The 72089-nt window shown below is 42.0% G+C and overlaps 1 protein-coding gene across 1 annotated transcript; it reads left to right on the forward strand.

The window, feature by feature from the left end:
* The first annotated feature begins 12158 nt into the window (after window positions 1-12158).
* DCLK3 (doublecortin like kinase 3) lies at window positions 12159-36663 on the forward strand. Its single transcript, XM_045555704.1, has 4 exons — window positions 12159-13873; window positions 30641-30773; window positions 33442-33609; window positions 36072-36663. The coding sequence occupies exons 1-4, from the start codon at window positions 12422-12424 to the stop codon at window positions 36263-36265; spliced, it is 1947 nt and encodes a 648-aa protein (XP_045411660.1). The 5' UTR covers window positions 12159-12421; the 3' UTR covers window positions 36266-36663.
* Window positions 36664-72089: the final 35426 nt, after the last annotated feature.

Raw genomic sequence — 72089 nt, forward strand, 5'->3', positions numbered from 1 at the left:
AGCTCCTGGGTACATGGGTGTAAGTATGTTATGCATTGGCTATTGGAACCTCTTAGTGCTTTTTCTTTAATGCCATTAATATTAACTTAGAATTCAAAGGAATCAACCATTTTCTACAAGGACTGCATAACTGAGGATGTTTTACTGGCTTTGAAGATGGTATTTTTCCAGATGTTCTGTAGCATGAAAGGAAAACAGGAGTTTGTACTCACATTAAGGAGAAGTGGGGCACAAAAAATCAGAGAACCAGCTGAAGACCCCTGGAGTTCCCATGTTCTCAGGAACAATTTGTTATATTTGCTTTTTTCTAGTTGCTTTGTCTACATTACAAAGCAAAGACAGCAGTGGCTGCCTGGTTCTCTTTCTGTTTCCTTACTTGAGCTTTCTTCATCAAAAGTGCAAGGTGGATGTCTCTTTTCAGCTATTTCCTTAGAAAGGAAAGTGGAGTGCTAGTATTGAGGTGCAGAGGGGTGGGTAAGGAGACAGACTGATATCTCTTTATCTTGCCCCCAGCATGTTCTCATGGCCACAAACACGTGTGTGGGCTTTTAAATAGTCTTAAGTGGGCATGCTAACAATCAAAGAAAAGACATACATGTTAGATTTTTATTCTGTTGGAAGGAGGGAGTGGGGCTTTAAATATCTGCCCATCTCAGGGGAAAAAAAGGAAAGTTTTATATTTTCTATGCTGCCTTGAATAACTGTCAGAAACTCTCAGTAGTTTCTGGTTAGCTGGCTGTCTCCATCTGGAGGTTGGCATTGTGTTTTTTTAACCTGCAATTAACTACCATCCACTAAAAATTCAGGCAGTAATAGTCATATACTTTCATAGCTTTTTAAGAATATTTGTTCTTACACTTCTTTTCCTACCCTTGACAACATCAATTATTAGTATAAAAGCTACAAAATTAGATACCAGAGAAATCACTGATGATTATCATGAAGTGTTTGTTTCTCTGGTATCTCTTGCAATGCTATCTCTTGGCATTTGTCAAATATATTTAATTTGCTGGGATGAAGTTTGCTAAATAAATGGACTTTGTTTGGCAAGATTCCAGACACAGAGACGTAGAGCCAGGCATGTGGTAGGCTGGCAGTGAACATGTGTTGCATGGAAGAACCCAATGAATCCATAGTGGTGTTAATGAAAACAGACTATCAGTTGAGTCATATTTATTTATTATCTACTACGTGCCACTGTGGTAGGCACAGTAATTTTGATTAATTTAAATTTAAATTGACAATAGCCACATGTATCTAGTGGCTAAGGTATTAGCCAGTACAGTATTCTGGAGGGTTGGGGAAATAGAGGTTAAAGCATCAAGTGAATATTGTAGCATCAGCAGGGATAAGTGCTATGAAGAAAGAAGCCAGACTGGTGAGGGAGTGGGATGGAGCAATTTGAGAGTCCTCGGGGAAGGCTTCCTGGAGAAATATTAAATCTATTGCAGACCTGAACAAAGTCAGGAAGGATGTATGTGAGAGAAATAGACTGAAGACACTCCAGGCACCTCTGGGTAATTTTTTGCCTTTTGTTTTTAATGAAACAGGAGGGAAGGAATGCCTTTACTTATGAATTCTAACAATGCCACAATAGTCATTGCTTATTGTTATTGCAAAATTTAAAGGCCTTTCATCATTTTGGGCAGCAGTGTGGGTCTAGCTTCCCTAGAAGCAGAACCTGAGATGTGGATTCTTGTGCATGTGATTACTGGGGGAGGGCTCTCAGGAGAAGGGGGGTCCCAGGGGGAAGGGGTGGAGCCAAGCAAGGATGGGGTCTCAGCTGGCGTTGCATCTCAGCCTGAGCTTGTGGGAAGCTCTGGGCTGTGCAGAGGACCATGGAGATGTCCCACCGTGGAGTAAGGGGCTGGTCTTTTTCACCCCTCCCCATGCCCCTCTCACTCAGTCATTGATTATGGGCTGCCCTTGTGCAGGCAGAGCTGGGTGTGTAACCTCCTGGGTGAAGTGGCTCCAGTTAGCAGAAGCAACTCTTCGGAGAGCTCGTAACGATGGGCCTTTGCCAACACCCAAAAGAGCTGGTGGATGGGGACAGCTGCCCTGTAGAGGGATCTGGGTGGGTGCGAACAGCGTCCACGATGGAGTCCTGGTTTTATAGAATGTTGGTGATCGTGCAGCTTTAGATATGTTTTGGGGAAAAGAAACAGATGAAAAATCCTGAGTACATGGTTGCTTTGATCACCCAGCACATTCCAGTGACTCATCTGATAATCTGTTTTCATTAACACTACTATGGATTTATTGGGTTCTTTCATGCAACACCTGTTCATTGCCAGCCTACCACATGTCTGGCTCTAGGTCTCTATGTTTAGAATCTTGCCAAACAAGGTCCATTTATTTAGTCGACTCCATCCCAACAAATTACATGTGTTTGGCAAACGCCAAGAGACAGTATTTCAAGAGATCCTGAAGAAGCTTAGCCACAACTCCTGGAGAAGCCAGAAGCTGCCAAGATTTACCCATATCCAGGCTCCGAAGGCACCAGTCTTTGTTAAAATATTTGTGTCTGATGCTCTCAAAAGGCTTAGATGCGGCAGTTGGGCTGTTTGAGGGAGCCGTGTCAGTTTCTGCCCACTGAGGTTGACTTCTCAGCAGAGGAGCAGCCCTGCCTTGGTGGCAGTGTTGTCAATCTGATGCAACCACCGCATACTGAGTGCTTGCCATATGCAGGTGACATTATGCCTGTCATCTCATTACGGTCTTTACAGCCATCCTGGGAGGACGGGCCAGTGGTGGCCACACAGGCTCCCATGGCAGTGAGGACCACTGGGTGCTCTGCCAGCAGAGATGTATTGTTCATTCCTCTTGGGTGGTACTCAGGGTAGGTACTGGGGCTGCCGCTGGAGCTTTGTGGTGCCGGTTGGATGCCTGTCTCCATCAGGGTATTGGCACTGTGCCTTCCCTATTTTTAAATTAGAGGAAAACCAAATCCAGTCTGAATTCCCAAAAGAAAGAAAAGTTTGCACCTTAATCTGCTTTGCCCCAACATCACTCTTCTTTGTTTGGAATCTTAAACACTAAGGGGAGTTGTTTTTTCAGATCTTCCTGTCTACAGGGATATCAGGGAAGAGCTCACCTGTTTATTGCCAGCTGCAGGAACACTGTGTGGCTTTATTTTGCCCAGTTGGGTTGTTAGCTGGCTTAACAACTAGGACAGAGCCAAACTGAGGCTGCCGTGCTTAGGTGTGGGTGCTTAGTGATGCGTCTGAGTCCTGCTCCATTTCCTCTGGGTGACCCTATGAGCTTGACTTTATTCCATGGTTACAAATGACACCCCCCAAACCTGTCCAAGCCATTGTTCAAAAAAAATTTAGGATCTGTGGAAGGACTGTTTCAGTTCTTACTAACCAGCTGTCTGGCCTTGGGATAATTGTTTACCTTCTCTTGTCTACAGTTGTATCTGACAGCTGGGGAGGCTGAGCTACTGTCCTTTCAGTTCTAACATGCAAAGATTTGCTCCCACACAGCTTTTGCATCCAACACGCATGTCTTCCTTAAATTGGATCTGTGGTAATGCTTTTGTTTACAAAGAATGAGTATTTCAACATAAGCAATTTGTGAAAATTTTTACCAGCAAATCCAGTCGATCATGTAAGTGATCATGTCTTGAATATGTATGGAAAGTTCTTCCTTAGTCTAGTGGACCTAAACCTCATATAAACAGCACAGGGGAGCGATTTAGGTTATTTATTTCTTCTTGAGTGAACTTTGGTATTATATGTCTCTCATGGAATCCACCATTTCATTTAAGTGTCTTATTTATTGGCATTATATTATTCATGATATTCTCTTATTATTATTTTACATAAACAGCTCCAGTGTTTCCCAAATGTATCATCTCTCCTGAATATGAATGAAAGCTATGTATTTTTTGAAACATTTCTCCAAATTACTTTACTTGCTTGCTCTTTAATCATATGTTGGACATGGAGGTTGTCTTATCAAAAAGTCTAAATCATTTAAATACCACTTTAAAGAATCTTCAGGCTTTTGGCCTCCTCTGTCATGTACAATAACAGATAGTGGAAGTTTCTGCCTCAGATATACATCTGATAAGTGAGAGGTGAGAGTCCTCAGCTCCAGGTGCTGACAGATGGTTCAGATATTCCAGTGTCTCCATGCCCATCTAAGATCCATCCACACCAAAGCATGAGGATGTGGAAATGAGGTAGATGTGCCTAATCTCCAGAAAAAAGAAGATGGAAAAGTTTGCTTTTTAGGATGATTTCTGCAGTCTCATCAATAGGAATGGAATGTGGTGAAGCCCTGTCTAGCCCGTTGTGTTTTTCTTTTCTTTTTTTTTTTTTTGAGACAGAGTCTCACCCTGTTGCCCAGGCTAGAGTGCCATGGCATCAGCCTAGCTCACAGCAACCTCAAACTCCTGGGCTCGAGGGATCCTCCTGCCTCAGCCTCCCGAGTAGCTGGGACTACAGGCATGAGCCACCATGCCCGGCTAATTTTTTCTATATATTTTTAGTTGGCCAGATAATTTCTTTCTATTTTTAGTAGAGAGGGGGTTCTCGCTCTTGCTCAGGCTGGTCTCGAACTCCTGACCTCGAGCGATCCACCCGCCTCAGCCTCCCAGAGTGCTAGGATTACAGACGTGAGCCACCACGCCTGGCCCTTTTGTGTTTTAAAGTGTGCTATGACACAGACCAGTGGAGACACCTGGGCTGGTGAAGGCCCTTGGGTGCGATAATTGGACAGGAAAAGGAAACTCTGAGTCTTGCAAACATCAGTCAGCTGAAGGGAAAGTTGTCCCGTGGCACTTTAGTGCTCCCCTTCCAAATGAACACATCCAAAGAGCCTCCCTGTACAGCACCGAGAAAAGCAAAACTCAGCCCAAATCAAGGTTCCTGTGAATCTCCTTGCTGCAACCAACAATTGGGATTAAAAATCCAGGTCATAGGAAACAACCGCCCAGCCTGGGAGCCATGCCCTCTTGGAATTTTACTGAATGAGTGGTGAAGCCCCAGGGACAAACTCACGGGTGAGTTGGGAGAGCTGGGAGGAAATATTAAACCCAGGGGTGAGAATGAAAGATAAGCTGTCCCTGGGGAGAGCTCAGGTCAAAGCAAACCAGTGTCCGATGTCTCAGAGCAGGACGGTGTGGGAAATGGGGTGGGCAGCATCTGGAGAGGCTCCTCATACACTGGCACAAAAATTGCAGGTGAAGGGAATCCTATTAGAAAGGGAGAGAGGGCCAAGCCGCTTCAGAATTTATGGAAGAGGAGGAGCCCAAAGGTTGCATGTGATGAAATGATTGGCAAGTGGGAGAAGGGTTCACCTGGAGGAAAAGCAGTTGGAGAGAAAGGTGGTTGTTATGGCGGCTGGGAGGTCCGAGGCCTCACTAGCCCTGGGAGCAAATGAGGCCACGTTGATATTAATGCCCAACTGGCTGGGTCCCAGGGGCCCCATCTGCTCATGCAGGCCCTCTGCCAGTGTCCTCAGAGTCCGCAGGACAGAATGTCACCTGCGCTCAGGTACACCATGGCTCTTATTCTTCCATCAGTCGTTAAGTCCTTCCAGTCCCCTCCCCTCCTCTCCTGAGGCTGCCTGGGGCCCTGAGGCCTGAGCTGGGGAAGGTGGGTGGCTGATCCTTCTCTCATTCCATTGTGCCTCATCACCTGGGGCCCAGAGCTTCACACAGGCTTTTGAAACAGCTGCTTCAGCAGCTCCTTAAGCCTGTGCTCCAAGGGCAGTTAACCCAGCTGTTCTGGGATTGGGAACTTGGGCAGAAGCCATGCTGTGCCCTCTTCCTTATTGCCTCTTAGGCCTGTTATCTCCTCCCTGGGGTCTATGGATGCTTGTGCACAAAATACCACCTTCTTCCCCTTTCACCCCTCCCCTTGCCTGACCATTTGGCAACTGGTATAAATAGATCCTGGAGAAATAAATCCACTACTGGGCCAAAGCTGACCGGATCCCAGTTTGGACTTAGTTGGGTCATGCCACCACACTTTAAGGGCTAGTCAAATCAATACATACTAGTCTAAGGGCTTTATGATCTGCCCCATTAAAGGCTGCATGCATATTTTGGTTCCACTAACCACTTTGGCAAAGCAAGAGATATTCTGTAGCAGTGCATCTCAAGCTAATGTGCACAGCACCACCTGGGAGTCTTGTTAAAATGCATGATCTGATTCTGTAGGTTTGGGGTGAGGTCTGAAATTCTTCATTTCTAAGAAGCTCCCAGGTGATGCTAATGTTGCTGATCCACTTTGGGTAATGAAGGGGATCAAAATATGCCACCCCCAAATATGCCACTTTGCTACAAGGATTACTTTAAGGTGAAGGCAACTGAGAAATAGCAGATGCGGAAAAAGTTCTCTCTGCCTTTCCCCTGTTTGACCAAAAGCAGGACGTAGATTTCCCTTTGTGAAGTTGTCCCTTTCACATCTCCTGTACCAGAAAGGACAGAACAACTCTTAATCACCAGAGAGGACTCTAGGCTCTTATTAGCCCAGAGATGGCAGTAAGAGAAATCTGCGTAACAAACTTTACCAAAATAACCCTTATCTTCCATTAGTTTCCCCTATATGTTTACCCTCAGGAGCTCCAAATGTTTTTCCTCTGTCTTGTCACTTTTCTGCAAATTTATCATCCTTTGTTAAATGGTATATAAGCCTCTGGGTCTAACCATCATTTTTGGATTTTCACTTCATATCTGTGACGCCCGCATATGCATGTGGAATAAACATTTTTCTCCTGTCAATCTTTTGTCAGTTTGTTTTGAAGGGCCCCAATCATTGAACCTAAGCAGGTAGGGGTAAAAGTTTTTTTCTTCCCCAAGCAGTAGGCAAATTCTAGACCATTCGCTCTGCCATTTCTGTTTGCTGCACTTAAAAGAAAACTCGTTGGCAAGGGAAGCATGGCTGGACTTTTTGTTTCACTGCACTGATGACGCCATGTTTTGATAACATGTCACAAATTAATTATTCAGTTTATGAATATAACCACTTATAGATGATGTGCACTCCCAGGTGGATACTCTGGAGTTTCTCTCCATATTCTTGCTACTCAAAGTGTGGTCCAGGGACCAGCAGCATCAGCATCACCTGGGACCTTGTTAGAAATGTAGACTTTGAAGCCCCAACCCAGATGAACCGAATCAGGACCTGCACTTTAATGCAATTCCTAGGTGATTTGTGTGCACATTAACATTTGAGAAGTCCTGCTTTGTAGAACACAGTATATTGGAAATGGGAGCCGCTGGTTTAACCACTTCAGCAGGATGCTCAAAGGCAACATGCCAGTGACAGCAGAGAGAAGTTCGTACCTTGGTGGTTGGTCCTCATTGTCATGGGGTGTCTTTAGAGTATAACGTGATGTCCTGGGACCTCTGGGAAGAGAGGAAAATGCTTTCTGGTTTGCATGGAGTGTAAGGGTTTTCCAGACATAATATCGCCAGCAGAGAAGGAAGTGAGAACGATGATGGGATAGGTGGCCTGTGCAGGACTAGACTAGGGCGAGTGGGAAAACCTATGGAGAGGGGATGAGGATCACTGAGGGGGTCAGAGATGAGCTTTAAAGCAAGGAAAGGAATGTCCACTTAAAAATACTCTTGTAAACAACCGAGGCAGTACATAAAACCCATGATAACTCCAAAATCACTGGGGTAGTCAATCCCATCTTTAAATAAGTGAGTAGCTTAGAAAAAAACATCAGGATCTTTAGGCAGGATAGGCCAAGGACTGGCAAATATCCCTCAGTCAAAGACCACACAGGGTTCTGTGCCAGTATGCTGGGAGGCACTTAGGGAAGTTGTGAGTAAGTCAGCAGATAAAAGCCAACCCAGAACAGGGGCACTTTTGAGATAAGAGCAGGAAAATGTCTCTTTAATTACTCTGTTTCTGATGCCTCAGTTAATGTCATGTTGGTAATAAAGAAGACAGGAGTGATGACGTTAATTAGAGACTGGAGTGTCATCAGAGATGACGGCCAATAAATAGCATGGCAGTTTCCGTTTTATTACCTTACCCTGATTAATTTCTCCAGCTTTTAACAACATAGACGTTGGCCAGGCTTCTAAGTTACCAAACAGTAGCATTTTTGAGGCTTAGCGAGACCCAGCTTTCCAATTTTTTATTTGTTTACAAAACCCTCCTTGGGATGTCTGCATAATCAAATATAAGTTCACAAATGTTTCTCCTGCCTCCTATCTGCATATGAGCAAAATGAAAGTGTTCCCAAACAGCCCCTGGAAAGCACCCAAGACAAATGATTACTCAGTGAAAAGTAAAATTGTTTCAGTCAGTCTTTCTCCCTGTTTCACAGGAGAATATAAAGCAAATAGTCTCTCAAGTCTGCATATAGAAGCCATAAGTGATTAATCCAGTGAAACTAAGAAGAAATAAAAAGTTGATAAGAGCGAAAGTATATTAAGGGGAGCTTCCCTTCTAGGAAGAGGGGGTTAATATGCATTGAGTTTTCTTTTCCAGTCAATGTTTTTTATTGTATTGGATTTTTTTTTTTTTTGAGACAAAGACTTGCTCTGTTGACCCAGCTAAACTGCCGTGGCATCACTACAACCTCAAACTCCTAGGCTCAAGTGATCCTCCTGCCACAGCCTCCTGAGTAGCTGGGACTATAGGCCTATGCCACCATGCCCAGCTATTAATAATTTTTCTATTTTTTGTAGAAATGGGGTCTCGCTCTTGCTCAGGTACCAGATGTTTTAAAACACCAATTTCCATTTCTTTTATTAAGCATAATTTGTAGATGCTTTAGAGTGATTATATATTATGTGTGTCCCCTATAGCAATTTTGATGTGATTCTCCCATTTCTTTTTCTAGTGTATTATTATAGCTTTCCAGGAGCCAATGTGAGAATTCTGAAGTTAATACCAATTACAGATATAGTTTTTCTTTGTGTTTTAGACACATGGGTTATGAATAAAAAATGACTAGGAAAAGGTAAACTCTCTTTGTGATTATAAAAGACAATGTAAAAGATTAATCTTTTATTGTTTTTTTCTTGATGCTAAACTTGATGATGCTATTAGCAGCTAATCATATACCTAAAAAAAGTAATGATAAATTATTAGACGGGAAACTGGGTTAATGTGACTTCCAGTCACTTTGGTAGCCTTTCCAGCATAAAATGTAGAGCTGATGATTGTGGAATCAGGGTATATTAATTCATCTGGATTGCAGCAGCAGATAGGAGACCTGCTTGCTGGGTGCCAAACCCATTAGGCATTAATGGCCTGCCATGCTGGTCCACTTACTGAGTTTACTGGCTCACACTAGAGTCAGAGCATCCTAGGATCAGTGAGCAGAAAGTCAGTTTATCTCCGCAGAAGACCTGTTTGCTTAGATTTGCTATTCTGTCCCTACTGGTTTTTTCTGTCGCTACGTGGATGACAAATTCATCCTGCCGAGTCACATTTAGCATCATATTCTCTTTGGTCTTGAGATGTACATGGATTTGAGCAGAACTCAAGGTTACAAGACTTATTTTCCTTTGGAATGGGAAGAAAATAAGCACAGGTTGGGTGCCCAAGCAGTGCATTGGGCACTGGGCACCCTCAGCATAAGTGAGATATTAATGCCACTTGGCAGGTGGGGAAACTGAGGTTCAGCAGGATTATTATGTAACATTCCCAAAGTCACACAGCTAATGAGAGCTGGGCAGAGCCAGGATTTAAATGAGATCTTCTGACCCCACATTCAGTTTTCTTTTCACAACTCTAAAATGAAGCCTTCTCAACTCTGAAGCAATGTACTGCTGTCTCCTACCTATATTAGTCATTCTTTATAAACGCTACTTTGGCAAATTTCCTGTGGTAAATGGATGTCTATGATCATGTTTTCTTTTCACCTCACTTATTTATTTACAAGGTCTGTTGTGTGATGTCCGCTGGTGCTGAAAGTAGTAACTAAATTATTTATGGTGAGAGCTGGAAGACTGAGACTGGATATTTGTGTTTGATGTTAGAGTTGGGAACTTGTTCCCCAAATCTGGAGTGCTCACTCTCTGTATTAGGACAGAAGAGGGGGGTTTGCATAATCCGTGGTCTCTGCCTTTGGAGAACTTACAGTTTAATTGAGAGGGAGAATATCTACACCTACAAAGATGAAGTAACAATCAGCTGAGATGTGCAGCAGGCAAGACCAGGTGTTTTGCACCCCTGTGCTAGCTTGAGTCTCAGGCATTTGTGCTAAATTCTTGGTTTAATGAATAAGCAGGGCTTCTGAGGAGGGAGCTATCATTGTGAACTTGTGAGGACAGGGAAGGTTTGGGGATAGATGTGGGTCTTAGGCCTTACTATATGGTGAGGCTTGGATGGGTGGGGGAGTGAGAGTGCAGGAAATACAAACTAGTATTACTGCTGTAGATCTCTTTCTCTCATCATCAACTATCTCAGACAAAAATGGAGTCAGAGAGATGAGACTGTGAGAAGAAAAGGGATAACAGATGTCCATAAACAAATGGTTTAACTGTAAATGTGATTGTTGAGCTCATAAACTTGTGGCATGTGGGAAGATCAGTACCAGCCACTACCTTGTCATCCGATCTGACACTTGTGTCTTGATGGAAATCATCTCAGAACAGATTGTATGTTGTAACTAAAAAACAAAAAATGTTCTGTGTAGATATGCTGGGCCAAAATGCCCATCCTGGAACAACTGGAGTTTTTGCTACAGTTGATTCAAATACACTTATAAATAATTATTTTAAAATTCTTTTTAAAGGAAGCATAAACAACAGATTCCTACATGTAGGATATGACATATGGATCCTGTTGGGTAACTTTAATAATTCTCAGCCCACCCTCATGGTTTAACTGGTTACACATTCTGTTTTCCAGTTTCCTTTCCTGATCTGGATAGAAATTGAGGAAGTTAAACCACTTTTGTCTCACCTACTTTATTCTGGCTGGGTATAGTCAATTGGGAAATACAAAATTTCTTTTATTCATGTTTATTCTCATTATTTGAGCTCTGAACATGACCTTGGTTTCTTTCCCTTTTTCAATAAGGAGGGAAAAACACCATCTGGAGAAGGAAATTTCTATGCCTAGATTGAAACCTCCTTCAACAACTTTGCTAACCTCTAAAGCAAGAGAATCTCAGTCAGAGCTTTGAGAAATATCTTCTGTATTATGTCAGCCTATCCGTTCTTGTGATGTCAGGTGAAGCTGTGCAATGTAGACTTCCACTTTATCAATAGATTATGCTACTGATAAAATGAAATTATAATTCAAAATAGATATTAAGATCGCAGGATAGTATTAATAACTGGCAATTACTGTACCTTTACTATGTGTCAAGCACTCTGTTAAGTGAATCGTAATCATTTTCTTATTTATTCTTCATAAAAACCCTGGGCGGGGGATGTATCATCCCTACTTTATAGATGAAAAGCCTGAAATGCAAATAATTTGCCCAAGTTCACATAAACAGTCAGTGGTCATGTCAGGATTAAAATCCAGATCTGTCTCAAACCCTGTGATCATAACCTCTTAGTATACTGCCTCACCTCAAGTGAGTTGAAAGTCAAGCTGAAGAAACTGTTTTTGGCAAAGAGATGGGTAAGATTTGGGTTTTATAAAGTTCCAGAATGTTCCTGTGTCTTGTTGGAGTTTCCTGGGCAGAAAACCTTGCACCTTCTGTCACAGTTAGAGATCCTTGAAGGTCATTTCACTTTGGGGGGCTAGAGTCGTGTTCACAGAGTGTGGCCCCACCTTGAGGAGGCGTCTGAGGTGTGGCCCATCCTGGGGTCCCTGTGAGGCCTAGAGGAGTCACTGCAGGCCCAATGCTGACTGTTCTGTACTCCTGGTGTCTCATAGAGGAGAATAGGGATTAAACCTAAAATATCAATATAAAGGCTCCATCATTTCAAACAGACCTTCAGAGACCACACTTATAAACTGTAATGGTAGAATCAGTCATCTTTAGTAAAGTTTTGGTGAAGGCCAAGAGCTCTCTGAATCTATCTTGACTAATACTCTGTTGTCCTTTTGCTGTTGCAGGACATCGAGGCCTATGTGACCATTCTCTAAAGTATTTAAGCTCAAGAATCACAGAGAGGAAGCTGCAAGGCTCCTGGTTGCCTGCTGGCGGAGGGAATCTAGAGAAACCATTCCTGGGGCTGCGTGGCCCCGTCGTGCCCTTGTTTAGCCCTCAGAATGACCATCACTCGGCCCATGCAGAGAATAGCCCGCTGAAGCCCAGGGTCGTGACTGTGGTGAAGCTAGGGGGGCAGCCCCTCCGTAAGATCACCCTGCTTCTCAACAGGCGGTCGGTGCAGACGTTCGAGCAGCTCATAGCGGACATCTCAGAAGCCCTGGGCTTTCCCAGATGGAAAAATGATCGTGTGAGGAAACTGTTTAACCTCAAGGGCAAGGAAATCAGGAGTGTTTCTGATTTCTTCAGAGAAGGGGATGCTTTCATAGCCATGGGCAAAGAACCGTTGACACTGAAGAGCATTCAGGTGGCCATAGAAGAACTATACCCCAACAAAACCCGTGGGCTGACATTGACCCAGCACAGCCGCGTCCCTTCTCCACGGCTGAGGAGCAGGCTTTATAGCAAGGCTCCAAAAGGGGACCACCACTGTGGGGAGTCTGAGACTGCCAAGAGCTGCAGTGAGGCTGCAGGGTGCAAGATGGTCATCAGGCACCAGGGAAAGACCCCCGTGGAGCTGGTGCTGGAGGACAGGGCAAGGGCGCAGATGAAGAGGGCGAGGGGGAAACAGGAGCCTGAAGCCGGTAACAAGCCGTCCGGGGAAGCCACTCTGGAGGAGAGGCATGCAAAGGGAGAGAAGCACCTGGGGGTGGAGATTGAAAAAACCTCTGGTGAAATTATCAGATGTGAGAAATGCAAGAGAGAGAGGGAGCTCCAGCAGAGCCTGCAGAGGGAGAGGCTCTCCCTGGGGACCAGTGAGCTGGACATGGGGAAGTGCCCCAGGTACGACGTGGAGAAGCTGGTGAGGACGCGAAGCTGCAGGAGGTCTTCCGAGGCAAACCTTGTGGGCGAGGAGGAAGGGTGGAAGGGTGACAGCCACAGGAGCAGCCCCAGGAACCCCACTCAAGAACTGAGAAGATCCAGCAAGAGCACGGACAAGAAAGAGGACAGAGACCCGCAGGGTCAGGAAAGCCATCCCCAGGGGACAGCCAAGGCCAAGAGGGACCTCGGGGAAGTTCTAGCAGTCACAGAGGAGGGGCCGCGGGAAGGGAAGAAAGACACGAGGCACGCTTGCAGGAGCAAGCATGGTGGCTGGCTCCTGAGAGAGCGCCAGGCTGATGCCGAGAGGCTCCCCAGGACCCCGGGGGAGGAGAAGGAGGCAGAGAAGGAGAAAAAGCCGGGGGCGCCAGCGGTGAGAAAGACGGCCCTCAGAGATGAGCAGCCTGCGAGGGCAGAAAGGGAGCCCAAGGCCAGACCGGAAGAGAGCCGGCCGGAGCGGCTGGGCGGCCGGAAGCCGCGGCCCGCGGGCGTCCTGGCGGCCGACGTGCAGAAGCACTACGAGACCGGCCGGGTGCTCGGCGACGGCAACTTCGCGGTGGTGAAGGAGTGCAGGCACCGCGCCACCAGGCAGGCCTACGCCATGAAGATCATCGACAAGGCCCGGCTCAAGGGCAAGGAGGACATGGTTGACAGTGAGATCCTGATTATCCGGAGCCTCTGTCACCCTAACATCGTGAAGCTGCACGAAGTCTACGAAACGGAAACGGAGACCTACCTGATCCTCGAGTACGTGTCGGGCGGGGACCTTTTTGATGCCATCATAGAAAGTGTGAAGTTCCCGGAGCCCGACGCTGCGCTCATGATCATGGACTTATGTAAGGCTCTTGTCCACATGCACGACAAGAGCATCGTCCACCGGGACCTCAAGCCAGAAAACCTTTTGGTAAGCCGTGATTTTTGATGCTATGGAAGAGGCTGTTTTAAAAATATTGGATAAAATAAATATTAATCGCTTCATACTGTCGCCTTTACATACTAGAACATTATATTAACATCCTTATTCCAGTATTTAAAACTTTCATTATAGTTCATAAATGGTTTTTAAAATTTCAAATTATTACAGGGGTACAAATGTTTTTGGTTATATGGATTGCTTTTATAATGCTTGAGTCAGGGTTATAAGTGTGCCCGTCACCCAGATAGTGCTCATTGTACCCATTAGGTAGGTTTTCACCCATCCCCCACCACCTCGTTGCTTTCCATTGAGTTTTACTGCCCTATATGCACGTGTGCTCATCAGTTGGTTCCAATTTAATAGTGAGTACACATGATGCTTGTTTTTCCATTCTTCAGATACTTCACTTAGGCTTATTGCTCTGTAATTTTCTTTTTTGTTGTGTCCTTTCTTGGCTTTGGTATCAAGGTGATACTGGCTTCATAAAATGAGTTGGGAAGGATTCCCTCCTTCTTGATGCTATGGAATAATTTCTGCAGAATGGGTACCAACTCTTCTTTGTAGATCTGGTAAAATTTGGCTGTGAATACATCTAGTCTGGGGCTTTTTTTGTTGGAAGTTTTTTTTATTACTGCTTCAATGTCATTGCTCATTATTGGTCTGTGCAGGAGTGCTGTTTCTTCCTGAGTCTTGGGAGGTTGTGTGTTTCCAGAATTTGTCTATTTCTTCTACATGTTTTGAGTTTGTGTGCATAGAGATTTTCATAATAATCACAGATGATATTTTGTATTTCTGTGGTATCAGTTGTGATATCTCCTTTTTCATTTCTAATTGAGCTTATTTGAGTTCTTTCTCTTCTATTCCTGGTTAATCTAGCAATAGTTCTACCAATTTTGTTTATCTTTTCAAAGAACCAATTCTTTGTTTTCTTGATCTTCTGTTTAATTTTATTGTTTTCAATTTTGTTTAGTTCTGCTCTGATCTTAGTTATTTCTTTTCTTCTGCTGGCTTTTCCTTTCCTAGTTCCTTGAGACATGTCATTAGATTGTTAATTTGTGTAATCTTTCTGTCTTTTTGTTGTAGGCATTTAAAGCTATGAATTTTGCCCTTAGAACTGCTTTTGTTGTATCCCATAGATTTTGATAGTTTTTGTCCTCTTTGTCATTTAGTTCAAGGAATCTTTTAATTTCATCATTGATCCTATAATCATTTAGCAGCAGGTTGTTCAATTTCCATGACTTTGTGTAGCATTGGGTATTTCTCTTGGAATTGATTTCTAGTTTTATTCTACCATGGTCTGAGAAGATATGTGGTATGACTTCAATTTTTTTGAATTGTTGAGCCATGTTTTGTGTCCTAAAATATGATCAATCTTGGAGAATGTTCCATGTGCTGATGAGTAGAATGTATATTCAGTGGTTTTTGGATAAAATGTATAGATATCTGTTAGGACCAATTGTTTTATAGTCTCATTTAGGTCCAGTGTTTCTTTATTTATTTTCTGCTTGGATGATCTGTCCAGTTCTGTCAGTGGGGTGTTGAAGTCCCTGGCAATTAGAATACAATGTTTCTGTTTATCTCTCTACTTAGATCTAGTAGGGATTGCCTTATGAATCTGGGTATGCCTGTGTTAGATGCATAAATATTTAGAATTGTTATGTCTTCTTGTTGAATTTCTCCCTTTACCATTATATAATGGCCGTCTGTCTTTCTTTACTATTGTTGAGTTAAAGTCAATCTTATCTGATACAAGAAGGTTGCACCTGCTTTCTTTTGGTTTTCATTTGCATGAAATATATTTTTCCATTCCTTGACCTTGAGTCTGTAAGTGTCCTTGTGGGTTAGATGTGTTTCCCGAAGACAGCAGATACTTGACTTGTATTTTTTTATCCATTCAGCCAGCCTATGTGTCTCGAGTGGGGAATTCAAACCATTTACATTTATAGATGGCATTGATATGTGGGATGCTGTTCTGTTTATCCTGTTGGTTAGTACCTTATTATTTGGTTTTACCTCTTACGCTATTTCTTTGAGCTCTGAGCTGTAGCTTTTGGGTAGTTTTACACTGAAGGGTGACCACTGTGCTGATCCATGTATAATGCAGTACTGAGTATTTCCTGCAGGGCAGGTTTGATCTTGACAAATTCCCTCAGTGTTTGGTTGTCTGGAAATGTCTTTATTTCTCCTTCATTTATAAAACTTAGTTTTGCAGGATATAAAATTCTAGGCTGGCAGTTGTTCTGTTTAAGAAGACTGAAGATGGGGTTCCAGTCCCTTCTGGCTTGTAAGGTCTCAGTTGAAAAGTCTGCAGTTAGCCTGATGGGTTTTCCTTTGTAAATTACTTGGTCTTTTTGCCTTGCAGTTCACAGGAGTTCCTCTTTCATATTGACTTTGGCCAGTTTGATGACTATGTGACTTGGTGATTGACTCTTTGCAATGAATCTCCCAGGTGTTTGTTGAGTTTCTTGTACCTGGCTGTCTAAATCTCTAGCAAGACCAGGGAAGTTTTCATCAATTATTCCCTCAAATAGGTTTCCCAGCCTTTGTGCATTTTCTTCTTCTCCCTCTGGGATGCCTATGATTCTTATATTTGGGCATTTTACACAATCCCAAATTTCTCATAGGCTTTGTTTTTTCCTCTTAATTCTCTGTTCATTATTTTTAACTGACTGATTTAATACAAAAGAGTTGTCTTCAAGCTCTGAGATTCTTTCTTCTGTCTGGTCTAGCCTATTCTTAAAACTTTCCACTGTGTTTTGTATTTCTTTAAATGAATTTTTCATTTCCAGAAGTTCCATTTGGTTTTTCTTTAATATGTCAGTTTGTTTGGTGAATTTTTCATTAATATCCTGAATTGTTTTTCTGATTTCTTTGAGTTAATTTTCCATTTTCACCTGGATTTCATTGAGCTTCCTTACAATTTATGTTTGGAATTCTTTATCTATCATTTTAATATTTTCATTTTGGTTTGTATCCATTGCTAGAAAGCTGGTGTTCCCTTTTGGGGGTGTCCTTTCCCTCTGATTTTTCGTGCTTCTGGAGTTCTTTTGCTGATTCCTTCTCATCTGGCAACATGATTGAGTCCTGAGGGTACTGGGTTTGGCCTGTGTGCCTGTCCCCAGGTCCCTGAAGATCAATCCCTGACCATGCTAGGGAGAAGTGTGCTGGTCCTGAGTTGCTTATGGAGTGTTCAAGCAGGTTTGGTGACCCTTTCAGGTTGCCTCTATCCTGCTGTCTTCACTTGTTCTCAGCAGTATGAATTGTATTGCATCCCGTAGCTTAATCTCTGAGATGGCAGGTGGTGCTTGTGAGTACAGATCAGTCATGCCCTGCTTGATTGAGTTGATAGACGCTGTGATGAGCTGTAGAGTTGTTCTCCCTGTTAGTAGTGGTTGGTGCTTGCGTGAAAGAGCCAACTGTCAAGGTGTTCTTTTGTGTCCATGGTAGGCTCTGGTCTCCCAGGTGGCGCACTTAAGTGTGCCAAGCTTTACAAGGGACCCTGTAGGTCCCAGGGGGTTGCTTAATCTCCACCACAGCAAAGGTGGAGGAGCAAGGCAGATTGTGGTTAGGTTGCACGAACCTGTAAGGCTTCGCAAACCCTTGGATGAGCCCAGAGGTTGCTTTTCTGGCCACCAGGGGGAACCACTGGGCGGAATGTCAGGCCAGGCTCTCTAGACTGGGTGGGCTATCTGCAGAGGAGGGGCCTAAACTCTTGGTTGCTATGGCATTGGGCTGGCATCTTCCCATCCTAATCCAGCAGGGCAGTTTGCCTGTAGGGAGGGGTGGGTGCTTTCCCAGATCAACATGTCTCTGACCTTCACTGCACCCTCCCATCAGTTCTGTCCACATGGGCTCCCTTGCCACTTGAGTCCAGCTCCCAAACCTCCTCCTGGGCTGTGTGTTTGACCCAGTAGTGTGCATCTTTGTGCAATGCTGGTAGATAGGGTGCTCCTAGTTTGGGCACCCCTTGTCCACTACCAGTCCTCAAGGGAAGAGGCGCAGGTCCCACTCTCTGTGGGACCTCAGCCTGGATTACATGCCCGCTGGAGAGAAGCGGCTGCTCACTAAATTCTTATTCAAACTGCTCACCCTGTTGTAAGGGGTGGGGGGAGGGGCCACTCCCAGTCAGCCCACATGCCTGAGTGCACAGAGTTTGGTTGCTATGGATATCAGGGCTGAGTTCTTCCTCTCCAGATGACACACCCTAATCCAATATGGGGGTCCTCTGTGGGTATGGGGTACTCTCCCAGAATGCCACCTCTGGGAACTCCATGGCACTCTCCTTTCTGTTCTGTCCACATGGGCTTCCTTGCCTCCTGCGTCCAGCTCCTAGACCACCCTCTTGTGTCCCCCAGCAACCCGCTCGGGTCTGGGGGGCACTGGGTCTGGCCTGCTTGTCTGACCTGCTGGTGTGCTACCACATGAAATGCCAGTAGGCACAGAGCTTCCAAATTGGGCCCCCTGTGACCACTGCAGGACCCAGAGGGGAAAGGTGTGGGTCCTACCCTCCATGGGAACCTCAGTCTGCGGCATGCACCTGCTGGGGCAGGCAGCTGCTAGCCAAAATCTTGGCTGAAACTGCTTTGCCCATTGAGTGGATAGGGGAGGGGCAGGGAAGGAAGCATCTGAAAGGGACAAAACTGGTTCTCTGGTCTCTCACGTCACTCTCCTAGGAGTGGAGCCCCCCACAGACTGTCCAAGCTCCTGGATCATACAAGTTCTTCCCCTATTCCATGTTTGCCAGTATGCCTGGGTTTGTGGAGGGTGGAAAAGGGAAACTTGGTGGCCTGCTGGTCACCGAAGGCATGTGGTGGGGGAGAGGGGAACCCCCACCATACCTTTTCGCATGTCTCTGAGCCTCTTTGGATTTGATCCTTGCTGATATCTTCTCTTCTTTATCTTCTCTGCTTTGCGACTTTCCTCCATGAGGCCCCTGGCAGGCTCTGTCACCTCTTGCTGTGATCCACACCTGAGTTGTATCTCTCCTCCCCTCTCCTTTATGCAATGTCCTACTTTTATGCTGAGGCAGTCCTGCAAGCTATGTCACTAGTTGGCCATAAATCGGTTTTGATTAAATTACTGGAAGATAAACCTTCCTATTTAAATAAAATGGAAAATGTTTCCTCATCCCTAGGAGAAAAATACTTCTGCCTTGATAAGGACCATGTGGACTTAATTTCTTGGGCATTTGCACATCCTCCGGCCTAGGTACTGGGGCGACTACTGGTCCAGCTTCTCCTCTAGGCTTTGCTCCCACCATCCACACTCTCCCACCGAGACACCCTTGTGGTCCTTTTGAAGATAACACTTTGCCCAGGAATTCAAAAGGCACAGGGCTACAGGAGACTGTGTGGAGTGTCTGCCTAAGAGGCTGGCTCCTGAGTCAGATAACCTGGGTTTGAATCCTGGCTTTCTTAGTTGCTTTCCCTAGTCCTTCACTTCTCTGTGCCTTAGTTTCCTCATTTATAAAAGAGAAATGGTAATATCACTTATCTTGGAAGGTCGAGGGCAGATTGAGCATAGGAAAGAGAAGAGCAGCTTCTGACAGCTGGGAGCTGGCCTGGCATTCTTATCTCAGCCACGGCATTCTCCTGTTGAGCATAAACAATGTCACAGATCACCAACATCAGATAAGGCCACTCTGTGATCATGATAGAGCAAGGCAAAAGCAAAACTCCTTTATAATAATGTCCAAATGCAAATAAAAATAAGAATATTGTTCAAACCACGAATATGGCCACATATCCACCATTTGGCCACTATGAATCACTGCCTTGCTCCATTCTTCCCACCTTCACATAAGGATTGTTAAGATACCCAATCTTAGAATTACCCCCATGTGCTGACACTATCCAGTCCAGAGAAAAACCTTGCTTTCTTGAACCCTTCCCCAAATCACCTGACACATTCCCAATCTTATAATAAGTCCTTTAAACACCCTCTTACTTTGCTGTCCAGATCCCAAAGCTATGTGTTCTTCCTTGTTGTAGTGAGTCAGTAAAACCAATTTGTTTGACTACAAGTGTGTTGCCCGTCTCATGGTTTTTGTCAGGACAACATGCCTCATACTGGCACCCTGTGATGTCTTCACCCCACCTTCTTTGTAGCTCCAATCACAGTGTGATACATTCTATTAATATATTTACTTTTCTATCTTCCTTTTCCTCTTACTGAAAGTTTCATGACAGCAGGGACTTTGTTTTATTCAGACTGTACCCTGAAACCTAGAATAGTTCTATCACATGGTAGACATTTAATAAATATTAATTGGATGGATGCATAAAGACTATAGCTTGCTGCCAGGGAAATAGCAAACATTCCATTGGTGGCAGCTATCATACTATTATGGCATTAAAAATACCCCTAATATCAAGGTGGATATCGTGAGTAAGCATTCAAAGCCAGACTGCTGCCAATATAGCAATAGTGAATGGAGACAATGATCTCAATAAGCCATATTTTTTCAGGTGTGGAGGGCAGGGATTTAGCTTGTTTCCTTTAATTTCCGTGGTTGTAGACCCTGCCTGGACACATAATCTCAGTGCATTCACCTGTCTGCAAACTGCTCCCACAAACAGGGTGAGACACTGAATGAGTCAAGCTAACTATCTGGGGAAATGAGGTCTATGTGGACCACTAATTATCTGCAACCTTGTTTTTGCCAAAATTCATAAAATTGCAGAAACAATTTGACTGGTTGCCTGAGTGATCTGCATTATCATCGCATAATTCTCTCTTTGGAAAATTTCATTTTTGCATTAGTTGGGTGTCCTTGTCATTTCTTTGCTCACTTTTTGAGTCTGAGCCCGAGTGGTTTCCATGTGTGATGTGCCGCACACTCTTTGTTATGGACACTTTGGAATTGCAACAGAAACAGTGTTCTTTGATAGCTCTGCTGTTTTCACCGAGTTGTCTGAGGAGGAGAGATTCTGATTAGAGGCCTGGGTAGGTCCCGTGAGCTGAACATTTCAGGCATGTGCCTACTAAAACATTATAACCGTTATACAAGTTCTCAAATATGTGGAATGAGATCATTTACCCTATAGGATTGTTTCCTTTTGGAGACAGTTAGCTTAGCTTGCATTTTCTAGCAAGGTCCTAGGACCAGTCTGATGAGGCTCACTTGTGTGAAGGGACTTCCATCTCAGCGATTTTTGAAATGGAGAGTTAGCACTGTTTTAGATTGCATAGAGAAGTTTGTTGAGGAAGTGGAAAACTGCAAGGAATATGTTTATATTCAGAGCTAATTGGCTCTGAAAAATCATTTGGTAATTTTTCATGGATTTAAATGTCAGTACATAATGTACTTTTAGTGCTTTGGGGCAATGAAGTGTGTGTGTGTGTGTGTGTGTGAGAGAGAGAGAGAGAGAGAGAGAGAGAGAGAGAGAGAGAGAGAGAGAGAGAGAGAGGGAGAGAGAGGGAGAGGGAGAAACTACAGAGTAGCTATAATTTTTCAGTCTAAATACATGAGTTGTTCACATGGAGATGTTGAGGCAAAAATATAAATAAATACATGAGTCGTTGTTTATTGGTTTTGTTTCTAATTGATATGTAGACCTTTTTCTCTTTTCTGATTTTGAAGAAAGGCCATTTTTTTTCAAATAAAAAACTTTCTTTGTGGTGTTATGCTTTCTTCAGAAACTCTAGAAAGCTACATATTTGAGCCATCTTTTGGGAAACAGCCTGATATATTTGCCCTCCTGTGGATAATTTGTCAGCTTGAATTTATCAAAATATTAATAGGTTTGTCACATGTATAAAACATGTTTGTCCTTTCTGTAGGTGAATAAAGTTCAACATACTGTTATGTCAGAAGTCTAAATGCTATCTAATGTCAATGCTTTTTGATTTTTCAGATAGAGATAGAGATAATGTTGGATCTGACAATTAACTCATTGTCTGGGTTTAGAAAGATATCATCTCTAAACTTGCTGATATAATTATATTGCAAATTTGTTTCATCTTCTAAGATTTAATATTAATAAATATGACTACTGTCCATCAATTAATGCTATTCAGTTGCCTTTAATTTAGTGTTTTGCACTTGTTTTGAGCTTTGTATTGTTAAACTAATTGTTTCTTCCTTGAATGGATGGCTACTGTCTCTATTCAGACCTGTCTTTGCTAAGCTTAGGAAAGTGATTATGTTAGAACTAACTTGATTACACAGCTGGTTGTAACTGTTGCTACTTTCAGAGACTTTCTGAATGTGCTAAAAGCCCCTTAATGAATATGGCAAGCTTATCATATTGTTTTAATCAACAGAAATATTTATGTCTGATAATTGGTCCCTAGAGTAAAATTTTAGGCCTGTATTACTGAGTTCATCTATGACTACTGATCACATTTCCTGATAAGATTCTAGTGCTTTTCTTCCTTTAAGATTATTTAGACTCCTGAGATCTTGCAAAAGAAGTTTTAATTACAAGAATTTTCAGCTTGCAGAAATATCAGCGTTAATTGCTTTTTCTGCCAGTAGGTGCTCCCTTGGAGGGGTTGTTGGCTGGGCCCTGGGGAAGGAGGGAGGAAGCAACCAGGAGCTGGAGAAGTGATGATGATCAGACCAGCTCACACAGAGTGGGAAGGGCACAGGCCAGGTTATTTATAGCCAATGGCCGAGCGATCACATCCCAGCAAAGAAAGCTGGTTAAGCAGGGTGGGAGAAGAGACTGAGATGTCAGATATGAGCAGGGTCATTTGAGAAAATCTCTCCCACAATAAGGGGAAGAAAAAGATAGGTTCCTTCTCTAGAAACAGGGTTGAAAGGAATGAGATGGGTGGGCAGGCTGTTGTACCTCACCTTGCACAGAGGGAGCTCATTTTCCCAGTTCCCCAACTGCCTCCAGCTCAGGTGCTATAGCTCTGGAGTGTGTGGAGAAGGGACCCTTGGAATCCAGGAGAGATGGTGGTGGGGGCTGTGGGGACTAGTAATAGCTTGGTCAAGGACAGAGGTTGTACCCTCTTTCTGGCCTTGTGTTGGTTCTAGGAAGAGACAGACTTGTTTAGATATTTAACTATTGAATATGAGTAGGACAGGGCAGTGACTGTTGTCCCCAAGGGTGGCAAGGAAAATCTAGAAGGATAAAAAGTAGCCAGACACACTCCCTGCCCATTCCCCCTGTACAATAAACCTGTTCATTTTGTTGATGTGATTTCCCTAAGTTCTTCTTCCACTTCTACTTTGATAAACGAGGACTCACTGATTATAGTGTGTGAATCAGTGATTCTGTAATGCATTATTCTTCCTGATCAGCAAGACTTCTCTTATACCAGCTCTAATTTCAACCTCTTTACTCCTTAGCTTCTAAGACTGAGGTGTCCATGACTCCTCATTAATGGTCCAAGTATTCATGAATGCATTTATACATCAGTCACATTAATTTTAAAACATTGATAAGAACTATGGAGCAAATGTTAAGTTATACTTAATAAAATGAAGAAATGTAGATTTAACAATGACATGAAATTGCTAAAGAAAAGGTACAGTGATACAGGCCTTTAGATCATCAGCCGATTTTGATCAAGTTAGTGAGAATACTGTTCTGTAAGAGATAGAACTCTTGAAAACCGCAGGGTGTATTCTTGTCAAGACATTGCAGTTATGACTTTAGGTTTATATCAGTGAGAGTGGCTTCCAGTATCCATTTCAGCAATTTCTAGGACAATAATAGTATCTGTACACTCAGTGAACCTACATATTGTCCAGAGTTTGCCTACATAGGCAGAGAGTTTTCAGGAATTTCTTAGTCTTCAAAATTCTACGTATTGGGTCATCTTGATGGTTGAACATTTTTTTCTGTTAATTTCGTTTAGAATGTGAACAAAAGTCCTCCAAAAAGGAATTTGGAGGAAAGAGACTTTATTCTAGTGAACAGTTTGCAAACCAGGGGGAGGCAGCCTTTGGTGTAAAAGGAATGTAAATTCCAAAGAACAAAGAGACAGTTCAAGTTTTATGTCAGGGTCCTGCCCAGGTTCCGAATGTCTGTTTATGCAAATGAAGGATTGAAACTCAGTTCTGATTGGTCAGTGCAGCTGAGTTGCTGAGTTCTGATTGGTTGGTACAGCTGAGCCCTGATTGGCCTGGGCAAGTGAGCTCTGATTGGTTGGTTTTAAATTCCCAAATCAGAAGTCTTTATCAGATGTTTCTTTCAAATAGCTGGTGGTGGTGGTGTAGGAGGAGGAGGATTTCTGGGCGTAGTTTCTCCTTCCCTTGACAATAGGGACTGGTTTGGCTGGATTGTAGAAAGGAGGTCTTGTGATACTTTTACAACATCTTTTTGAGAACACAGAGTATGTGACCACTCCCTCATCTAGCCAGGCAGCCTGGCTCTGTTCTAACTTGGAACACCTCAGTTAGCCACCGGGAGTCCATTTTGTCTTGATGGCCGGGGCGTACATTAACAGAAATAGCCACCTAAAAGGATAGATGTCTGATAAATTACCATCTGCAGTAAATTATCAACAACAAGGGCAACTGTGAAGCATGATTCATATTTATCAAACTTGGTGAATATCCTCTAAAACTGTGACTTCATTTCCCCAAGGAGCCTGAAGGTCAGGCCATTTAGTAAAGGAAAATAATAGCAATTTCCTACAGTCCTCTCAATGCCTGTGTTCATGTGTGTTATCACCTCTCTAAGAGAGCATAATCTTGTGAGCCATTTGAGGGTCTAAGATTAAGTTTTTAAAAAACTCTTTAAGGGCATTTTCAAAATGCCCTTAAGTTGAAGAAGCAGCTCAGTAAATCTCCTGAACAAGTTTCCAAGGTCTAAGGTCCGGTTGTCTAATTGTGGTAACATGAAATCCACAGGTTCCATTTCATCTTCTTCCAGAAGTCCCACATGTTAGGCTTTATGTGAGGGGAGGGAGAGGGTAAGGAGTGAGGAGCCTGCTGCCGTGGTCCCAGCAAAAGATGATGGTGACTTGGTCTTGGGGGTTGCAGTAGAGATGGGGAGAAGTGGTCGTTATAATGGTAAAAACAAGATTTGCGAATAGATTAAATGTGGTGGATGATGAAAGAGAGGACTAGGGGGGTGGGGGGAATGACTGATGTTTCTGACATGCAGCTGGGTCAGTTGTGGCCCCATTTTTCTGATGGAGAAGGGAAGTTTCAGTGCAGTTGCAGGGAAACTTGCTGTTTCCTTCCCCTGAAAACTCACTCCTCGCTTCTAAATATGGCTCACCTTTCTTTCAAATGTTACTTCCTCATGAGTACTTCCTTGACCACCTGTTTAAAATACCAACCCCTGCCACTGTGCCAGCATTGTCCAATAGAATCTTCTGTAATGATAGAAATATCCTGTATGTGCACTGGACAATATGGTAGCCGCTAGCCACATGAGCACTTGAAATGTACCTTTGGTGTCTGTACCTTTGCCAGCTACTTGGGAGGCTGAGAAAGGAGCATCACTTGAGCTCAGGAGTTTGAGGTTGCAGTGAGCTGTGATATTGCCACTGCACTGCAGTCTGGGCAACAGCTCAAGACCCTGTCTCAAAAAAGAATTTAGCAAAGATAAATAAGCTTTACCTGTGTCTTAATTTTTCTTAAGGGAGCCACTCATTGTTTCGTCTGTACTCTGCTGCCATCTTCTGTTTAGTGGTGAAAATTGCAAGATCACGTTTAAATTGAGGCATCATTGAAGGAAAGAATAGAGGCTAATTGTTCAGAAAAAATAAGGAAAAATTCCTTTTGAAAGCTTTGAGATTATCCACATGTCATCTGGATGCTGACATAAATAATATAGATCACCTGGATTCAAAGCAGAACACTTTGGTGTGGCTGGAGAAGGGGGTGATGGGTGCAGACAGATAAGTCGTTACAGTGCTGTGTAAAGTAATCTCTTATCACCTTGTAAGTTAGAGAACAGAGGAAAACTGAGCCCCAGCAGGAATATGACCCAGAACAACAAGTTTAGATAGACTGGAAGATAGAGACGTAGGGTGAGGGCAGGTGAGACGTTGTGCAGCGGGGCTAGAGGTGGGGCTCCCAGTGCAACCTGGGCAGGCCTGGGAAGGCTTTCTGAGTTTGGGACATTGACGTGGACCATTTAATGGGTTCTTTGGCTGCCTTGATGGCTACCCAGTGCCCAGTCAGCTGACAGTCCTGAGGTCCACTGCTCTCATCAAATCACACCTGGTATGTGGTGTCTAGTTCTGGTCATTGTTTGTCAGAAGAGGCATTGATGACATGGAGACCGTCCAGAACTTTACTGTGCACACATATCACTCTGGGATCTTGTAGAAATGCAGAGTCTGGTTCTGTGGATCTCGGGCTGCTGAGATGTCTAACAAGCTCCCACATGATGCTGATGGCGCTGGTCCGGGGGCTGCACTTAGAGTAGGGAGGAGTGAGAGGGTGATGGTCAGGAGTCCAGGTCAGGGTTAGTGAGATGGAGGATCCTCAGATGCTGTATCGGTCAGGATTCTCCAGAGAGACAGAACCAATAGGAGATATATTTATAGAGATATTAATATATGAGAGGGGATTTATTAGAGGAATTGGCTGACATGATTATGGAGTCTGAGAAGTCCCACAACTGTCTGCAAGCTGGAGACCCTTAGATACCAGTAGCGTGGCTCAGCCCAAGTCTGAAGGCCTGAGAACCCGGGGGGCCACTAGTATAATTCCGGGAATCCAAAGGCCAGAGAACCTGGAGTTCTAATGGCCAAGGATGAGAAGAATATATCCCAGTTCCAGGAAGGGGGTGGTGGGGGGGTGGGGGGGAAGAGAGAGAGCGCGCATGCGCAGGCGAGCAGTTTGCTTGTTCTCTGTTATTGTTCTGTTTGGGCCCCAGCCAGTTGGATGCTGCCCGCTCACACTGAAGGCAGATCCTCTCTGCTTGGTCCGCTGAGACTCACATGCCAGTCTACTCTGGAAACACCCTCACCCCACACCCCCAATGTCGCTTTGCCAGCTCTAGGTATTCCTTAATCCACTCAAGCTACTTACAGTTAACCATCCCAGATGCTAACTTGCAGAAGCCAGAAAGCAAGCTGGGAATTTTTGTGCTTGTTTCCCATCTCTTGGGGGGATGTGTCCTTATTCAGGGACACTCCAGAGGGCAGATTTAGAAAACAGGGGTGGGGGTGGAATTCCGAATGAACATAGGGGTGGATCTCTTCTCAAGTTAAGCTGGCCATAAATGGGATGGACTACTGCATGAAGTTGTGGAGTCTTTCATTTTGCGATTTCATTCAGGCATGAATGACAGTCTGGTAGGAAGATGTTTTAGACAAGTTTTCTGTTTGGGTTGAGGTTTGAATTTGATGGTCTCAGAAGTCCCACAGATTCTAGGAGGAAGAATCAATCCAGGAGAACATCAATCATTTAATTTCAAAGATTAAGAGAGGTAGGAACTATTCTAAAGCCAAAAATGTGAGGTGCCTGTTGAAAAAAATAAACCAAAAACTCATGCAGTGTATGTCCTTAAATGTAATTAAGCTGCTTATGTAGGTGAAATAAGTGATAACACTGAAAAATATTAAATAACTCCTGACAACAGAAGCTGGAGACAGAAGAATTAAAAACCCTGAGCAGTTTGGAGCCACTTTCTGGAAGGGACAAATGATACCACTGACCTTAACTACCCCTGGGTTATGCTTGTGTGATTGTTGTTAACTCAACAAGAGACTCAGAGAAAAGCTGAACCATGAAGAGACAAGAGGAGGCATAATATATTTTTAGACAGCCCATAAAATAATTTAAAAACAGATTTGCCATTTTGAAAATATATCCATCAGTATGTGGACACGTAGCATAATAAAATTTCAAAGTAAAAGCCTGAGTTTCCAAAACATTTAATCTGCTACTGCCTCAGTGGAGCCAAGTTTTGGAATTGGGGGTTTCCATGAGGAAGGGAATGTTTCAGTTGTTTTGCAATAGGAATATACATCTTACTTTGGTGTATTAAATCGGCCACATGTTTTTGATGCTGATCATTTTGGTTGGGAATATTTACACATATTTGTGAGGGACATATTTTTCTCAGAAATTACCCAGCAAATGTGATTAATGTAGATAATCCATCTGGTAATTCTAGGCACCACACTATTTTGTCTTCCTTCCCTTCCAAACTAGATTTTCTAGCCTAAATTATTCTGATAATTACCCCTGTGGTCCCCATTTGGGCTATGTCTGTCTCTGCACCCATATCAAACAGAATTTTGTTTTAGTTTTAAATTTATGGCTTTCCATTTGGTTAGGTTAATTATGGAGACATTGATTAGGTTGTCTGGTGGTGATTCAGGCTCAGTAATTAGGATACATGCTGCTTATAGAGATGTAAGCTCACTGGCAGGAACCAAAGCAGGTGTGGAGAACTTATTCTGGCCTGGAGAGACTGGGAGGATGGTTATTCCCCCTGCCATTCTCGGCTTTGATGGGGCACAAGGAGAAGCAGAGTTCCCCCGTTGCTGCCTGCCCCCACACGCTGCAGCGCTGGGAACCTTCGTCCAGTTCCAGCAGAGGTATGATGGTGTGTACCTGCAGTCAAACTGATAAATTCTCCTCTAGCTGTGGTGGCACCAGTGAGTCTCTTACTTGGAAAAGATTGTCCAGGTTTGTCCAAGTAACTTTTCAAGTAATGTCCTAATTAACTGCTTAGTTCACCTTTAGTCTGAGCAATCAGTGTCTATGATGAGGTACTGAACAGTTGTTCTTAGATCTTATTTGTTTGTGTGCTAGCTAGTATTGAAGGAGGCCAGAGTTTGAATTGTGCCTGATTATTTAACCTCTCCCCAAAGTGGAAAACTGCTTCTATGGCATGGGATACCAATGCATCTTTTACTTGCTGTAAGATATGCTGGGTTTGCCCCTTCATTGTTTGCTTGTTTAATTCTTTTTTCCTGTGAAATATAACATACCTTTAGTTTTATTATTTCTTGCATAGTGACCTAACTGCTTGCTGTGCTTGCCTACCTCTTGAGATTCATTTCTTTTAGTTTAAAACCCAACTTTTCCTAACAATCATCACCTTATATGCAAATATCTTGAGGGTACAGGAGGACAGGACATACTAACTTGACAGTGAGAATTGGTTTACCAGACATTAGAAAGCCAGTCACCTGGACTTGTTTGAAGGAGTGAGACTCTGGTGGGATAAGTTTTGATGGGGACAAGGAGGGAAGAGTTAAGTCTCTGTATCCATTCAGAGTGAGGATAGCTGCATCTTTTCTCTCGTTTAAAAAATGACTAATTCTACCCTTCTCTAAAACCTGGTGGAAGTCCGAGGCAAACTGGGATTGCTGGTCGCCCTAGGGCTAACATTTTGCTAGATAGATTACAAACATTGAATGGAACTCTTGACATAAGCCTATGTGCTGGAAATTATCACCCCTTCATCCACTCCTGTTGTTTAACAAATGAGGAAACAGAGTCTCAGATGAGTAAAGAAATTTGTCCAAGCCGATTCAGCAGCAGTCTTGGAGTTAAAATTATTCAAACACTCCTGGCCTGTTTAATTCTTTTTTTTTTTTTTTTGAGACAGAGCCTCACTCTGTTGCCCAGGCTAGAGTGCCATGGTGTCAGCCTCGCTCACAGCAACCTCAAACTCCTGGGCTCAGGCGATCCTCCTGCCTCAGCCTCCCGAGTAGCTGGGATTACAGGCATGCGCCACCATGCCTGGCTAATTTTTCTATACATATTTTTAGCTGTCCATATAATTTCTTTCTCTTTTTAGTAGAGACGGGGTCTCGCTCTTGCTCACGCTGGTCTCAAACTCCTGAGCTCAAACAATCCGCCCACCTCGGCCTCCCAGAGTGCTAGGATTATAGGCGTGAGCCACCGCGCCCGGCCCTGGCCTGTTAATTCTTAATCCCCCATCCCTCCCAAGTAGGACCTATATTTAATACCGCTCTCCTGCTTATTAGTCTACGTCTTCATTTTAATTTCCAGTTTTTTTCCTTTCTTTTTTCACTCTGCCCAGATTTTGCACTACTCACAGGCATTTTCTAGTTCTCATTAAAGCTAGTCTGTGCTCAAACTATCGTTTATCCTTGTTCTAACTCAATGTTGTCCAACTGAACATTCTGCAATGATGGAAATGTTCTCTGTGTTGTCTAATATGGTGTCCATGAGCTACGGGCAACCATTGAGCACTTGAAATGTGCCTAGTGCAGCTGAGAAACTGAATTTTTAGTTTAATTTTAATTTATACATTTAAGTAGCCACTTTTGACAATATGGTGCTACCATATTGGACACAGTAAATCTAACTCATTCGTTTTTTTTTTTTTTTTTTTTTGAGACAGAGTCTCACTTTGTTGCCCGGGCTAGAGTGAGTGCCGTGGCATCAGCCTAGCTCACAGCAACCTCAAACTCCTGGGCTTAAGTGATCCTACTGCCTCAGCCTCCCGAGTAGCTGGGACTACAGGCATGCGCCACCATGCCCGGCTAATTTTTTCTATATATATTTTTAGTTGGCCAGATAATTTCTTTCTATTTTTAGTAGAGACTGGGTCTCGCTCTTGCTCAGGCTGGTCTCGAACTCCTGAGCTCCAGTGATCCGCCCATCTCGGCCTCTCAGAGTGCTAGGATTACAGGCGTGAGCCACCACGCCCGGCCTCATTCGTTCTTTAGTTGCAGATGTGAGCACTTGTCACTGAAGTAAAGTTGGATTTGTCAGCATTGGGCTAAATTATAAGCTCATATAGGTTTATTGTTTGCTTATCTTGACCTTGCGTGCTTGCTGTCTCATTAGTATTCCTTCTTTGTTCTCATTACAGTTTTTGTGGTTTTGGGGATTTTTGTCTCTTACAGGTGCAGCGAAATGAGGACAAATCTACCACTTTGAAATTGGCTGATTTTGGACTTGCAAAGCATGTGGTGAGACCTATATTTACCGTATGTGGTACTCCGACTTACGTAGCTCCCGAAATTCTTTCTGAGAAGGGTAAGTGTTACACATTGCTCTGTGGGATTTTAGCTCACTTACTATCAAATGTTTTATTTTTAATATTTAATACTTTTCAACATGGAACAGTGAGAAATTTCAGAGAGTTGGCACTAAGGCTTGGGCTTGGACTTTAATGAAAATATTTGAAGCAGGCTTCCTTGACCAAAGCATGAGAGCTGTTTCCTCAACAGGGCTGTCCTTGTTACAGAAGACAAATTGGCATGCGTGTGTGTGTGTGTGTGTATGTGTGTGTGTGTGTGTGTGTATCTGTCTGTCTTTGTGTGTGTATGTGGGCAGGACAGTGAGGTGAAAGATGGTAGAGAATTGAGTGAAGAACTCAAGCAAGCAAGGCCCTTTATGCCACTGACCCAAGGCAACCTCTGATGGGAGAAGGTTGAAGCAGTCCTTATGGTAATTGGTTTAAAAATTCCTTCACCAATCTTGCATTTAAAGGGGATCCCATTTCAAAATCCATGAATATTTATTACCTATTTGTGTATTGTGTCAGGATACAATGAGCTGTTTTAGTGACACATTCTGTAAAGTATATAGAAAGGAAATAATAATTATTTTATGGCTTAATGTATATGAATATTTGACTGCTGTGACACTCCAGGAGAAATCAGTTTATCCACCCTAGGTAAGATGGGGAAGCTTTGGGATGTAGGGTTGGTGGTTGGGAGGAAGGGAGGGATAGTTTCCTGGGAGCAGATGCATCCAGGAGATGAGAACATATGAGATCATGCATGAGGTCGGGTGGTAGAAACATTGGGAAGACTAGCCTCAGTGAACCAGAGAGAAGCACAAGTTGGTTGGATAGGTTGAGCCTAGATTCCCCACAAATGGGAGGGCTGGGCAGAGGTTTTCAGACTTGGTGTGGCCACCATAATTCAGAGGGACTGTACACATTTAAATGGAAGCATTGAGGAGCTGGATAAGAGAAGAAGGAAAGCAAATAGGCAACATGAACTCTTGGGGAAAGCACACATTGGTGATAGCACCAACTTAAATAGGGTGTTGGAAAGGAAAGCTCTTTTGGGAGATGGAGGATGGGGTGAGTTAATTTTTGAACTTTGTAGAGATAATCAAGATAGATACAGTTGTCCAGTTGGCAAGGAGGTGAAGCCCTGGGCTGAGCATGTAATTTTGAGACTGCACAACAGAGCTGGTGGCTGACCTGGCGAGGTAATGAGCTCCTTAGTGGTGCCAGCAAGGGCAGCTCAGGACAAATTCTTGAAGGAGGCCAAGAGTTTGGGGATGAAAGAAGGAAGGGGTAGGGTCAGCAGAGGATGGGGCAGCTCAGAGGGAGGATCTGGAAAGTGCAATGTCACAGAGGCCAAGGGGACAATTTCAAGAGGATGAGGAGCCCCAGCCAAAATCAGTCCCTCTCAAGAGTGAAAGAGGGTTGAGAACTAAGAAAAGGCCATTAACATTGGCCAGAAGGGGTCATTACTGACTTATCCTTTTAATATTTTCCTGCTGATTTATGTTTTGACAAACTTACTTGGGGGCTTAATAATGAATAACTTCCAAATTAAAGCTGCCAAATGTATTCCTTTCCTAAATGTCAAATGTTGGAAAGTGTTTGAATATATATATATGTATATATATATTGCTGTTAGAACTTTTGAGAGGATGATTGAGTAATACGTATCAAAAACTTTTACCACATATTATTTTGTGCATTTCATTTCTAGAAATTTATTTTAAGAATATAATCAGCGATGTTCACAAATATTTAATATACAGGGATGTTCATCAGAAAATTCCTCACAGTTGTTAAAAAATTAGAAACTTAAATTACAACACAGGGATTCAATACGTAAAGAGAATACTGACAACTATTAGAAATCATGTCTGTGAGGAATTTTTTTTACATTAAATAGGATATAAAATATATACAATGTGATCCTAACTTTGTTTAAAAAAGTATGCTTGTCTCTGTGTGTATGTGTGTGTGTGTGTGTGTGTGTGTGTACGCAGGTGCATGTGTGCATGCAGGGGGGATACAGCAAGTAAACATCAGTTTTATCATAATCATTTAAAAAGCTAGTAATTGATATTTTTTAAATAAGAGAGAAGGCAATGAATAGATAGGAAACAGAAACTGCTGGTGTAGACTAGGGCTTCTCAAACTATCTCTGGCGAAGGGCCAGGTTTTAAAATTTCCAATCCAGTGCGGACCTATACATGGTCCTGCTGCATGTGACTAGAACACACCTCGTCCCACATGCAACTCATTGCATGTGTTTGATAATCACTGAAGTGATCCGTGCCCTATTCAACGAGATGTGTCCACTGATCATGCATTTGAGTGTCACAGGCATGACAAATTGCTATAAGAGTTTCCAAACGCTTGCTTTCAATTTCTGTGCTTATTTTTATCACAGACCAGTAATAAAAGATCACAAAATGGCAGTGGTCCACGGACCAGACTTTGAATAACATTGGTGTAGACCCCTCGTTTTTAGGAGTTGGCCACAGGGCAAGCTGTGGTTTGCCAGTAAAGGCCACTCACAAATTTGGAAGTGGCTCTTGGTTACTGAGAGCTGAGGTCCTCTGTGACTTAGATCTATTTAGAACCACAGTACTCCATCATTTATTTCATCACATTTGACGCTGCCTGGCTGCAGGCTCACTTGTATCTCTGCCTCTGTTTGTGCAGGTTACGGACTGGAGGTGGACATGTGGGCTGCGGGCGTCATCCTCTACATCCTACTGTGCGGCTTCCCTCCCTTCCGCAGCCCAGAGAGGGACCAGGACGAGCTCTTTAACATCATCCAGCTGGGCCACTTCGAGTTCCTCCCCCCGTACTGGGACAATATCTCCGATGGTAAGATTTGGGGTTCCCCATGATGAAGAGGAGGAGGCAGGTTTTTCAGGTTGGATGTGTAATAGGGTATGCAGGGGACCCCTCCAGTGCCTGGCATAGAATTAGGCTGTCAACATGTCATGCCTCATCCTTTACTTCCTCAATAGCTTCATGAAGGTTTGTGCAGCACTCCAAAAACATGACTTGCTTTGAGATTTAATATAAAAAATTCTAACCACCAGTTGTAGTCACCAAGTGATTTTCCTTAAGGCAATTAAGGAACCCCAGCATTGAAAAATATCAGCAACATTATAACTCTCATTTGGAAAGAGAAAGGCCTTCTTATATACAGAAGTGTGTCTGAATGGAACAGACTGAAAATGCTTATTTTACACATGCATAATCAGAGGTCCTGTAGGGGCATACTTGAAGCACATGAGCTCTGCAAGGTTGAGGTGAAGGTCTCAGTTACTTTTTAGTGACCTAGAAGCACACATGATTCTCCTCCTTTTTGGTCCTCAATTCCATTTGATTCCAAATGAAATCTCTCCCCACGTCTCTACTGTTTTGTTTGTACTACTCACTGCCCTTGGAAAACTGAGAACTAAATAATTGGGGATTTGAGATCTTTGAGTCCTTAGCTTAAAAAGTAGAACAGGAGTGATAACTTTTTTTACAACTTCCCCTAAACATGCCATTTAAGAGTAGCTATCCCCAGCTTCTATCTATCTCCTCCCTGGAATTAGGGGACAAGGGAAGGAAAAAGCTTCATTTTTTTCCCCCTCTTAAATAAGGTAGGGAGTGGGTGGCTTGCCACACCTAGAGTCAGGGTCTTAAGCTAATCAAGGCAGTGGCAACTGAGGAACTGAAGGACTAAAAAATCATTTAAGAAAATTTTAAGCTGGGTGTGGTGGTTCACGACTGTAATTCCAACACTTTGGGAGGCCAAGGTGGGAGGATTGCTTGAGGCCAGGAGTTCGAGACCAGCTTGGGCAACATAGCAAGACCCCTTCTCTACAAAAAATAAACAAATTAACTGGGCATAGTAGCACATGCCTATAGGCTCAGCTACTCAGGAGGCTGAGACAGGAGGACCTCTTCAGCTCAGGAGTTTGAGGTTGCAGTGAGCTATGATGATGCCACTGTACTCCAGCCTAGGTTGTAGAGAGAGACCCTAGCTCAAAAAAAAAAAAAAAAAAAAAAGAAAGAAAGAAAGAAAGAAAAACTTTATGGGCCCACAGGCCTTAGAGGGTTCTGCTAGGGTCATTACCTCTCCCCATAGAGTATGGAGACTATGGGGCCAAGGTGATGTGCCTCCTAGAGTCCAGGTGCCCTCTTCTAGGCCACTTCATTGGGACCCCTGAATTCCCTGTTCAAATAGCTCAGGCCCATTTCCAAGGTTTGTGAGACCTCTTTCCAGCGACTCCCCACTGTGCCAAAGGGTAGCCAAGGAGTGGCTGTTTGGAGGGTGGAGAGAGAGCTTGGACATGTTGGCTAGGGTATACAGTTGTCCATACTCGTACATGAGGATTCTCAAATTAGCCTTCCAGTCTCGGGTCCTTTGAGACCCTGAAGGAGTGATGCTGGTCAGGGTGGGGCTGGGGCACTTTCTGGGCAGAATTTACCCAGCTTGAATTGGATGGGGTAGGAGAACTCTGTGGCTTCCATACTTAAGAAGTGGCTGGACATGGGTGTAGGGGAGGAGGTGATTGTTGAGTGAGCAGCTGATCTTGAGCAAGAGGCATCCCTCAATAAGGGTAAAAAAAAAAAAAGTAGATGTTTTCTTCTTGTACAGTTCTTGAGTGATTGAAGAGCAGGCTCAATGAGCCAGGCTGGGAGAGCCAGCAAGCTAGGGAGAAACCAGTGGTCACCACAGCTGTCTGGAATCAGTCATGGTTTTGGGCAGACAATGTAATTAATTTTGAATTTGCACTATTTACTCCTTAGATTTCTTTACACTCGTTTTTCAATATTGTCAATATTTATTGATTTAGGAAGATTGAACATATTTTATTTAACAACTTGTTATTTTCCATTTAAAACCTTGAAGTGTATAGACATATGATATGTGGCCTCCATTTGTTCTCTTGCCGTGGGTGCCATGGATGTCAGGGGTGGGCCTGGCTTCATGATTCTAGAGAAATGAACAGACATCCTCTAGAGCTGTGCTGTTCCACCTGGTAGCTACTGGCCACACATAGCTATTTAAATTTAAATGTAAATTAATTCAAAGTAAATAAAAGTTTAGTGCCTCAGTCTCACTAGCCAGGTTTCAAATGCTCAGTAGCCACAAGGGGGTAGGTAACGCAGATACAGAATGCTCCCCTGTTCTATTCGACTGTGCTCCTCTAAAACATGCAAGAGCCTTGTGGCCAACCCACAGTACTAACGTGGATGTTTGTGTTCTATTTCATGTATGGGGAAGAAAAATTCAGAACCACCTGCATTCATCACATTTTCCCCTTCTTCTTTCATTTCAATAGCTGCCAAAGATCTGGTGAGCCGGTTGCTGGTGGTGGACCCCAAAAAGCGCTATACAGCCCACCAAGTTCTTCAGCATCCCTGGATCGAAACAGGTGGCAAGACCAGCACAGTGAACCTACAAAAGGAAGTGTCCCCCAGCAGCGAGGGCCACTTCCGGAGCCAGCACAAGAGGATTGCAGAGGAGACATTGTAGTTACCACATCAGGCATCTGTTCAGCCCCCAGTTCTGCTCCAGGACAGAGAAAGTTTGAGAGAAAAATAATTAAAGGAGTTTCTTCACATAATTGGAAAATCAGAGAGAGAGAGACACTCAGTATATTTTAAAGCCTATTACAAAAGTAAACTGAGTTTTAATGTTAAATGTTGTAACATATTTTTAGATTTGTATATTTGAAGCCTTTAATGCATTTTTTTTTGGGTAAAAATTATCATCAGTGAGGAATTTTGGTAATAATGATGTGTTTTGCTTTCTCTTTGTAATCATGTTCATGTTGTACCACAGGAGTGGTGCTTACCAGGGTCTAAACTCCCCCTGCGAGATTAATAAGGTGCACTGTGGTCTTCCTGTGTTAATAAAACCTGCTCTGACTAATAGAAGTGGATCTGTATTCTGATTACTTCTTAATGCTGGTGATGAGAACTCAGACATGTCTCCTGAAGCCAATTTGACAAAATGGAGTTGTGATGAACACTTGATGAATTGACAAGATCTGTTTATTTAGGATGTGCTGACCTTGGTCTTAGGCATTTCAGTTTTACTGAAAATCAGATTTGGTGCAATCTGAAAAATGGAAAGAAGAAATCATTGAATCATTCTTGCCCCTGTAATACCCAGTTATATCACTTTTCAACCCAATTATCCCTGAGCCTGAGTGACTTCTACATGAAGTCAGGCACTCGGGCTATGACTGTGTTAATGTTTTCAGGTCACAAGGGAGCCATTTAGTGCATGAATATGTCAGAAATGCAGTAAATGGATTACACTGTAACTCGAAGGAGCTCAGAGTTCAGGCACATTCCTACCTGCAGGACATACATACAGAAGGCACAGAACACATGTTCCAGGTTTCTGTACCAAAATGTTGGTCTTTTCAGATGATTCTGGGAGTATGTATGAGCTGAAAGCAAAACATATCTTGGTATTTTCCAAATTGACCTTTCTAGAGTATGTGTGTTTGTAGGCCACAGAATCAGTCAAAAATGTGGATTTCTCACTTCTATTTTACGTTCCCTAACAGTTTTGGAGTCATCTGGGTGGAGGAGTGTATTAGTCAGGAAAACAGGAATAGCACTAGAGAATTTAGTATAAAGAATTGCTTAAACAGGTGTTGGAAAATGGAAAAAGCACAGAAGAGACTCTGGAATAACTTAGAGATAGTAACTTCTGGAAGTGGCTTTCATTCCTAGGTGCAGAACCAAGGGAAGAGGTTGGGTTATTAGAACCCAAGAGCTTGGAGGAGAAACCTCATATAGTGGAGACTGTAGTGTGCCACCCAGATCCTACTTCAAGACCAAAGGGAATAAACTTCTTGGGGTGCTGCTGGCTGACAACCTTCAGCTGTCAGCCCTCTGCAGGTAATACCTTAGCTGGGAAGTCACCTTGTAGGTCCCTTTGGGGCAGGCCCCATCTAATGATGGGTCCATGTAGGGTATGAAGGCCTGGCCCCTTGGCCCTGACTGGGGGCCATGCTGAAGGGCCATCCAGCCTCAGAGCTCCTTGTGGGGGTTGGCTGAACCCCTGTTTTGACTGCACCTCAGCCCAACTTCTCTCGAGCCCAATCTTGCTTCTTTCCCTTACCTTCTAGAGCTAATGGTCCTGAGACCACTCCCTAATAAACCTTTTGCACACTAATCTGGACCTCAGAGTTGGCTTCCCAGGGAATCAAACCCATGATGCCCCCTAGAAACCTGAAACCACTGCAAAGAGGTACCAGCTGGTGCTTTAACCTCAGGAGCTCAGAGGAGGAGCCCTGTGGTGCTGGGACTCAGACTTCTGAGGGGAGCGTGCTGCCCAGCAGGCAATGCAATGTTACTCATTCTGAAAATGTGGAAAGAGGCTGGAAGCTGGATCCGATTGCTACCAGAACATCTTTTGATAAAGGCACCAGTAATCTTCATGTCACTAAGTCCAAAAGAGAATGTTCCGTCCTCAAATTTGCATCATTTGACCCCATTGACCACTGTCTTTTAGTCATTTCTCCTGTTGACTTCTGTGATGCCACATTTTTCTGGTTTTCCTCCTGCATCCTTGTCTACTCCTTTGGATCCCCTTTTTTAGGTTCAGTCTTCTTCCAGTTGCAAAAATTGTAGTTTCATCCATGGTCACTAGGGAAGTGCAAATTAAAATCACAACAAAATATCACTATACACTCATTAGAACAGCTAAAATTAAATGGATAAAATGAAAAGGCTGACTGAGCAACTGGAACTCTTATACATTGCTGAAAGGAGTACCCTTTGGAGAGCAGTCTGGTGGTTCCTTTAAAAGTTAAACATATACCTACCATATGATCTAGACATTCCACTTCTAGGTGTTTATCCAGGAGAAATTAAAGCATATATCCTATGAAGATTTCACAATATTCATAGGTGCTTTTGTAGTAGCCCCAAAGTAGAAACAGCGTGAATATCCATAAACTGGTGAATGAATAAACAAATTGTGGTATATCCATATAATGAATAATATTCAGCCACAAAAAAGGAATGAACTGTTGATACATGAACAGCATGGATGAACCTCCAAATAACTAGGCTGAATGAAAACTGTCAGACAAAAAAAAAGACTACATCTGATTATTCCATTTATACACTATTCTAGAAAATACAAATTAATCTATAGGGACAGAACACAGATCAGAGGTTGCCTGGGGACAGAGAAGGGGAGAGGAGGGAGGGAGGGAGGGACTGCAAAGGAACAGAGGGTAACTCTGGGGATGATGCATATGTTCATTATTTTGAATGTAATAATGGATTCATACCCATGAATGTATGTCAAAACTTTTCAAATTGTACACTTTTGATAAGTGCAATTTATTGTGTGTCAATTATACCTCAATAAATCTGTTAAATATATAGTTGCCGTTCCTCAAAGACCAGTCCTCAACTTTCTTCCTTTACACTCTCCCTTGGCGGCAGCTTCATTTATATTCACTGTTTGGAGATGATCCTCTTCTTCCCCATTCCCATTTATACCTCCATCCAAGGCTTTTCTTCTAGGTTCTAGACTCATCTGTCCAGTTGCCTACATGACAGGTGTAGGTGTCGGAAGTTCTCCAAGGCAGAATGCACAATCAACACCTGGAGGCCTGGCCCTCCTCCTTTGCTTCCTATCTCAGGGCATGGGATTGTTGAGCAAGTTCAAAACACAGGCATCAACCCTGATACCTCGGTCTCTGACTCTTGAATCCAGTCCATCCCCATGGATTTTTACCTTCTCAACATTGTTTTGATGTATCCACTTCCTTAGTTTCTTTCCTGATGCATATTTAGGCTATTTCTCACCAATTCTTTATTATTACAAACACGCTTGTATATATCATCCTATATGCATTCCTTGTGCACATTTGAGAAAGTTTCTGTTTTTAGAGAGAGAAAATCTTCAACTTGACCAGATATTGGCAAGTTGATTTTGAATTATTTTATCCTCCCATAAAGAGTGATGAAAATTTCTTCTTTTCTCATGATTTCCCACATGGCTTTGTTTTTTAATTACTCAAACGTTAACTATCTGGATATAACTGAGAAGTAACAACATAGAAATTGTGTTCTAAGCTTTGACAGTTGTGTAGCTCTTTATAGTTCTTGGAGTGAATTTCTATGTGTATCTCATGTCCACCTCAGAACAATGACACTAAGAGGTGTGATTCTCAGCCTCACTTTAAAGATGGGTAGAAAGAGGCTCAGAGAAGTCACCTGACTTGCTCATCATTGCTTGGTTTACCAAAAATGCCAGCTACCATTTATGGAGCCCGGTACAGAGTGGCACCTTCCCTTCATTTCCCAGCCTCTGCTCTGAGTCTGATCCTGCAAGGCCAGATCCCAAATGCCTGCGGATGAGTGATACCAAAAAGACTCCTTTCTGCAACAGAGGTATTTATCCAGAGGCTCCTTTAACTCAGGCCCCAGTCCTTCCATTTCATGAGAACTGAAAGACTGTGTTTGAGACCAGCGGCCAGTACCATGGGGCCTGGGACATCTCATGCAGCCCACGTGCCTGTAGATTGGTTGGGAGTTGATGGTGGATGTAGAGGTGGTTTAGGAACCATGGTTGTGTTCTTTCCTTGGGGCTTGGCTCCAGCTTCTCCTGAGTTGGGCAATCATGAGGCAATTGCTTGTATTCTTTACCTGTTGCAGGTGGTAGAGGAGTTTATGATCCTTTCTCCCTCTGAAAACTTGTAACACTGATGTGGGAGATACTGTGGTTGCCCTATAGATCCCTGAAGCACCCACTTGTCTCGTCTTGTCCTTGGCTAAATTGAGTCTCCTCACTCAAAGTCACGACCCTCTCTGAGGCAGCTCACATCCAATGAATGATCAGTGTGAGTTAGAAAGGTCATTCTCCTTGTTCAATTCAAGAAAGCTCTGCAGAGCCACCCCAGATGAGGCCTTCGTTTCAACTATATCACATTTAGCTCCTTCTGCTCAGTCCTACATCATTATACCTCCTTCTCCAACAGGTGTTGATATGGAGAATAGTCTCCAGTAGACTTCCTGCATGCAGATCTCTCTTTCGTTATCTGCTTCCCAGGAAACCAGCCTGTGAATTTCTCACATCCAGTTAGTACAAGGAGGAGGCAACTGTGCCTAGGGACCTGCTCCAGCCCTTTTTGACTGGGCCCATCCATATCTGGAGTGGCCCTGCCTGATGCTTGGCTTCCCAGACTGAGGCTAACCCCAGAGGACCAGAGCATAGAGGTCTCTGGTTCCAGGGCTCTCTAAATGCATGAACCCTGGTGGCTTTGAAGAAGACTATGGTCATATAATACAGGGTATCAGCAAATTCAGAGAGGGGTTTGCACAGTTAATTCCGGTTTCCTTTATTCAAAGGGGTAGATTAGCGTGTCAGCACGAAGGACTGGGCCTGTGGGAGTAACTCAGATCCATCCCTGTAGCTGTGGCAAGGAGTGACGGGAAGCTCATGCTGGCAGTGCTGGATGCCTCTGGCCGGAGTGCGAGGAAGCTAAGCCTACCTGGGACAATTTGGGGGACATGATGTTCCCCTAAGCAGATCTTGAGACAAGGACTTAGGTGAATGGTTTATTTGGGAGGCAAGCTCAGGAAGTGTGGTGAGGGAGTGGGAAGTAAGTCCAAGAAGGGAGGAAAGTCAAGAAAACGTGCATTCACACGTGAGGACCGCTGGGTAACTGGAGCTCACGTCCAATAGGAGCCCCCTGAGAGACTATAGAATGTACCTCACAATTGTCCCACTACCTGGCAAGAAAGTCAGGGTTTTATCCACCAACTTCTATACTTAGTAGTTTGAGAGCTTCTCTTGGTGTGTTAAAACCCTGCCACTTCTGACCTGTTTTGAGCTAAGCAGGCTTCCATACCTGGGGTATGTATGCCCTCAGGGGGAGTCGTGGGAAGCTGTGGGCACCCGTAGCAGCTGTCTACAGGACAGCTGTCTGGAATAGCTGATGGGATATTGTGAGGTACTGCTGCACATGGGTAACCTAGAATACGGGACTTCCAGGAATCTGGGAGGAGCAGTGCATGGTTGGGGGAGGGGAATGTAAGAGCAGTACTACTTGGACTGATACTGAGATTTTCCTTTAGTGGTTATAACCCCAGAGCCATGGAGGGTATGGCAGCAGCATTGTAAAATCAATGAAGATGACAAAAAACTAGATCAAAGTAACTCTTGGGAGATTTTTATGATTCTTGTGAATCTAAGGAGTTGCAATGGGGGTTGTGGCATTTGAGGCTTGTTCCTGGATATGCTGTTAAATTATACTCTGGCTGGGATTGTCACTTACTAAGATTGGCAGCCTATTTCAATGGACATGCAGAGTCAGAGGTACATAGACTTCCTGGAGGTGAACTGTTTTTGTGACAGCTTTTAAATGACCCAGAGAGACTGGGCCCTTTGGCTTCTGCGTGGATGTTCTTTGGAGACTGATTTGGAGAACTTCGAACAGTGATGGCTTCTATTTCTTGCAATGCAACTAGGCAGGGGAGCTTTACTTGTGCTGGAGAATAAAGATTGGTACCATCATTGACACCTTAGGGTTGGTAAAGCTCAATCTTTTATGGAAGGACAGGTAGACAGGAAGGGGTTAGGTAGGGCACTTCATTGAAGAGGGACAGGTACTTGGCAAACTGAACCAGTCACTGGTGCTGACAGAAGGGGATTTAGCCATCTCAGCAAATAGGCAGAGTATGAGGACCCTCTCCATTGTAAGATTGTTTTGGTGGTATGCCATTGGCATTTCAGAGTAGAAGAGGAGACTTGGTCTTAATTCATGCTTCGGAGTTCACAGCCTTTTGCATTTTCTCCTCTTTTTCAAATTGGTCTTTCTTTCCTTGCTGACTTGCCCTTAGGTTGGATTTCTGTCTCTACTCTAGGTCTGCTGTGTTAGTTCGCTCATGCTGCATAACAAACAAACTTAATGGTTTAACCTGACAATTTATTATTTCTCATGAACCTGTAGGTGAGGAATGTGGGTTGGGCTCTGCGGGGCAGTATTGGTCGAGGCTGTGTTCTACTCTTCTTGGCTGGAATAGGTGGGATGGCTAGGGCCTCACTCCATGTGGCTGCTCACTCTCCAGCAGGCTGACCTGGACTTGTTAACATGCTACATGGTGGTAGAAGTGTTCCCAACATGAGATTGGTAGCTGCAAGTTCTCTTGAGGCTTAGCCCTGGAATTAGTAACATCACTCTCACTACATTTAATTGGTTAAAGCAATTCACATAGCTTATATTCAAGGGGTGGGAAAACAGCCTCCACCTCTTAATGGGAGGAGCTACAAAGAATTTGTGGTTATCTTTGCATTCTACCATATTTATAACCCACTCATTTTTCTAAGCCTGAATCTCTATCTCTTAACACTTACGATGGAGGAACAGAGACTGCCACGTTCCTTCCCAGTCATTAGGGAAAATTCATTCATGCATTCAGCCCTTTACTCATCAAATAGGGTGGAGTGCTTGTCAGGAGTCAAGCCTGTACTCTGAGAATATAGGGCACAGTATCTGCCATCAAGAAGCTCAGTCTTGTTGGGGAGACAAGCCTTTAAGCTGATAATTAAATGCAATGGATTGAATGGAATATAAAGGATTTGCACAGAGTTTCATATATTTTATAACTAATGACTGTCAGGAGCATGTATGAGGGGCCAGGCATGATGCCAGGTCCTAGATATTTTCTCAGCTAATCCCTAAACAACCTCATGGTATAGGCATTATTACCCCATCCAGGCATCTCTTACATAAATGACCATAGCTAGAGTGGATTTTTAAAACAATAATTTAATCATATCACCCTCAGCTTGAAATGGCTTCCTTTAGAACACAACCAAATCTCTCACTGTGGTTTATAGAAGCTGAATGCCTGGCCCTCCCTACCTCACTGATTTCATGCTACCTCTGTTGTATCCACACAGACATACTGTGGTTTCTCAAACTTAGCTATCCCCTTCTTAAGGGGCCTTTGTACTGGATATTTACTCTCTCTAGAGTGATTTCCCTGCACTTTGAGGTCTCAGCTCCAATGCTGTCTCCGCTGAGAGGCTGCCTCTCTCAGATGCTGTCCCATCCCCTCGTTTCATTTCCTGCAAAGCACTGCTCACTATCTGAAATGATCTTGCTTATTTCGTTTGTTTACTTGTGTGCTCCCCTACTACCCCACTAGAATATAAGTTCCAGGAGGGTGAGAACCTTCTCTGTCTTGGTCCTTCTCCATCAGTGCCTAGAAAAGTTTAGGCTCACAATAAATATTTGTCCCAAACATGAGGCAATCCCCAATTCACTGATGAGGCAACTGAGGCTCCAAGTTACACAGGGAGTAAATGGCAGAACCAAGATCCGAACCCATAATCATTGAAGACCATGGATCTTCCTTCCATGCCACCCTGCCTAGGAAACCTGGAAAAGCTTACCTCTCCCCTTTTTTGTATCTTGATCCTAAGTTTTATTATGCTGCTTTTGGTCCTAGTGTAGGATCCCCTGGCCATTCCTCTAATGCCAGATACTAATGGCTGAGTTTCTATGAGATAGTATCTCCACTGATGGTTTTCCTTCATTGGATGGAAACTTTTTCACATTTTAGTATTTATTCAATTGGAATGCATTTTTACAAATAATGAATACCTAATATTCTTTCCTTTTCCCCTTGAAAGCTCTTACTAAACCTAGGGTGTATCTTACAGTGATGGTGTCTTAGAATTTGGAAATAAATTGCAGTGAAAACCTTGTGATTGTTTTCCAGAAAGCATTGGTACTTGAGATAAATAGTGGAAATTTCTCTCTTTCCCTTGGGTTGTATTCTTTGTTTTACACAGATCCTGTAAAATACATCAGATATTTATTTTGTTGTTAATAGTATATTTTTTTCTCCCTATCTTCCTGGTAGAATCTTGGAATCGGATAATATAAGAACATAAAGATATATCTAGATTTGTTCTGACAAGTTTCATATCACTGCATATACTTGGAGAACAAAATCTGACCTTAAGAAAAATTACATTGAGAAATCCAGCTATTGTCATAAAAACCATTCAGCATAGAGAAAATGATGCATCTTCTATTGTGGTATCTGTGTAATTTATGTCAACAGAAAGCCAATAACTTCATCATGATCTGAAAGTAAATTTCACTTGAGAGATTGTGGGCTCTTTCTTGATCTGATAGAAGGAATGCTGTATACATTCTCAGTTCCAACTTCCCAAAAGAACTCTGGTGGGAGGTGAGGGTAGGGGAAGACAGATGGCTCTCAGATTGCTCTCATTTCCTGTCAGTCATCCCCAGAGGCTCCCAGGTATCTGACAGTGAGAGATTTATGCAAGAACATCACGGAGGTAACTCCGGAAACAGAAAGTATGATTTTAATAGGAATTATTCCTAAAACTAGGATGTCATTTTAAATGGACATTTTTTTCCCAGCAAATATAGATTCATCCAGTCTTAATGCAAACTGCTTCATTAATCTTTTGACCTTGGTTTCCCTATCTGGATATAGCAGGTATTAATGTTAGTCTGAAACCACAGGTGTGCAAGAATTATTGCCTACTTTATTTTCTGTAAATCAAATTACGTTTTGACTGTGTATTTCCATCCTGCTGGCTGGTGGGTGGCGAGCTCAGCTGTTACTCCACATTGGACTACAGTTCTGGTATCTTGTGAAGTGTTAAGTCATGGGGCTCATCCTTTAGTCACCAGTGCCCATGGCATTACTGTTGACTCACCCACTGTCCTTGCTCAGTGGCTCCCTGCTGCTTCGTTGTCACTCTAAGGCCTGAGGATCCTTTGCACAATTGCCCATGGTGCTATCTCCATGGTCACACTGATTATGCCTGTGTGGTTCTGACCCTCTGCTGGGTCTCCACTTGGATCCCTAGGTCTCCAGAGCCTAGAATTCTCTCTCTCTCTCTCTCTCTCTCCCTCTCATTTCCTTGAGCCAGGAAGACACTCTTTGTACGGTTTGGGGAGAACCCCTCCTTTCTCTCTCTCTACACCTGCCATGGATCTCTAAGTTCTACCCCAGGCAGGGCTGGGGTCAGGGTGAGGTGAATGAGGTATCCTCCTCAGCCACTAAATTTAAGGGTATACCTTAAAAATTATGGATTTTTTTGGTTTTGGTAACTCCTTAAATTTTTCACCTGAGGACAGTGCCTCACTTACCTCACCACAAACACCGCAGATCCTGTGGTTTACTTCTCTTTTAGGTCTTGCTGTGTACCCTGAGAGCCAGCTTGAACTGAGGGAAAGAGGGAAGGGAAATCCCGGGAGGACAAACCATAAATTCCTATCTCCAAACATTATCTAGCCACACATATAATTAAAGGGTTGGGCTTTATCTTAAAAGCTCATTTCAGCTCTCACATCTATGCTTCTAATAACCAGGTAGCGGATGAGGCTGTGGTTGATGTCTTGAATAGATACATACAAAGGAGACACTTGCTCACTCATCCACCTGAATCATCAGTAGCAATTAAAATTGCTGTTCAACTCAGATTTCGTGGCTATGGAGACGCGGTCAGCTGACAAAGTCTCACTACTAGAAAAATCACAGCAGAAATGATAGTGGCCCATGACTCACTTATTTTATTTTTCCTCATTTCTTTGAGGCTCCACTCTATGTTTTCTGGCTGTGGCCCTAGGCTGCTGTGCACTTTTGCACTCATTAAGAAACAAAACCAAAAACACTTTTTCCAAAAGAGCCTCCATTCCCCAAAATGAGATCAGAGAAGTTTGATTCTATTTTTATAAAAGGCCCAGCTTCTGCCCTGTGGCTCCAGCCCAGCACTATTATTAAGAGGGGAAGCAGAATTCTCAAACCTGAGGGTGATTCCTTTTATTGTGTTCCTGTCTTCAAACTTCCCCTCAGGGGGTAAGAACTCGCTTTAGGAAAACAATATGAAGCTGTGAAAAGTCGGCCAGCTGTTCCCCTGTGGGGAATCAGAGAGGCCTGGGTCTCCACCTGCCCAGGCTCTTTCAGCTCTCATAAAAATCGTTCAAGGGCTGAACATCACCGTTTTCTCCGCTTTGTCTGCTCCCTTGAAAATAAAACGAAGCACCGTGGGACATTTTGTCCCACACTTGCTGTTTCTGAGGGTTTTCCTTTCCCAAGCTTTCGAACGCAGACTTCCTCCCTTCCACGCGCTGCCCCGTTTTGTGTGCCCAGGCTGTGCGTTCATCGCCAGCCCACATCCCTCCCAGACAGAACCGAGCTGTGGCCGCAGCCACCACTCCCCGCCCCGCGCTCCTCTTCCCCTGCTTCGTTCCTTCCTTCTGAAGGCACTTTTCCCAACACACGGGTCCCTACAAGCTGCGTCTTCATCGGGAATCGGGACGTTACCAGGAGGGTGAGCAGCCCAAACCACTCGGGGAGAAATGGGGCTTAGCGAACGGTCGTGGGGGGAATCTCCGGGGAAGCATCTTCACGAGAACCAGAGGTCACCTGCGGGGGTCCCCCCGCCTCGCCGTCCCGCGGAGGCCCGGCGGGCTCTCAGCGAGGCCTTGCACGGGGTGTTCTCTCTCCTCCTCTGCACACCAGGGCCCTTCGCGCCGGCTTCCTGATCTCGCATTTATGGGTGTCGTCGAGGCCCCTCTGGCTCCCCAGTCTCCATTACCTTACAGCTTGTCTCCTCGGAGCTAACTGGCTCAGTCTCTCAGGGTCCATTTCCAAATTCCTGGGGGGAAACTCTGATTGGCTCAGCCTGGGTCAGGTGTTCACCCCTAATCCAATCAACTGTGTCGGACAGTGGTCACATGGCACATGGGCTGACCTCTTCCGGGCAGAGCGAGTTGGGGTAGATTTCTAAGAAGGAGAGTGTGGGGCGGGCAGGAAATGATTGGCATCTCTAGTGCCATCCTGAGTGCCACTTTCTCCTTTCTGTCCATCACTCTGGGGCACACCCCTGGGAAGCTTCCCTTTCACGGAAACGTGAACTTCTTCTAATACTCTGACTCTCAGCCTTCTGTTCTGGGTTCTGATGTTGATACGTTGCTTAGAGAGGCCTTCCCTACACCAAGATTAAATATTAAAAATACCTCTCTTATGCATACATTCATTAAACATTTAAACAGTAAATATTTCATCTATCCAGAATTTATTAATATTTGGTGCAAGGAGTTAGGTAGGGAATCCAGTTTTTTTTTTTTTTGCATAATAATGGACACTGGGGAAATTTCTGTGAAAGTCAGTGGAAGTTTTCCTCTCCACAGAGGGAGGCACCTTACCATGGGAGTGCCGACCTTGAGCGTTTCCCCCTTGATGTCCATTTCAGCAGCCCAAAGCTACCAAGGTCCCCTCATCACCTACCCCAGCCACTATGGCAGGAACCATTCTTGGCAGGGCCCATGTACCCTATTGCTGGCTACCCCCATGCATAGTGCAAGGTGAGGTCTGATAAGACCCTGCGGAGTGTCCTATTCCATCGGACCTTGGCAGCAGGCCATGGGGCCACTGCTGCCGGACTTAGCTCTCCACTAACTACAACATCATCTATGCCCATCTCTAACCACTTCGGCCCAGAGCTGAGGTGACATCCAGGTTCCTGGGATCACATCGCTTAATTTCCAGTTGGGCCCTTCTTAGAACTCCATGTGGCAGGTGGTGAAAAGGCTGGCACTTCTAGGGTCCCTTTGTCTGCAGTTTTTCAGTTTTAGGCATGTGGTTGCTACCCTTCTTTGGTTTCCTATTATGAAACCTGTTATGATTAGAATTTTTACCCCTACATTTAGTTATTTTGATAGAGATTTCAGAACTGGGTGAAGAGACTAAAATGTATGAATTTACCATTTGATTGGATGTTCTATAATTTTTTTCCAAAATATTAAGGGGGTACAAATGTTTTTGTTTCATGGTTACTTCTAGTAATGGGAATATAAATAATCCCTTTCCTTAAAAGCAGTATTTCTAAAATGTAGGTCTTTGATAGATTATATTATTTGCCCGCATTTTTGCCTTTCCTCCTAGCCCTTGTCCTGGCTTTCCCCAGCCTCCATAGGAGGAATATGGCCCCCAACTCCAGTGATGTTGGCTGTGTGACTTGCTTTAGCCAATGGGATGGGAGCAGCTATGATGCTAGCAGAGGCTTTATATTTGGTTGCCTGTTTAGTCTGGCTTCTTGTACTTCTGCCCTCTGCCACAAAAAGATCATGCCCTGAGAAGCTCTGGTTCATGGGTGAGAGACACATGGAGCCACTGAATCTGGCTTGTAGACTGACAGGGTGGCCCTAAGTGATTTGCAAGGCTGTGAATGAGAAAAACAAAGGCTTGTTATCATAAGCCATTGAAACTTTGGGGTTGTTTGTTACACAGCACAGCACTACTGCAGCCAAAACTTGACTAATATTGAGTCATGTGTAGACCCCTTTAGAGGAAGAAAATCCTAGCAAACCCTCTGTATTGACATTATTTATTAGTTCATTCAACAAATAACACTCTGTGTGTGTGTATGTGTGTGAGAGAGAGAGAGAAATAGGAAGATTAGTTAGAAGGCATTAAATAATTTTATGGAATGAAACAAATATTTCAAACAACACTAGGTATATGTTTCTTATCCTTGTAATTAATAATCAAACATAAAAATAAAATTACAAACTTCAAATAAAACTACATCAACTTAATGGGATAGATGATGTTTTGCTCTCATTAACTTCTCTTTTGCACTACAAATATGCTCCTGTCTGTTCTGTTTAAGGTCCCTTTGAGTTAGGTAGGCTTGTACCATTGTGAGCCCTGCATGACTTAATTCTCAATTCAGTTTTCTATAATCGTCATAAAGCTTGCAGCTGAATTGTTTGGCTTTTGTCAGTATAAATGCTTTCTTAGTGAGTTATTCCACCTCTGTTCTGTTTCATTAACCTGCAATGATAAAAATAGTAGCACCTGTCACAACCTCTTGGCATTGTCCTAATCATTCAAAATAAAAGCCTGGAATATGGTTTGATGATTTTCCTTCTGTTGATCAGTCTGGTAACCTGGCACATGTTTGTATTAACTTTTCAAGGTTATCATAAAAAATGAAAAAACACACAAACATCACAAATCTTGGGAAGAACTTTGGATCCCCAGCATACTCATCCGGTCGAGACCCACTCCATCAAAGCAGTTTTTCTTGATGATGAAGAGAAAGGACAAACCAGACTTTTCACAGCCTGGGCAGCAGGTGGTGCTCTTGACTTTTGGAATCACACTGAGGCCTGAAGTCTTGGGTGTGTTGGTCTGCTGTGGCATACAGTTTGCTCCTGTTGCATTGCCCTGCGTTTGTTGCTTTTTAATCTTTAAAAAAATACCCTCTTTGTGATGATCTTATCTGGACGGAGTCAAACAAGCTTAGCCTGATGAAGCACAGGCAGGTGACTGGGCTGCTCTTTGGTCCAGGGGCTATATTCTACTTTTTTCTAGGCTGTAAAAGCAATGCTGCCCCCAGCCTGGTAGCCTGTGGTTTGCTGGGGAGACTTTCATTCCCTCCCTAGACACAGGCAGGCTGGACTCTCCTAAGCTAGTCTGCTCCAGAGCCCCACATTTGTAGGCTAGTAAGTCAATTCTGTGCCAAGACAGGGGATTAAGTCCTTTCTGCTCTGGTCCACAACCTGTCGAAAAGGCTCCTAAAATGAAAATGTGATGATGTTACCCTTAGCAACATGAAAATGCCAGCATATATTTCTCTTAAATGGTGTGGAGGTCATAAGACACTTTGTTTTCAATTCACTGTGTGACCTCAACAACTCTAAGGCTTGGTTTTCTTTTCTTTTCTTTTCTTTCCTTTTCTTTTCTTTTCTTTTCTTTTTTGAGACAGAATCTCACTCTGTTGCCCAGGCTAGAGTGCCATGGCGTCAGCCTAGCTCACAGCACCTCAAACTCCTATATATTTAGTTGTCCAGCTAATTTCTTTCTATTTTTAGTAGAGATGGCGTCTCACTCTTGCTCAGGCTGGTTTTGAGCTCCTGAGCTCAACCAATCCACCCGCGTTGGCCTCCCAGAGTGCTAGGATTATAGGCGTGAGCCACCACGCCCAGCCTAGGCTTGGTTTTCTATTCACAAACTTGGAACAGTAGCTTCTTCTTAGGCATGTTCACTTATTTGATTTATAATGAAAGTCACCTTGAGTTTTTTCTGGAGAGATTAAACATAGAATCATAAAATTTAAGATGTAGAAATCACCTTGTTTACCTTACTTCTTTTACACCCGAACATCTAATGTCCAGGGAGGGCAAATAAACTTGCTCAGGAGAGCACAGTGGATAAATAATAGAGCTTAGACTTTCCTACCTCAATACAGTTTTTAAAAAAAATCATAATGGATGTTTTCCCAAATAAAGCACAAATCCTACAGCATTGTGCTGGGGTCTGCTCACTTGGATTACAATAGTAATCCCTATTGCTGAAGTTGCTTGAACCCATGCTCTAGAATGAGAATATTATATTTACTCAGTCTCTGGTAACCTAACTTAAATCTAGGGCATCCTGAAGTGTGGATGTATAGCTAATATATATTACTTTTTACAGAATGAAGAAATATGTGATGACATATATATATCTCTAGGTTTTGAGATTGTAGGGACTCTCATAGCAAGTGTGGCTTTCTGTTTTTACGTTGAGGGCTAATTAACATATAATAAGACACACTGATCTTAAATGTTCAGTTTGATGAATTTTGACAATTGAATAATTGCTTTTTGAGAACAAAACTGGCTGTAGATCTAATTCTTAAGGGGGATGGAGTAACACAATTTGTATCAGAAGGAAAGAAAATTGCTCTTTTAAGGCCCGTCTGGAGAGAAAGATACCTGAGAGACCCTGCCAGTTCTCCTGAACTTCTTAAGAGGGAGGACCCCTGACTCTGTATCCCTGGGAGTTCACCAGACCTCCTACAGTTGTGGGAGAAGATGCTCAGGCCTACTTTTATTTAGATCTCAAAGGACAAAATGACCATATACAACAGCTACAGCTCCTAATTAGAGGCTCTAATTTGTGTTTCCAGCTGCCCCTCACTAAGGATCCAGTTGCTCTTCACTAACATGGTCAAACACCAGGTTTGACTTGGTCCACTAAAAGGACAGTGTGTGGCTAAATGTTTTAAATGCTTGGATTTTAATTCCTTACTTCTGAATCTTTGTCATCAGTCTCCATTTTATATTTCCTCCAAGGTCCCTATAATCCTAGTGGCAGGTTTGGCAAAATCTTGCCAATATGTTTGGGTGGTATAAATCTGAGTCTTTAATGTAGAGTGTGCAGGAAGTATCACCTTGCTTTGTTTTCTAATGTTGAAGCCCCATTCTGCTGGGTCGACAGCAAATTTTACCTCAGGTGTTACTGTGAGCATCTCTCCACCCTAGGGTTGTGCCAAAGTCCTGGGGTCATTCACAGAGATTAGCAAAGTAATGCTGAGGCACACCCATTGTCTCAGCCCACAGGACCTGCTCAGGTTCAGCTTGAGGCACCAGAATCTTTGGTAAGGCCAGGAGCCCTGGTACTTGGGGTCATTGGGTCTAGCCCCCTTTACTCTAGTGCCCCCTTGAGTTCCTTTGACCTAGCTGGAATGCTGTCTCCATGGACTCCTGGGGCTCACAGGCACACCTAACATCACGAACTCTGCCCTGCACTTTCTCCCTGCTAGCACGGGATCCCTCTCTCCACTCTATCTACCGATACCCAGTATTTCCTCATCAGAAGGCCATTGCAGAAGACAAGAGGACAAGCTTCTGAACTCAAGTGGCTTCTGCATCCTGCTCTGCAAAAAGTACCCCGAGGCAAAGAATTACAGAGGCTGTTTGCATGAGATCCAAGGAGACAAAAGCAGTACTGAGCAAAACATCTGTTGATATCTCAAAAGAAGTATTCTTTGCAAGTGTTTACAGTGTCTTGATGGCTTTGCTTACGATGCTCCAGAGTTCTCTTTCTTGCTCACTTTCATAACATTCTGTGACCCTTTTATCTGCTGTGATTTCTCTCGTAAGACCAAGAGTTGTCATGGCAGGGACCTTGTGAATACTTGTATCTGGAAATAATTATTTCCTGTACCCAGTTGAGCTGAAAAGAACACATCCTGGCACATTCCAGCAGTGGTTCTGGCTGATTTGATGTCTAATGCACCCTAGCAAAGAAAATGACTAAATTGCTTTATTTCAAATTCAACTGGGGTTTACTTGAGTTTTTCCTCACCATGCTCATTACAAAGACCAGAGAAATCTTAACAGTTGAACAAGAGTGAGCAGGCGAGAGAAAGAATTAAAGGCAGAGTGGAGCTTTAACTTTCAGGCCTTTTGGTTCAGATTTTGCTACTGTCTTCAGGCTCTGCAGGCTAGCACATCACCAAGGAGCCACCGGAGGGCGCTGTAGGCAGCATCACGTTCTGCCTCTCCCAGGTGAGGCGAGACGTTATTTGGGAATCTGTCCTTGTCAACAGGGCACTTCATGTCTGGCCTGGGGAGCTAGCTTGGCTCTGATCAGGGAGTGACTGAGTTTTGGTAGGCACAACAGTGCCTGGGCCTGCATCTTACTCTTTGACCTTAAACACGAGGGATTGGAGCTGCACTGATTTCTGATAAATGCTTTCCCAGACAATCTGGACTTGGTATCTTTCTCATTTTCTGCCCTGCTAGGTTTAGTTTCTCAAAATGGGATATTTCTGTCTGACAAGATAAGGATTGTGTCATCATAACAAGATGTTCTTGCTCATGGCAATCACAAGCCTTGCGGGTAAGCTCTAAAGTGTGCAGCCCTGGTCCCTGCTCCACACCCAGTCTCCCTGGCGTGGCTGCACTCCATCCCAGAGGTCAGGCCGGAGAGCCTGAGTGGACCAGATCCGGGAATGGGCTGGTGCTTGGACAAGGGATGGGGAGAGGGGTGAGCTGAGGCTGTCAGAGGATGGTGGTATTAGTGGGAAAAGGCTCAGATGTTGAGCGATGCCGAAGGATGCAGTGATGCCAGGGGAAGGGCTTAGGCACTTTATACAGAAGAGCACATAAGAGTGCTTTTTACATTTTGATAAGGTCCATTTTGTTATAGCTGCTATTAAAAAACTGGATAAAAATGTCCTCAAAGTTAGAAGGGCTTTGTCAAATTGCTGCTTTGGAAACTTCTGATTCATTCCATGGGCAGCTCCAGCCACAGGGAGCCTCCCTTCTGGGATTAATGGGACATGAGCTGAGCCGCATCTGCTGTCCTGGAATCTCTGGAAGGATGAGGGCTGGGGGCGTGGAGCCAGCTCTGAGGCTGTGGCCACACTGGAGGGTTGCAAAGTGCTCTGGGTTCATTCCTGCCCAATCTCTGTGACAAAGAGAAAGTTTGTTAGGGTTTGAATGTCAGTCCTGGGGACAATTAACTTTCTCTTCCTCTCTCTTTCTCTTTTTCTCTCACCAGGTAACGCCCCAGTTTCTGGAATAGGGAAGTTATAAATATGAAGGGCCACTTTGCCCAAGCTTGCCTGGAGCCAGCTGTCATGAAAATGAGATAAGATCTCGGGACTGAAATGTTCAAATTGTACAATTTTTTTCCTAATAACAGAGTTGCTGACAGTTGTGAGGCGTATACCATTTTAACCTTTTAAAATAGTTAAGGGTCAGCCAACAGTGTAAAATCAGAAAACTAAAATCTGTTCAACATGCCCAAGATATTCTATTGATTATGTCTGCTTTACTGTCCCTGGGAGTCCTCTGAAGCTATGAAAGTTTACTCAGCCTCATGCAGGCACAATCCGAAAATGCAGAGGAGTTGATGCCCCAGGGGCAACTCTCTAGTAATGGTGAATGGGAGTCCAAGGTAGATTCTCTAGTCTCTCCATCTTCTGGTGGCACAATTCTGAGGTGTGTTCTATGCACTTTCTCAGTGGTGCATGGTGGGATTGAATCCCAGTTGCCCACATTGGTGATTAACTCACGAATCCACCTTTTATTGGTGCCGATGTCCATTAGCCAAAGACCCCAGGACCACCCTATGTGAAGTCAAACAAAGTTAGGTTTACAGTTTGCTGCAACAAGGGAGACCGCATAGAACGGGGAGCTGTAAGAGAGTTTAGGGAAGATTTTTATAGGTTGTTTACTTGTGAGGGATAATTTTGGAGATCGTAGGGAGTGAGACTTTTTTTTTTTTCTAAATTAGGTGCTGAATTGAGTATTAGGGGAACTTGATGGCTGGATATTTTAAGAGTTTTTATGTAAGAGAACAAAGGTTGTTGCTGATAAAGAAGCAGGACTCACTCCTGTTAGAAGGGGATGTTTGATGATTTTTGTGGTTTCACAGTGTCCTTGTCTTTATGTTCAGCCATGATTATGGAGTGGTGTTGCTTTTGTCTTGTTCCGCCATCGGTGGCCCTATCTAATTATTTTTGATACTCTATGGAGGTTGTTTGTTGTTAGCTCCAGCTTTCAGGGCCTTTTATCCCACTTCTATTGGCTTCCTCCTTCTCCTGCCTCCTTTGTGCCCTCACTTCTACTTCGTAGCATCCTGTCCCTAATAAACTACAGGCTCCCAAGTCTCAGGCTTTCCCCTGCTGTGTTACCAAAAGTGTTAATAACACACCCCCTTTTCAGTAGCTCAATTCCTTGGGTTCATGGAATAGCTTAAAAAATCCAGAGGCAGACCAACCTGGGAAGTGTAGTGAGAACCTGTCATTGTGGGGGAAAAAAATTAGCTGGGTGTGGTGGCACATGTCTGTAGTCCCTGCTACTTGGGAGGCTGAGGCAGGAGGATTGCTTGAGCCCAGGGGTTTGAGGCTGCAGTGAGCTATGATGATACCACTGCACTCCAGTCTGGGTGACAGAGCAAGATTTCTGTAGGAAAAAAAAAACAGAGGCAGGTCTGGTTTCCAGAATCTTAAGGCATTTTTAAAATGAGATTTGGACATAGTTACCTCCTCCTTACTTGGAAGTATTCACTCATGATGATGCACTTATACATTTAAGAACAAGACAATTCCAGGAGCATTTCACAGCCCTTCCCAAATTTTGCTGACTGCTAGGAGTACTATCAGGAAGGAGTCTTTCTGCTACTATGACCTTTGTCCTTAATTCAGAGATGTTTTACCAGGATGCTTACTCCTACTTTTTTTCTGTTAAGTTCTTAGTGATACTCAGCTGCAGCTGGACCCTTTAGCATTGGATTGTCCTCCATGTTCGGCACTTACAGATCAGTCAAATAGACCCAGTCACAATGCACCCTCTACCTCCACTGGGCGAAAGAAAGGCAAGATTCACTCCAAGGCAATAAAGAAAGATGGGTTCTCCGTGGATGGCATTACCATCATCATCATCATCATCATCATCATCATCATCATCATCATCATCACGTTTTATAGTTAATAGACTTTATATTTTTAGTACAGTTTTAGATTTATATAATAATTAAGCAGATCTTACAGAGAATTCCATATACCCATCCTTCTACACCCCTCCATCCCAAGCACAGTTTTCCTATTAACATCTTGCATTAGTGTGGTACATGTGTTATAATTAATAAACCAATATTGGTACATTACTATTAACTATAATTCATAGTTTGCATTAAGGTTCATTCTCTGTGTTCTACGGTTTTGAAAAATGCATAAAGACATTATTTCCACCATTACAGTTTCATACAGATTAGTTTCATTGCCCTAAATATCCCCTGGGCTTCACCCCCTGCATCTTTTCCTCCCTTCCGTCCTCAAACCCCCTTATTCTGTTTTGTTAAATGCATTAGGAAATGCAGGATAATATTCTATGACCCTGGAATATTAACCAGAGAGGCTTTGCCTCTTAACTCTTGTTTCATCAGGAAGGTCAGAGAGCTCCCTGTATGTGTGTCCATCCTGTGGGGTTACATGGAGAGTCCTCTTCCATGAAACGAAGTCTGTGATGTGCCAGCATGTGGCAGGGGCCTCAGTACAGGTTACCCCTCTACCTTTGGCCTCCACTGTGGGCTAGCTGAGTCTCAGCAGTTGGAGAGAAGGGTGAGGCAGCCCTGGAAACCCAGGTAATTGTATTTTCTTGTGATAATTCTTTTCCCTGCCTTCATCCCCGAGGAGATGAACAGGCTTTTCTGGCCCTAGGCAGGGGAGGAATCTGGTGGGAAATTTAATTTTCTGTGTGAGTTTATGGGGGTCAGGGGCCAAGACTTTTCATTAATCACCATGAGCATCCTCCTCTGCCCAACTGCTGTGGGCGTCACCTCTCCTGAGCTATCTTCTTGGGGTCAGCCATTGAGAACAATCCAAATTAACCTCTCACAATTGGTTCTGACCCACCCTGACACCACCTGCTGAAGGCTGGCCCCCTCCAGTGAGCCACCCCTGCCACCCCCATTCTGCTTTGATGTTGGGGTAGTCCTTCCCTTATGCAGACTTGGCCCTCTGTGGCAGCATCTCACAACTCAGATGTTTCCCTTTAGCACACACTTTCATAATGCAGATTGGAAATGATGTGATAGATTAATTAGGAAGCTTGGTTTGCAATGTGGAGACAGCTATTGGTTCTAACATGAACCAATGAACCAATTTCCATGAACATAGGAAAAAATTGTTGCTCACAACTCAAATAATTTGTTGAAGTGGCTCTGTGCTCAGTTTATCCTCACCATGGTGGATCAGTTGGGGTCCTGAAGGAAACGGATGGTGCATGCAAATATAACTGTGGGAAGTTTAATGAGGGGTGTTTGCAAAGATGTAGATAGGTTGAAGGGCACTAATAAGGAGTGGTGAAGCACTGTAGGACCAAAATCAGCAGAAAGCCATTGCCTCTCCTGATGGGCAAAGGAGGGAGTGGTGATGTGCAGTTGGCATGAGCTGTCACTGTTGGAGAGGGGCTGCCCAAAAGGAAATGTGACCTTAGGCAGAAAAACACAGACACCGCCCAACTGTTGTCTAGCAGGGAGGAAGCCAGGGAACAAACACAACTTCTCTCTTCTTCCCTTCACTTGCTTGCTGGTAATTCTGTTTGCCAAATCCAACCAGAAGCCAGAGGGCAAAAGAGCCTGGGTGACACATTCTACAAAGGTCAGCCTTCCAGGGCCCAGAGGAGGGCAGAGAAGGGTGGACAAGAGCTGGAGAGGGGTAAGTGGAGAGCACTCAGCGTAAGTGGATTATATGCAGGATAAAGGCGGTAAGAATGTGTGGGAGATCAGGGCTAGTAAGTGTGCCAGCAGTGAAAGGAAAACATAGTCAGCAGTCTTACACAATAGCCAGACGGAATCAAATCCTACACGTGCTCAATGATATGTGGTTTCCTTTTTTCTTTTTTTGTTTTTATTATTGAGTTGTAGGAGTTCTTCATGTATCTTAGATCCCAGTCCTCTGGCGTGTTTTGCAAATGTTTTCTCTCAGTCTGTGGCTTGCCTAATTATTTTCTTAATGGTGTCTTTTAATGTACAAAAGTTTTTAATGTAGAGTCTAATTAATTTATCATTTAAAAATTTTGTGGCCATTGCTTTCTGGGTCATGAAAAAGAAACCTTCACCTGTTGCCAAGTTGCAAAAATATTCTCCAAAACTATTTCTAAAAGCTTTAAAATTTTAGCTTTTATGTTTAGGTGTATGATGGATATCAAATTAATTTTTATGTTTCGTGTGAAATAGGGGTCAAAGTTCAATGTTTTTCAGTTGTTTTAGCACCATTTGTTGGAAAGATTTTCTTTTCCTCACCTGATTATTTTGGCACCTTTGTTGAAAATCAAATAACTGTATAAACTCCATTGATCTATTTGTCAATCCTAACGCTGTGCAGACTCAGATTCCAGCCATCCAGAGCCAGTCTTCAAATCACTTAGAAAAGTTGGTTACTCCGTTTATAGTCACATGTGGCTAGTCTCCCCCAACTAAAGGGTAAATTCCTGCACAAGAAAAACCCATGTTTTCCATGTCAGTACATTCCTCCCAGTGCCAGGCCCGTGGTAGGGTCCAAACAATTACTGAATAAAACGAAGTTCAGAGTCAAGTTGCAAATGGTACTATAGCAATTGCTGAACCATAACTAAGGCACAGGGGCATTTTTAATGTAAAATAGAGGGATAAATAGACTATTGTTTTATTTCCTTTCCAAATAATTCTATGTAAGTAGAGACATGTTCCAGTACTAATGGTTCTAGTCGTAAAAATAGAATTTGAACACAGAAGGAAAATAAAAATGAATGTGTAGTACAGTATGTCATTAAGTAGTTTTTCATTTAAAATTAGTAGAGTCAATCCTCCCACTTTTCTAAAATGATAAGGACAGGTTTAAGAGATTTTTACTTGCTAATATTCATTTTAACTATTATATATGCTATACTGTCCAATGTTTGTGCAACTATGGAGCATAACTGTAAAAAAAAACTTATTAGGCTTTTTTCTCCCTGTCTTTTCTCCAACTTAATCATTTGGAGGAATATCAAGTTGTAGTATATTTTTCCCCCAAATTTTATTTTCCTGAATTTTAAAGAAAGGCCTAACAGAATAATGTGGAAATATATAAATATATTCTTTCCCAGTACATGCTATCGGATTATAATTATTTTTATTTCAAATAATTCACTAAATTTTTTTCTGCAAAAAAACACATTAAAATTTTTCCACAGGAAAAATAACTTAGAATCTAAAATTCTTGAAGCTCCATCTTTTACCACCTCTGCTTCTATCACCACTGAAGCAACCATTTTTTTTTACTGGGGTATTTCATTGTTGTTTTGATTTGCATTTCCCTGATGGCATGTGATGGGGAGCATCTTTTCATATGCTTATTTGCCATCTGTGTATCTTCTTTGGTGACGTGTATATTAAGATCTTTGTCATATTTTTAAATTGGGTTGTTTGTGTTCTTATTGTTGAGTGTCTTTGTACATTTTGGATAATAGTCCTTTATCAAATATGTCTTTTGCAAATATTTTTTCCCAGTTTGTGCCTTGTTTTTTTATTCTCTCGACAGTGGCTTTCACTCAGTAGAAAAATTTAATTTTAATTAAGTCCAGCTTATCAATTCTTTCTTTCATGGATCATGCCTTCAACGTATCTAAAAGGTCATTGCCAAATCTAACGTTATCTAGATATTCTCCTGTGTTATTTGTTTAGAGTTTTATAGTTTTGCATTTCACGTTTAGGTCTGTGGTTCATTTTGTGTTAATTTTTGTGAAAGGTGTAAGGTCTGTCTTTAGATTCATAATGAGTGTTTAATTGTTCTAAAACTGTTGAAAAGACTGTCTTTGCTCCATTGTTTTGCCTTTGCTCCTTTGTCAAAGATCAGTTGACTGTATTTATGTGGGTATATTTCTAGGCTCTCTGTTCTGTTCCATTGATCTATTTGTGTATTCTTCCACCAATACCACACTGTCTTGATTATTGTAGCTGTATAATAAGTCTTGAAGTTGAGTAGGGTCAGTCCTCCTTCAATATTGTGTTGGCTATTCTGGGTCTTTTGCCTCTCCATGTAAACTTTAGAATCCATTTATTGATATCTACAAAATAACTTGCTGGGCTTTTGATTGGAATTGCACTGAATCTGTAGATTAAGTTGAGAAGAACTGACATCTTGACAATATTGAGTTTTCCTATCTATTCATTTATTTAGTTCTTTGATTTCTTTCATCAGAGTTTTATAGTTTTCTTGGCTGGGTGTGGTGGCTCATGCCTGTAATCCTAGCATTCTGGTAGTCTGAGGCAGGTGGATTGCTCGAGGTCAGGAGTTCGAGACCAGCCTGAGAAAGAGTGAGACCCCGTCTCTACTAAAAATAGAAAGAAATTATCTGGCCAACTAAAATATATATAGAAAAAATTAGCCGAGCATGGTGGCACATGCCTGTAGTCCCAGCTACTCGGGAGGCTGAGGCAGTAGGATCGCTTAAGCCTAGGAGTTTGAGGTTGCTGTGAGCTAGGCTGATGCCACAGCACTCACTCTAGCCCGGGCAACAAAGTGACACTCTGTCTCAAAAAAAAAAAAAAAAAAGTATTAAAAAATTAAAAAAAAAAAGAGTTTTATAGTTTTCTTCATATAGATCTTGTACATGTTTTGTTAGATTTATACCTAAGTATTTTATTTTTGGGGAGTGCTAATGTAAATTGTATTGCATTTTTAATTTCAAATTTTACTTGTTCATTGCTGGTGTATAGGAAAGTGATTGACTTTTATGTATTAACCTTGTATCCTGCCACCCTAATATAATTTGCTCATTAGTTCCAGGATATTTTTCTTTTGTATGGTCAATTCTTTTGGATTTTCTACATAGACAATCATACTATCTGTGAATAAGGACAGTTTTATTTCTTTCTTCCTTATCAATATAGTTTTTTCCTTTTTCTTGTCTTATTACATTAGTTAGAACTTCCAGTACAATGTTGAAAAGGAGCGATGAAAGCAAACATCCGTGACTTCTTCCTGGTTTTAATGGAAAAGCTTCTAGTTTCTCACAGTTAAGTATGGTGTTTCTTGTATATATTCTTTATCAAGTTGAGGAAATTCTCTTCTATTCTTAATTTCCTAAGAGTTTTTGTCATGAATGGGTATTAGATTTTGTCAAATGCTTTTTTTATATCTACTGATATGATCTGTGATATTTTTCTTCTTTAGCCTGTTGATATGATGGGTTGCATTAATTGATTTTTGATTTTTGAACAAGCCTGCATACCTGGGATAAATCTCACTTGGTTGTGGTGTATAATTCTTTTTACACATTGTTAGATTTGATTTGCTAACATTTTGATGGGGACTTTTGCATCTATGTTCATGAGAGATTTTGGTCTATAGTTTTATTTTCTTAGGTCTTCTTCTGATAATGCTGACCTCGTAGAATGAACTAGGAAGAAGGCTCTATGCTTCTATCTTCTGAAAGAGATTGTACAGAACTGCCATAATTTTTTCCTTAAATGTTTGGTAGAATTCACTAGTGAACCCATCTAGGCCTGGTGTTTTCTGTTTTGGAAGGCTAATTATTATTATTATTTTTTTCTCCTTTTTTTTTTATTTCAGCTCAGCATGGGGGTACATAAGTTCAGGTTATATACATTGTCCATGTCCCGCCCATCCTCCTGAGTCAGAGCCTCAAGGAAGGCTAATTATTGATTCAATTTCTTTAATAGATACAGGCCTATTCCACTTGTCTATTTTTTCTTGTGTGAGTTTTGACAGATAGTGTCTTTCAAGGGATTGGTCCATTTCATCTAGGTTATCAAATTTGTGGGCATAGGGTTGTTTATAGCATTACTTTAACTTTATTATTATTTTAATGTCCATGGGATCTGTAATGATGTCCCCTCTTTCATTTCTGTTATTAGTAATTTGTATCCTCTCTCTTTTTTTTCTTAGCCTGGCTGGAGGCTTGTCAATTTTATTGGTCTTTTCAAAGAACCAGTTTTTGGTATTATTGATTTTTACTATTGATTTCCTGTTTTCAATTTAATTGATTTCTGCTTTAATTTTATTATTTCTTTTCTTCTTCTTACTTTGGATTTAATTTGCTCTTCTTTTTCTAGTTTTCTGCCTCTTAATTTTTAATTGTACATTATAGTATTGTTAATTATATGCACATTGTTATAAATCAGATTTCTAGACTTTTTCATCTTGGATGACTGAAACTCTATATGCATTGAACAACACCCTATTTGTCCCAACTCACAACCCCTGGCAATCACCATTCTCCTTTTTGCTTCTGTGAATTTGGTTACTTTGCATACCTCATGTAAATAGAATCATGTTGTGTTTGTCTTTTGTGATTGGCTTATTTCACTTATCATAATGTCCTCAACATTCACCTGTGTTGTAGCATAGTACAGGACTTTCTTCATTTTAAATGATGAATAATATTGCAATGTATATAAACACCATATTTTCTTCATCCATTCATCTGTTGATAAACGTTTAGGTTGCTTCCCCATCTTGGCTATTGTGAATAATTCTGCAATGAACATGCATATACAAATATCTCTTTGAGATCCTATTTCCAATTATTTTGGATATGTGCCCAGAAATGGGATTACTGGATGATATGATAGTTCTATTTTTAAATTTTTGAGGAATGTCCATACTGCTTTCCATAGCAGCTGCATCATTTTACAGTTTCACCAACATTTTGCAAGGGTTATAATTCTTACACATTATTGCCAAAACTTGTTATTTTCTATCTTTTTGATAGTGGCCACCCTAATGGATATAAGGTGATATTTCATGGTGGTTTTCATTTGCTTTTCTTTGATAATTAGAGATGTTGAACATCTTTTCATATGCCTGTTGGCCATTTGTATATCTTCTTCAAAGAAATGTCTATTCCAAGTACTTTATCCATTTTTAAATTTTTTTTGTTATTGAGTTGTAGGAGTTCTTTACATATCTAGATATTAACACTTTATCCAATATATGATTTGCAAAAATATTCTCACATTCTGTAGGTTGTCTTTCTCACTCCATTGATTGTTTCTTTTGCTGTGTAAATTTTTAAGTTTGATATAATCCCATTTGTCTATTTTTGCTTTTGTTAGCTGTGCTTATGGTGTTATATCCAAAAAATCATTGATCATTCTAATGTCATGAAGCTCTTCCCCTATGTTTTATTCCAAGAGTTTTATAGTTTCAAGTCTTATGTTTAGGTCCTTAATCCATTTTGAGTTAATTTTTGTATATGGTGTAAGATAAGAGTTCATCTTCAATCACTTATATGTGGATATCTAATTTTCCCATCACTGTTTGTTGATGAGAATATCGTTTTTCCATTGTGTAGTCTTGGCACCCTTGCCATCACTTGACCCTATACATGAGGGTTTATTTCTGAGCTTTCTTTTCTGTTCCATAGTCCTATATGTCTGTCTTTATGCAAATACCGTGCCAATTTGATTCCTGTAGCTTTGAAGTCAGGAAATGTGAAGCCTCTGGCTTTGTTCTTCTTTCTTGAGATTATTTTGGTTCCTCAGGGTCCTTTGAGATTCTATATAAATTTTAGGTTTTCTGCAAAAAAGATGCCATTGAGATTTTGATAGAGGTTGTATTGAATCTGTAGATTACTTTGGGAAGTATGGATATTTTAACTATATTAAGTCTTCCAATCCATGAACATGAGATATCTTTCCATTTATTTATATCTTTTTAAAAATTTCTTTCAACAATGTTTTGTAGTTTTCAGTGTAAAAGCCTTTGCCTCTCTTTTAACTTTATTCCTAAGGATTTTATTTTTTTGATGCTATTGCAAATGGCATTGCTTTCTTAATCTTCTTTTTGGATTGTTTGTTATTAGTGTGTAGAAACACAACTGATTTTTTTCTCTGTGAACTTACGTGGAGAAGTATACAACTGATTTTTGAGTGTTGATTTTGTATATTGAAACTTTGCTGAATTTATTTATTAGTTCTAATAGCTTTCTTTGGGGTGTGTGGAATCTTGAGGCTTTTCTGCATGTAAGATCATGTCATCTAGAAACAGAGATAATTTTACTTCTTCCTTTCCAATTTTGATGTCTTTTGTTCCTTTTATGTTGCCTAATTGCTCTGGCTAGGACTTACAGTACTATGTTGAGTAGAAATGGTAAAAGTGGGCATCTTTTCCTTGTTCCTGGTCTTAGAGAAAAAGCTATGTTTTTTATCATTGTCTATGATGTTAGCTGTGGGCTTTTCATAAATAACCTTTATTATGTTGAGATAATTTCCCTCTATTCCTAGTTTGATGATTATTTTTTATCATGAAAGAATATTGGATTTTGTCAAGTCATTTTTCTTCATCAATTGAGATGATTGTGTGATTTTTTTCCTTCAGTCTATTAATGCATTGTATTATATTTATTGATTTTCATATGTTGATCCATTCTTTCATCCCAGTGATAAATTGCATTTGATCAGAGTGTATAGTTCTTTTAATGTGTTGTTGAGTTTAGTTTGCTAGTATTTTGCTGAGGATTTTTGCATTAATATTTGTCAGGGATGTTGGTCTACAGTTTTTTTTCTTGAAATAACTTTGTTTGGCTTTGGTATCAGGATAATGCTGGCCTCATAAAATGAGCTTGGAAGTCTCTTCTCTTCATGTTTTGGAAGATTTTGAGAAGAACTGGTACTAATTCTTATTTAAATGTTTGGTAGAATTTTCCAGTGAAGATGTCTGGTCCTGGGCTTTTTTTTGTGGGGAGGTTTTTGATTACAGATTAAATCTCCTTATTAATTATAGATCTATTCAGATTTTCTATTTATTCATGATTTAGTCCTAGTAGATGGTATGTTTCTAAAAATTTATCCATTTCTTCTAGGTTATCCAATTTGCTGGCATACACTTTTTCATAGTTGGCTCTTGTAATCCTTTTAATTTCTGTAGCATCAGTTGTAATGTTTCCTCTTTCATTTCTGATTTTAGTTATTTGAATTTCTCTCTGTTTTTCTTAGTTAATTTAGCTTAAGACTCATCAATTTTGTTGATCTTTAAAAAAATCTAACCCTTACTTTTCTTGTTCTTTTCTTATCATTTTTGTATTCTCTATTTCTTTTATTTCTGCTAACTTTGGGTTTAGTTCCTCTTTTTCTTGTTTCTTGAAGCATAAAGTTAAGTTGTTGATTTGAGATTTTCTTTCATTTAAATGTAGGATTTACCATTATGATCTTCCTTCTTACCACTGGTTTTCCTATATGCCATAAATTTTGGTATATTGTGTTCCTGTTTTCATTTGCCTAAAGATATTTTCTAATTTTCCTTGTAATTTCTTTTGGTTCATTGGTTGTTCATGAGTGCATTGTTTAATTTCCACAGATTTTTAAATTTTCCAGTTTTCCTACTGCTTTTGATTTCTAGTTTTATTTTATTGTGCCCCAGAAAACCATGTGGTTTGATTATAATCTTAAATTTGTTAAGACTTGTTTTGTGGTCTAACATATAATCCCTGGAGAATGTTCCATGTGTGCTTGAGAAGAATGTGTATTCTTCTGTGATTGGGTGGAATGTTCTGTATATGTCTGTTAGGTCCAATAGTGTTGTTCAAGTCTTAAGTTTCCTTATTGATCTTCTCTGTGGTTGCCCTATCCATTGTTGAAAGTGATGACATATTGAAATAAACTATTATTGTGTTATTGCTTATTTCTCTATTCAATTATTGTCAATTTTTGCTTCATACATTTGGGTGTTGTGATATTAGGTGCATATATATATTTACAATTGTTATATAATATTTTCCTGTTGACAGACCTTTTATTCTTATATAATGCCCTTCTTTGTCTCTTGTGACAGTTTTTGACTTAAAGTCTATTTTGTCTGATATAAGTATGGCTACCCCTGATCTCTTGTGGTACTATTTGCATGGAATACCTTTGTTCATCCTTTCACTTTCAGTCTATATGTCTTTACATTTAAGATGAGTCTCTTGTAGACAGCATATAGTTGGATCTTATTTTTCTTTAATCCATTCAGCCACTTTATATCTTTTGATTGGAGCATTTAATCATTTACATTTAAAGTGATTACTGATGGGGAAAAACTTACTATTTTTTATTTGTGATACTGTCTGTTTTAAAGCTATTTTGTCCCTCTTTTCCCTTCTTGCTGCTCTACTTTGTGTTTCATTGATTTTTCTTATTGACTTGCTTTGATTCCTTTCTGATTTTCTTTTGTGTATATTCTATAGGTATTTTCTTTGTGGTTACCACGAGGTTTACATAAAACATCTTATAGTTATAACAATCTATTTTAAGCTGGTAACAGTTTAACTTCAATTGTGTGCAAAAAATACTCTTTCACATGTCTCCATCCTAACTTTATGTTATCAACGTCACAAATTACATCTTTATATATTGTGTGTCTGTTAATATAATTTTATTTTTTTCCGTTTCCATAGGTCTTTATTTTTTCATTTTTAAAAATTTCAGAATATTGCAGGGATACAAATGTTTAGGTTACATATATTGCCTTTGCACTGCCTGAGTCAGAGCTACACGCATGTCCATTCCCCAGACAGTGCATACTGTACCTATTAGGTGTGAATATACCCTTCCCCTCCTCTCCCCTCCCACTTGTCCAACACCTGATGAATGTTACTTCCATATGTGCACATAAGTGTTGATCAATTAGTGCCAATTTAATGGTGAGTACATGCGGTGTTTGTTTTTCCATTCTTGTGATACTTCACTTCAAAGAATGGGCTTCAACTCCATCCAGGATAATATAAGAGGTATTATTAGTTCACCATTTTTTTTTTTTTTTGTGGCTGAGATACTCCATGGTATACATGTATCACATTTTATTAATCCACTCATATATTGTTGGGCACTTCAGCAGATTCCACATCTTTGCAATTGTGAATTGTGCTGCTATAAACATTTGAATGCAGCTGCCTTTATTATACAATGTCTGTTTTTCCTTTGGGTAAATACCCAGTAGTGGGATTGCTGGATCGAATGGTAGTTCCACTTTTAGTTCTTTGAGGTATCTCCATGTTACTTTCCATAGAGGTTGTACCAATTTTCAGTCCCACCAGCAGTGTATGAGTGTTCCTATCTCTCTGCATTCATGCCAACATTTATTGTTTTGGAACTTTTTGATAAAGGCCATTCTCACTGGAGATAAGTGATATCTCATTGTGGTTTCGATTTGCATTTCCCTTATGATTACAGATGCTGAGCAATTTTTCATATGTTTTTTGGCCATTTGTCTTCTTTTGAAAAGTTTCTGTTCACATCGTGTGCCCACTTTTTAATGGGATTGTTTGATTTTTTTTCTTGTTAATTGTCCTGAGTTTTATATAGATTTTAGTTATCAGCCCTTTATTGGATGTGTAGCATGCAAATATTTTCTCCCATTCTGTAGGTTATCTATTCACTCTATGATAGTTTCCTTGGCTGTGCAGAAAAGACCCCATATAGCTCATAAAGGCATTTTTACCAGTATGTTGTTGTTGGTTTTTCTCTGGGGGAATGAGGGCTGAAACTTCCTATTCTGCCATTTTGCTCTGAAACAACTATTTCTTTCTTTTTTTTTTTTTGAGACAGAGTCTCACTCTGTTGCCCGGGTTGAAGTGAGTGCAGTGGCATCAGGCTAGCTTACAGCAACCTCAAACTCCTGGGCTTAAGCGATCCTACTGCCTCAGCCTCCCGAGTAGCTGGGACTACAGGCATGCGCCACCATGCGCAGCTAATTTTTTCTATATGTATTTTTAGTTGGCCAGATAATTTCTTTCTATTGCTAGTAGAGACGGGGTCTCACTCTTGCTCAGGCTGGTCTTGAACTCCTGACCTCGAACGATCCACCTGCCTCGGCCTCCCAGAGTGCTAGGATTACAGGCGTGAGCCACCGCGCCTGTCCTGAAACAACTATTTCTATGCCATGGTTTTATGTAATTTGAAATTTCTTAATAATACTACACTTTTTTTTTCTTAGCCAGTTATTCTCAAACTAGGTTTTTTGAAATATTCTGATCAAAACAGGGTTCAATGACCAAATAAATTTTGGAAATGATGGCTTAAACAAGGTTAAATTGATTTCTGTTTTCTTTTTTGAAAATGGACCCAGAGCCCTTAATATCTTAATGAACACTGAATCTCCAAGAGAGCAAGTAGTTCCACAAGCCTATTTGATTGTGAAACCCTTTTTATGTTTCTTCCCAGAGCATTTAGTTATATCTCTAAGGAACACTTAACACATTTCAAAACAGCAGACAGGATGTTGGGGCAGCCCCAGTGCCTGGTCTGCCCAGCATTCCATGGTGTGCCTGAGGAGAGCTCAGGTCTTTGGTGGACCCAGTGAAATAATCTGAAGTTGATTGGTGGGCCTGAAACATGGCTGGGCTCCTCTGGGAAAGGCCAAATTGCTTTTGGGTTTATACAACAGTTACATGTAAGGAGACCCTTAGCCTTGGTGGGAGGCCAGGCCTTTGGGCAAGTAAGAACAGGAAGGCTCACAGCCTGGGTGGCTCAGGAGAAGCTGGCTGATAGCATGAGTTTGTAGAAGCAGGTCTCAGAGAGCTAAGAAGAAGGTTCCTAAGACATGCCTGGGTAGGATCCAGTAAATTGGCAAAAGCTATACTGTAATATATTTTGTGTTAAGCTTAGGATGTTAGTAGAAAACAGCCTTTAAACTTGGAGGATTGGAATGGTCATATCATATGCCTTTTGGATCAGTGAGGAGATAAATTCAGTTATAACTACATTTATAGTTATAGCTGCAAAAACTGTGGTATACAATGATTTAGCCCAAAATGGAAGCTCTTATTTGGATTTTGAATTTGGGTTGTTGGGTAGGAGGAGTTTATAAGGTGCATGGCAGCAGCCAGTGCAAGTTAAATGAGGAAATCGAGCTTTGAAAGGGCTCCTAAATGGACTCTTGGTATATGACCCGTCTGCATGAAGCCTGTGTCCTTACAACCATCTAGAAAAATGCTTCTTATGGGCACACCAGTCACCTGGGATGTTGTTAAAATGCAGATTCAGCAGTGGAATTGTGGCAGGTCCTGAGATCCTATTTCTCTAACAAGCTCCCAGGTGATGTGAATGCTGCTGGTTGGTGGAACACATTCTGAGTGGCAAAGATCTAGAATATAAGAGAGGCCAGGAATCTGTAGCACTCTTTTATACACAGTAACTTCTGTTTTTTACCTAACACTCTCTATAGGCTTAATTCACCAAAACTGATTTAGGTTACCATTTTATAGATGGAGAACGCTAATACCCAGAGGATTTCCTGGGTCCTTCCCCATCATTTGATTTATCAGTGAAGCTAGAAGCAGAACACAACATTTTTTTAAAAAATTAAAACTTATTTTTAGGGACAGTTTTAGATTTACAGAAAAACTGTAAAGATAATACAGAGAGTTCCCATATATCCCACACTCAAGTTCCCAATTATGGTAGATTCCTTACATTTAATGAATCAATAATGATACATTGTTATTAGTGAAAAGCCATACTTTATTCATATTTCCTTAGTTGTTTTTTTTTTCCAATGTTCTTCTGTCCTAGGATCCCACATTATCCTAAATACCACATTACAGCATTGCATTTAGTCGTCATGTCTCAATTGTCTTCTCTTGGCTGTGAGAGTTTCTTAGATTTTCTTTGTTTTTGATGACCTTGATAATTTTTGAAGAGTGCAGGATTACTGATCAGGTATTTTGTAGACTGTCTTTTTACTGGGTTTTGTGTGATGTTTTTCTCATGAATATGCTGTAGAAGAAGTCCACAAAGGTACCATTTTCATCATTTTATATAAAGGTACATACTTTCAACATGATTTATATCTGTTGATGTTGACCTTGATCACCTAGCTGAGATAGTGTTTGTTGTCAGCTTGCTCCACTGCAAAGTTATCCTCCCACACGTCATCCCCCTTCCTGGTTTCCATACTGCACTCTTTGGAAGAAAGTCATGTGTAGGGACTGGGGTGTTACGCTCCACCTCCTTGTAGAGTGTCTATGTTAATTATTTGAAATTCTTCTGCATGGGAAATTTGTTTCTTATTCCCATTTATTTATCTATTCAGTCATTTATGTCAGTATGGACTCGTGGATATTTATTTTATACTTTGGGTTACAATGCAATGTTACCTTATTTTGTTGCTCACATTATTTCAGTTTTGGCTCTTGGGAGCTCTTTCAGCTGGCTCTTGTGTCCCTTTGACACACTCCCATCATTGTGAGTTTGTTCGCTTGTTTTGAGTATTACCTTACTTTCTGGCACTATGTGATGCTTCAGGCTCATATTGTGTATTTCCTGCCCCAGTCCTAGAATCAGCCACTTTCTCAAGGAGCTTTGGTTCCTTTTATTAGAGAATGGTACTAGAAATTGTGATGGTTAATTTTATGTGTCAGCTTGACTGGGATGCCAAGATAGCAGGTAAAATATTTCTGGGTGTGTCTGTGAGGGCGTTTCTGAAAGAGATTAGTATTTAGATCAGTAGACTGAATAGAGCAGATCCACCCTCACTCATGTGAATGGACATTGTCTAATCCATTGAGAGCCAGGATAGAACAAAAAGGCAGAGCAAGGATAAATTATTTCTCTCACCTTGAGTTGAGACATCCATCTTCTCCTACCCTTGGGCATCAGAGATCCTGGTTCTTGGGCCTTCAATCTCTGGGACTTATGTCAACAGTCTCCCTGATTCTCAGGCCTTTGGACTTGGACTGAATTGCACCAACCAGCTTTCCTGGGTCTAGCGCTTGCAGATGGCATAGTGTGGGACTTTCTGGCCTCCATGTTTGCATGAGCCAGTCCCTTAATAAATCTGCTCTTATCTATATGTCTATCTATATCTCTTTGCCTCTCTATATACATGTACATATTACATATATATCTCCTATTGGTTCTGTTTCTCTGGAGAACCCTAAATAATACAGAAAACAAGTTCTGGGCAGTAGGTATGTTTGTTCCTACTGAGGTGTTATTGCTTCTAGGCATTTTCAGCTGACAGAGCAAGAAAATATATGTGTATGTACACATATCCAAAAATATTTTTATATGTAATCATCTGTATCTATATTAAGCTAAACATAAGTTTATATTGATATCTCCAACTCTGTTACCTCATGGATAATTCTGGCCTCCTTCCTTGCTTATCTGTAACCTCCCACTCCAACAGTGAGAAATCGGGCCCCCACCACCTGTCATCCATTTACTTAATTGTTCAGTTCCAGGATACATGTATAGCAGGATCAGAATTGCTTACTTGTTACCTCCACAGTAACAACTAGAGTACTCCTCCACTATCAACTAGAGTACAGTGTTTATGTACAGTTTCTTTTGCTTTTAATTTTATAGACTCTATTCATTTTCAAAGATACTTAGGTCAACACCTTTTTCCTCCAACCCCTTTCATAAGTTTATTTTTTACATTTGCAAATATAGTTAGATTTTTTTCCTAGTGTATTCTGCATTCCATTCTAGGATTATCCTGACTTCCTAAATGATTGTTTTTTTTTCAGATTTGCATAAAGTTTACTCTTTGAGCTGTAAAATTTAATAGATTTTGATGAATGCATAGTGTCATATGTTCACCATTATAATATCATATAGAATACTTCAGAGCTGAGCACAGAGGCTCACATCTGTAATCCTAGCACTCTGGGAGGCCGAGGCAGGTGGATCATTTGAGCTCAGGAGTTCGAGATCAGCCTGAGCAAGAGTGAGACCCCTGTCTCTACTAAAAATAGAAAGAAATTGACTGGATAACTAAAAATACACAGAAAAAATTAGCTGGGCATGTGGTGCATGCCTGTAGTCCCAGCTACTTGGGAGGCTGAGGCAGGGGGATTTCGTGAGTCCAGGAGTTTGAGGTTGCACTGAGCTATGATGACACCACTGAACTCTAGGCCAGGCAACAGAGTGAGACTCTGTCTCAAAAAAAAAAAAAAAAAAATAGTTCACCACCATAAAAATCCCCTGTACTTCGCCTATTTATCCCTCATCACAACATAATCTGTGTATCTATTTTTAGGCTCTCTAGTCTTTTCCATGGATCTATG

Source organism: Lemur catta, chromosome 1 (genome assembly GCF_020740605.2).
Source record: "Lemur catta isolate mLemCat1 chromosome 1, mLemCat1.pri, whole genome shotgun sequence".
In the NCBI taxonomy this organism is placed as follows: Eukaryota; Metazoa; Chordata; class Mammalia; order Primates; family Lemuridae; genus Lemur; species Lemur catta.

Bases quoted from the DNA above. Each gene is read 5' to 3' on its own strand.
- DCLK3 (XM_045555704.1), top strand. From the start codon at position 12,422: ATGGGCAAAGAACCGTTGACACTGAAGAGCATTCAGGTGGCCATAGAA. The intron at 13,874-30,640 runs GTAAGCCGTGAT...TGTCTCTTACAG, and splicing joins TCAAGCCAGAAAACCTTTTG to GTGCAGCGAAATGAGGACAA. The intron at 33,610-36,071 runs GTAAGATTTGGG...TCATTTCAATAG, and splicing joins CTGGGACAATATCTCCGATG to CTGCCAAAGATCTGGTGAGC.